At 45.1% G+C, this 70,663-nt stretch overlaps 4 protein-coding genes across 5 annotated transcripts; 2 read left to right on the top strand and 2 right to left on the bottom strand.

Annotated features, from left to right (window-relative positions):
* Positions 1–10,657: 10,657 nt before the first annotated feature.
* LOC143512648 (alpha-2-macroglobulin-like protein 1) lies at positions 10,658–24,412 on the top strand. Its single transcript, XM_077003221.1, has 36 exons — positions 10,658–10,780; positions 11,121–11,220; positions 12,513–12,662; positions 13,857–14,013; positions 14,132–14,184; positions 14,272–14,292; positions 14,443–14,611; positions 14,785–14,866; positions 14,980–15,106; positions 15,420–15,534; positions 15,633–15,742; positions 15,988–16,158; positions 16,267–16,500; positions 16,659–16,722; positions 16,980–17,125; positions 17,310–17,459; positions 17,834–17,983; positions 18,091–18,169; positions 18,257–18,383; positions 18,475–18,700; positions 19,022–19,148; positions 19,228–19,349; positions 19,743–19,794; positions 19,881–19,964; positions 20,389–20,565; positions 20,876–20,957; positions 21,112–21,268; positions 21,798–21,872; positions 22,052–22,214; positions 22,417–22,610; positions 22,852–23,067; positions 23,210–23,328; positions 23,414–23,522; positions 23,599–23,664; positions 23,800–23,905; positions 24,111–24,412. Exons 1-36 carry the CDS (start codon positions 10,704–10,706, stop codon positions 24,155–24,157), a joined length of 4,404 nt encoding a protein of 1,467 aa, XP_076859336.1. The 5' UTR covers positions 10,658–10,703; the 3' UTR covers positions 24,158–24,412.
* Positions 24,413–41,265: 16,853 nt separating this feature from the next.
* Positions 41,266–54,792, top strand: LOC143512650 (alpha-2-macroglobulin-like protein 1). The gene is made up of 36 exons (XM_077003222.1): positions 41,266–41,446; positions 41,775–41,874; positions 43,414–43,563; positions 43,950–44,106; positions 44,227–44,279; positions 44,360–44,380; positions 44,531–44,699; positions 44,910–44,991; positions 45,106–45,232; positions 45,544–45,658; positions 45,752–45,861; positions 46,107–46,277; positions 46,392–46,625; positions 46,784–46,847; positions 47,105–47,250; positions 47,435–47,584; positions 47,967–48,116; positions 48,230–48,308; positions 48,396–48,522; positions 48,614–48,839; positions 49,163–49,289; positions 49,369–49,490; positions 49,887–49,938; positions 50,036–50,119; positions 51,310–51,486; positions 51,798–51,879; positions 51,975–52,131; positions 52,265–52,339; positions 52,519–52,681; positions 52,880–53,073; positions 53,280–53,495; positions 53,636–53,754; positions 53,842–53,950; positions 54,027–54,092; positions 54,228–54,333; positions 54,539–54,792. Exons 1-36 carry the CDS (start codon positions 41,370–41,372, stop codon positions 54,583–54,585), a joined length of 4,404 nt encoding a protein of 1,467 aa, XP_076859337.1. The 5' UTR covers positions 41,266–41,369; the 3' UTR covers positions 54,586–54,792.
* A 1,087-nt stretch (positions 54,793–55,879) lies between these two features.
* Positions 55,880–66,992, bottom strand: slc7a4 (solute carrier family 7 member 4). 2 transcript variants are annotated; one of them, XM_077003219.1, is made up of 5 exons: positions 66,872–66,992; positions 63,408–64,499; positions 62,439–63,184; positions 60,867–60,975; positions 55,880–59,515 (listed from the first exon to the last, which is right to left on the bottom strand). In XM_077003219.1, the coding sequence occupies exons 2-5, from the start codon at positions 64,387–64,389 to the stop codon at positions 59,313–59,315; spliced, it is 2,040 nt and encodes a 679-aa protein (XP_076859334.1). In that variant the 5' UTR covers positions 64,390–64,499; positions 66,872–66,992; the 3' UTR covers positions 55,880–59,312. The 2 variants fall into 2 exon arrangements, with proteins under 2 accessions (XP_076859334.1, XP_076859335.1); XM_077003220.1 differs by lacking the exon at positions 66,872–66,992 and adding an exon at positions 66,665–66,851.
* A 20-nt stretch (positions 66,993–67,012) lies between these two features.
* LOC143512646 (general transcription factor II-I repeat domain-containing protein 2-like) lies at positions 67,013–69,530 on the bottom strand. Its single transcript, XM_077003218.1, has 2 exons — positions 67,714–69,530; positions 67,013–67,609 (listed from the first exon to the last, which is right to left on the bottom strand). Exon 1 carries the CDS (start codon positions 69,329–69,331, stop codon positions 67,727–67,729), a length of 1,605 nt encoding a protein of 534 aa, XP_076859333.1. The 5' UTR covers positions 69,332–69,530; the 3' UTR covers positions 67,013–67,609; positions 67,714–67,726.
* Positions 69,531–70,663: the final 1,133 nt, after the last annotated feature.

Raw genomic sequence — 70,663 nt, 5'->3', positions numbered from 1 at the left:
CATCTGAGGGTCAGTTTATATTGGACACCGACCACAGTATTGGGGCCGTCCTGTCTACAGTGGGGAGAAGAGAAGGTCATTGCCTTTGCAAGCTGTTGCCTCACACCCACTTTCCAAAGATACTGTGTAACACATCGTGAGCTGTTGGCTGTTGTCAAATTCACAAGACAATTCCGCCACTATCTTCTGGGGCGCACTTTTGTAGTCCGTACTGGTCACAGTAGTCTGGCCTGGCTCTTCAGATTTAACCAACCAGAGGGCCAGCTTGTTGGCTTGAGGAATTCAGCTAGTACAACTTCGTGATCCAGCATCGAGCAAGCATTCGCCATTGCAATGCAGATGCAATGTCACGGGTGGGACAAGACAAAAACTTCTGTGATTGCTATCGAGCAGGGAGAGTTAGATAGTTTGCCTTGCAGAGGGTGTGTTTTTTTGCCAGAAGGTAATGCAACAGTGGGCAAGATTTGAGGAGGATGTAGATGATGTAGTTCCCCTTGCAGTAAGACGCACAAATCTACAAGAGGACAGTAAGGAGTCACAGGATGCTGTACAGCCTAGCTCGGCAGATGGGCAATTGACATCTGGTCTTTTAAGCAACTGGCTACAGCAGCTAGACGGAGGCAGCCTCAGAAAGGAACAGCTGGCTGATCCGGATCTTTCATCTCTACACCTGTGGATGATGGATGGCCAGTTGCCTACTAGAGAAGAGGTGATGTTGATGAGTCCAGCTGTTAGGAAGTATTGGCTTTGCTGGCCACAGATCGAGCTGCATGATGGCATTCTCTACTATCGCTGGGATGCTACCACTAGAACAGCACCCACTCTTTGCTTCCTTGTACCCACTTCACTCAAACATGATGTGATTGAAGCCTGTTACAACCCAACCAAAGCTGGCCATCAGGGGGAGGAAAAGACCCTCTGGAGAGTGCGCCAACACTATCATTGGTAGAACATGCTGTAACGTACTGATCAGGCAGACAAGGATCCAAGTGCAGATAATAGCCGGCTTTATGGAAACAACGATCACAGAGCAATCAAACAGGTGAGTTACTCCATTCAGGGTGTGTTGTGCAGGAGTGTTGTAATCGTAGTCAGGACAGTCCAGGGTCACGCCGGTAAGACAGAAGCCAGAAGGTACAGAGTGACTAAGCAGGGAACAAGGTCTATGAGGAGAGCAGAGGTCGGTACACAGAAAGGCAGTAACACGGAGAGAAAGCTTGGTACGTGGCATGGCAACAATACTTCGCAACCCGGAAGAGAGAGGAGGAAGCTTAAATAGTTGCGAAGGGGGAGGGGCGATGAGTAGCAGGTGAATCACATCTGCACAGATTCCTGACACAAGGGAAATGACATACGCCTCTTTGTAAAAAAATGTCTACAATGCAAGTCATGCAAGATGGCCAGTCCGACGGGACGAGCTAAGCTACAAAATTACCAAGCTAGGGACACCCATGGACAGACTCCATCTTGATGTCCTTGGGCCTTTCCCAGAATTTAAAGCAGGAAACAGGTACATCCCTATCATCATTGATCAATTCACCCGCTGGGTTGAGGCTTACCCCATATCAGAGCAGGGGGCAGAGACAACGGCAAAGAGACTAGTGTTTGATCTCATCTCTCGTTTTGGGGCCCCACTGGAGATCCACACAGATCAGGGCAGAGATTTTGAGAGCATTCTGTTCTCTGAGGTTTGTTGCCTGCTGCAGATCACAAAAATTCAGACAACACCGTATCTACCAGCTCCAAATGGTCAGGTGGAGCCCTTCAATAAGACAGTTACAGATGATAAGGTGCTACATTGACAAGTATAAGCGAAATTTGGATGAACATCTTCCCCTGCTTACTGCTGCTTACCGTAGTACTATTAATTCATCCACTGGGTTCACCCCTAATCAACTCATGCTGGGTAGAGAAGTGTTTCAGCCCCACGATATCTGGCTAGGAACAGCAAACACCACCACGGAAGCCAAAGAGCTACCAGAGTATGCGAAAGAACTTCAGACTAACCTTCAACAAGTTCACCATCGGGCACGACAAAATCTGCGTACTGTGCAAATCCATCAGAAGAAGGTATATGACCTGCATGCAAAAGAACAACCTTATCATGTCTGGGATCTAGTATATGTCAAGGTCAGTAGCCGGAAAAGGGGCTATAGTCCCAACCTCAAAGCACCCTGGCAAGGCCCTTGCATCATAACAGCATGCCTAGGGCCAGTACAAAGTGTACAAAGTGAGAGATCGCCGAAGTGCGAGAGTGTTGCACCATGATCGTCTACAGCCATACCTGAGTGATGACATACCATCATGGGTCCAATGCCTAAGACATGAATACACCCACCCTGAACTTAAGTCATCAGGTGACATTCCAAAAGAATTGCCTGATGAAGTGGAACTGATCCCAGCCGAACCAATGGCAACCAAGAAGAAGAGACAGCCGGCTGCACGGTGCCGTCATCAGAATCAGGAAAACACTCTCATAACTGATGATTCAAGAAATGAGATAGATTCAACAGAAAATGGGGAAGTTCATACCCACAGTGGAAGAGCTGTTCGTGCCCCCAGTCGCTATATGGATTAGCATAGTTCAGTTGTTTATTTCTGAAGTGGCTTAGTCTAATGCAGAAGGGACTCTGCAGGGCTTAAAGGGTTACGATAGTGAAATTGCATGGCTATTTAGCTAGACAGTGCATGGGTTAATGTCTTATAGAGCATAGTTCATCACGTGTTCTATGTATGTATACCAGTAGCCAATCACATTTTTATATGGCTGATAGTTGGGAAATATAGTGGAAAGATCTGTTCTTTAGTTGAGTTGTGTGCTCGTTACCCCTTGGTGTGGATGGTTTAGCCTCTACCACTACACTGAGAGAGAGCACTGACCTTTCATGCTTGTATTCTGTTCTGTCTTCAGTAAATTCTGGCCATCCAGAGTATTACAAGTTGTTGTGTGTGTCATTTCATGCCTCCAACACTCGAACACTGATGAACACAACAATATGGATAATAAAGCCTTTCGCTCACAGCCTCTGCCTCCTGCTGCTTCTGTCCCGGCGTCACAAGGGTTAAATAAATAGTGAAAACAAAGCACTATTTGTATTTATATATTTATTTAAATAATACAAGGTCTAAAGTGCATAAAACACACACATTACCTGTCCAATATGTTTGGATTTGGAACAGAGGAAAATCCTGGAATGGCTGATGATGTATAAGGTTCCATTATACCTTTTAATTCCACTAGTCAGGGACACCATCAGGTGAAGGCGGGGTACACCATGGACTGGTCACCAGTTCACCACATGGACAACACACACCCACACACCTACGTGTAATTTAGAGTGACGTATCAACTTAACATGCACGTCTTTAGACTGTGGAAGGAAACCTGAGTAACAGCACTAACCACCACACCACCATATTACCCATGTATAATGTTCAATACCTTAAAATCAGACACAGCAGTTTCAGATTTTTCAATGGTTATATTTCACCACAAGGTGGCAGGATTGGGTAAACATTAACTGGAGAGGGTCGGAAGCGTTCAAGATTAAACCAAGTGACTTACACTAAAACAGAATATAGAAGGATTTACATTTCTATATGGCATTTGGCAGACACCCTTATGCAGAGCGACTTACGTCATTTTTTATACAAGTGAGCAATTGAGGGTTAAGGGCCTTGCTCAGGGGCACCTCAGTCATGGCCTCTCAAGTCTGGGAATCAAACCCACGACCCTCTGGTCACAAGACCAGTTCCCTAACCACCAGGCCATGACTACCCTACATTGTTCTAGCAGTCTACTTATGAAATAGCATTTGTGTTATAAGTAATAAATTAAATCCAAAGGGTAAATCTTATGAATAAATAAACTAACATTTAAACAAGTCACCCCCTCGTAAAAACAATCAAAATAAGTCATCTGATGCTGAAACACAGTTATGGATCACCAGGGCATTTTGTCACACTTTATATATCATGGGATCTGTAGATCAGTGTTACAGACTGCACACCAAATGACAGAATTACCTCTCTGCCTTTGATATTCTGAGGTGATGTGGATGTTTGTATTCCGGTGTGCTGTCTTTGTCTAATCTCAGACTTCACTAATTAGACTCTTAGTCAGACTCCAATCCTGGCACACACACACACACACATACACACACACACTTGCTGGACCGAAGTCTCATGTCGTTGACACAGCTCAAGGTAAACAAGACACAGTCACCACCTACAGCTGATGGAGGCTCCACTACAGTGTGTTTGTACCTCCATCTTTCTTTGGTAGTTAGTTACACAACTCTCCCATTCAGCTACAAGCTCTTCCTTCACTGGTGTGCCTGTCAAAATATTTGGACGGGGGGCGTGGCTACTTTTCATCAATCAGTGTTTGGGTTTAGATGAAGTCATGTGGAGTTGCTTGGTGGACAGAGTCAATGTAGTACTGTGTTGGAGCAAAGTCATGTGGAGGCTGGTGTTATTAGACAGGGCTGGTAGTATTACACAGGGCAGGGCTGGTGTTAATAGGCAGGGCCGGCTGGCAGAACAGGCTTGGTATCCAAACAAGTGGAGACAAGTTCAGACAATCCCAAACTGTCATGATTGTTATTAGTGCAGGAAATTAGCAAAATAATAAATGGCACTATATTCTCTCCTGTGCTAGAATTTTTTTAAAAGAATTAAGGTATTATAATCTCACCTGGGATCAGCTTAGCTCACTGTGGATCTTATTTTTCCCAGGCAGAATATAACATCAGAGTTAGAAAAACCAGGTCCCCACAGTTCCTCTCTCTAGTACTATTATTTGCATAATTCTTACTAAATAATGATTCCTGCAGTTCTGTTTCAGAATGGCTATTTATGTGATATCTTAACTCTTTATTCAATAAGTAACATTTCTAAATGGCTTTTTATTGAGTTTATTTGTTGCCAATTCACATTAATTCCATTAAGCCCCTTTAGCTGGGTTACTTACGTGTAAATTAGGGCTAATGGGCGAGGCTTCTTCACTCGTTCGATGATCATTCAGGTCGAGTGGTAATTGCTTTCACTGACAGCATCTGGTTATTCTGTCCAGTTTCGGTACAGCTGTGCTCCAATGTTCTTATGCTATCTTCACATTCTCACCCACAGAATTGCTGCTCACCACGTTTGTAGTTTCTCACACCATTTTGTGTACACTGTAGACACTGCTGTACCTTAAGATCCCAAGACATCAGCAGTTTCTGCTGGAGGCAAAGTCTCTGTGCACCTGTTCCCACTGATCTCCACACCCTCGCCCGCAGAACTGCTGCTCACCTCGCGTTTGTAGTCTGAGCGTTTTGTGTAAACTCTAGACCCTGTGTTGTAACATCCCCAGCCATCAGCAGCTTCTTCAGGTCTCAAAATAGCCCGTGAGGCCCCCGGCAAGCAGGTCGCGGGAACTCCACAGCACACCAAGCATGTGTGTGTTCTCTCAAAGTGTGTGTTCTGTCACACATTACATAGCATACCCTACAGGGGTCATAGGCAAAGGAGTCCCGTGTAAAGGCATTTTGTGAAACAGGGACCTAAACCAGTACTAGACAATTGGATTACCAAGTGAGTTTTTGGTCATTTTACAGAACTCTGAATAATACATCTGTTTCTGAAATAATATACACTGCTTGTGCAAATGGAACAGACAACAGGTAGAATGAGAGATTTTCAACTGATTTCAAAGATTTTTATTAATTGAGATCTAGGGTGTGTTATTTTAGTGTTCCCTTTATTTTTTTGAGCAGTATATATTGCTCTAACAATTTATGGCATGAATTTTTATTTTAGGAGAAAACATTTTTTTCATCCTAGTATTTGCTAGATTAGGGGTCCCTTATAACATATAAATCATAAAATTTGCCCACCCCCACCCCACCCCCACCCCCACCCCCACCCTCCTACTACCAGATTTTGGTTTGTTGTTTCAGGGCAACAAGATTCTATGAGGGTACTAAGCCAAGGTTTTCTGTCATTTTCATATAAGTGCAATGAGGTACAAACAAGCATTAATCACATTAGAAGTTTTATTTCACAATTTCCACAAATGGTTTATCAATCAGTGGGTTAGAAATTAGCTGCAATGTGTGTTTGTGTTTCTGAATGTTTGTTCCTGTGGTCTGGGGTACAGATTGAATCAATGTTTCTCTTTTTTTTGCAAAGCACAAAGCACTGCTGTACCCATGAACTGCTCCAGTTCTTTAGTAGTGAGGTTAAGGGTTTGTTGGTATCACAATGAATGGCATATACAGGGGTTGGACAATTCAACTGAAACACCTTTCATTTTAGTGTGGGAGGTTTCATGGCTAAATTGGACCAGCCTGGTGGCCAATCTTCATCAATTGCACATTGCACCAGTAAGAGCAGAGTGTGAAGGTTCAATTAGTAGGGTAAGATCACAAGTTTGCTCAAAATATTGCAATGCATGTGCAACAAGTGGTTCAAACATGGTATACTGAAGGTGGTGCCGTGTATCTGAAAGACTGGTGAAAGATTGGATTAATGAACATGAAAGTGAAGTTGAACATCTCCCATGGCCTGCACAGTCACCAGAGTTAAATATTGTTGAGCCACTTTGGGGCATTTTCCTCCACCAGCATCATGTAGTGACCTGGGGGCTCATGTACAAAGACTCATGTACAAAGGCAGAAAATGGCGTACGCATAAAAAAATCCGGATGTATCAAACTGTGCGTACGCCGGAATCCACGCACATTTCTTTTGTACATCCCAACCAACGTGGAATTGAGCGTACACGGTGACACGCCCCCCTATAAATATGCAAATTCATTTAAATTTGCCCTGCACCGGAGAAGTTTGCTCTCTGATCTATCACAAACCATGTCTAAACGGGGAAAAAAGAGGAACTTCACCGAATGTGAAAGTAGAGACGCTCCTGAATGAGGTAGAGGTGCCGAAAAAATGTTTGTTTGGCACGTTGTGGCATTACGGCAAAGCGCAAAAGGTCTGAGTGGGATAGCGTGTGTGAAGCTTTAAATGTTGTGGGGTCAGAATAATGCAAACTGGCAGAATAATATAATGCACCTAAAAATATCAGTGATGCGCTCACTAGCATCAGCGACTCAATAAAAGAGTTGGTTAAAATTTGCGCTGCGCATTAATTTGTCCTGACTCTGGGTCCACTGGTTGCTCCACCACCTCTAACAATGGCACGGCATACCTGTGCGCAACATTGTGCAGGACCCCACATGCCAGCGCCACCGGCTTTTCAGCTGCCCAATCGCCCTCTCCACGACTGACCGGGTGTGAGAATGGAGAGAATTGTATCTCCGCTCCCGGTCAGTCTGTGGATTACAAAGAGTCATCAGCCACGTCTTGAGCACGTAGCTGCTGTTTCCTAAGTAATTTAACAATTGTCCATGTTTAAAATTCATTATTCTAAGCTGGAAATGTCAAATGCTTTTATTTAAATGCTTACATTTTGTTGCTTACCAACTAGCCACCCGTCACACACTCTGCTAGCTTGTAATCTTATCCCAACCATGCAGTTTGTAAGGATGTACTAATCATTGGGTTGAGCCAGGCCAACGTGCCACTACATTAGTAAGTTTTTACATCACAGATTATTTGCACGTTTATGGAATTAAAGTGCTTTTTATTCACATAAGCAAATTCCTCCTCAAATGGTGCCTTCATAGAAATGTGTGTGCAGTCGATCGCTCCGATTATATTGGGGTTGCATTATCGCTGTAAATTGCGCTTTAATGTTTGCCTGGTCAACCGCTTCTGGAACTTTATATAACTAGCTGACATGCAGATGATCCCATCCAAAACAGCTGGCATGGCCCGGCTCAAAGATGACTGGGACATCCCCGACCGGTCTGCCAGTTCGCTTTGAAACGAGCCAGTTGCCAGGAAGCCGAGCGTTGTCGCTGGCAATGCGCAACTCCTCGCGTTTCTCTCTCCAAAACTGGACCCAACTCGACACAAGAGGACAGTTCTTGGAAATCTGAAACGGCTTATAAGCCAGTCATCATCATGGGCTAAAGAATCATAATGGTCACGGAAAATGCGCTCTCGGCGAATTCGGCCATTAGCGATATCTTCCAGTAATGCCAACGCTGCCGTCTCCCAAGAACTCCAGCGCAACATTTAATGCATGTTTATATAATCTAGGCTAAGTGGAAACACGTTGAATGATTATTTCAGTAAGGCAGTGAAATTGTCTGATTAATTTACTGTTTAATTTTCTGATTAATTTACTTTATTTTACCCAGTAAGGGCTTACTACAATGTGTGCGTGAAGGATATCTTAATAGTTGTAATTGCAATACATCACCTCTAAGTGTCGCTAATTGACGAAAACACATTAGAAACATGCGTACGCCAGAGGTGAAGGTGTCGTAGGTTTACGCACTTTCTCACGTTCAAATCACATTTCGTACATCTGACCGTTTGCGTGAAACATAGCGTACATGTTTTTGTGCGTACGCACCGTTCTTACATGAGGCCCTTGGCCACTATCCTGCAAGAAGAATGGCTTAACATCCCTCTGACCACTGTGCAGGACGTGTATGTAATTCCCAAGACAAATTGACGCTGTCTTGGCCGAAAAGGAGGCCCTTCACCATACTAATAATTTATTGTGGTCTAAAACCAGGTGTTTCATTGACCAACCCCTGTAAATTTGACTGCTCTACAATTACTTCCAGAATTCCTTCAGAAAATATATCTGGAAATATTCATATGGGGACACAATATTGTCCGGTTTTGAAAGGCTGGCTGGCCATTCTGGTTAATTAGTGGTATTGGGACTGTGGTGTGTTCTCTATGTGAGGAACACCTTCCTCTGATACATCATTATCGTCTTCATTTTCTTCATCTGTTTTCAAAAGAAACTAGGAAGCATAAAATTACAATAGGTCATATGCAACTCTCGTCACCTGCTGATGCGCTCACACACACACACGTTCATTACATACAGTATGTTCAGTATGACTGAACCATGACCATCTAACAAACAAGTCACTGTCCTCACTGTCAGAATGTATGACCCTAACTGATGGATCATGTTCCTCACACCCAGAAATGTTCTTGCATCCTTTTCCTGTGAGTAATAGTTGATAGGACAGCAAAAATAATGTTATGGAAAGAACTGTGTGTCCCTGCACATCTCCACCCATGAACAGGTCATTGTTCAAACTAAAGTGGTCTAACTGCGCAATGTTGCCCTGAGGCAACGAATGAAAAACTTATATTTTAGTATATAGATAAAGAGAAAGTGTCTTTACTCAATCAAATATGCTTTTTCACATATTCATGCACATCACAGATATTTATAAATACAAATTTAATTACATTTAAATGTGTTAAAATGTGAAACTTATCTTGCCTTCTGCTAGCAGTGTGTCCAAGCATGCTATGTTCCAAAAAAAGACTGCTTCACCCCCAGGTGAAAGACACACCCACACCCAGACCAATTTTCATTGGTTCCAGACTTATCAGCTGATTTAAAATGTGACGTTTTACCAAAAAATAGTGCAAATAGTGGTTTGTTGCCTGAGGGCTACACCATGCCATAGAGGGCTAATATAAAATTAACACTCACTTTAATTTTTAAAAACAACATTCTGAACATTTGACACAAAGATAACACTAGCTTTAATACCTGCTGCATCATTTATATATGATTTAGAGGAAACAGTCATATTTAAAATCTTCATAATGACGTTTACTGTATGTTCTTACAACACTGAGATATTTGGATATTTTAATATATTTGTATATAAACTTGGTTACATTTTAAAATACATATTTTTTATTATTAAATATAAATCTCTGGGACTGGCATATAATAAGAAAATGTTCAATTTGGCTTAAAACACCCAAACTAATTAGATAAACGCCCAGCTAATAACATAAAATAACGTGTGAAAGATAACAAAAACAAAAAGTAAATTCCCCTGACTCTAAGAGGTTTATAAATATGAACACATGACCATTAAATATGACTAGTTCTCCAAATAAGTGACAAACATCCACTTATTTTTCATTAGTACATATTAAAAAAAAAGAACCGGCAGTGCATTCATTACTGATATTTATTAATATTAAATATATATTAAAGAACTGGAAATTATGATAAAAAACAACAACACATATTTGTAAAATACATGTCTGCTATGTATAGGACTGGATTTAAGGAATATTTATGTTAAATTCTTAATACTGACATTACTCATAAATAAAAATATTGCCATGAAGTGCATTTATTTGTATAAAATGACAACAGATTGGAAAAAAAATGTTTTCATGCCTTGAATAATACAAAGAAAACACGATCATATTCATTTTTAAACAACACTAATATCTGAGAGCATTCATGCACCAGCACGCTCTCTGCATCCTTATTCAACACTGCTCGTTAAATCAGATTTGGTTTAGATCACCTAATGAGTCTCATTAAGGAGAGTGAGGTGTGTACACGGGATGACGACAGAGGCTGTGCACGTGGAGATGAACGTCTCAAATTTCGACCGAACTGATAGGTTGTTTGATAACAGGTGTAGCATATAGGGCAGGGCCGGAGAATAAACAAGCTTTTCTCACTCTGTCCACGAGTTCAATGACTTTTCCCACGTGAAGGGGAGGGGCTTGCAATAGGGGAGGGGCTTCGAATTTATAACCGGAGCTTCCAGGTAGCGCGTTTCAGGTGGTGGCCGAGTCCCGGTCATGATGCTGCTCGCCAGAGTGCTCGCTCCCGCGCTTCTGCTCGTCCACAGCGCTATTGCCTTTTCTTCCAATGACACGTACGAACGCTTTTTTTAAGTCTCAAGTTAACTTTGATTATTGAAGTTGTAGTGGGTTTTTGATTATTTAAAATTCTAATTACATTATATCTAGACGCGATACATTTGTTTACTTCAAGCTAACATGAAACGACGTAACACCTGATCAAGATTAACCCACTTTGTTTTGCTGTATTTCTTATTTGTACCACGGTTTCACTAGAGCGTATGGTTACGTCATTGTAAAAATAAAAAGCCGAGTGCCGTCAAAGATTTCCAAGCATCAGCTGTGTGGACTAGGTCTTTATATCAACTGTGCCTGTGAACTGGTTTACAATTATTTTTCTTCGTTTCCATTCAGGGATTACCTGTTGACTGTCAATTCCCAGCCAGTAGGGGGCAGTAGGGAGACACTGTGTGTCCATGTCCACACAGCCCAGAAAACATTAGGGGAACGTGGGGTGAGTTGTCAGTTTTTACTTAAAGTGACTTTAGTGAGACCATGACAGTAATGCTTCCAACTAAAATATGTACATATATTTCAGGCTGTGGTGCATCCCTGGAATTGGTCACTTTGGATGTGAAATATAGTATTTAAGATGCCACTTTTTGAAAAAAAAGTGGTCTCATGGCACAACTTGCCCCCAGTGCGGGGTAAGTTGTGCCTTTGGAGAGAATACATTGGGGTAAATTGTGCCATTGATCAGTTCAAAATGAAACAAAACCAGTAGCAAATATTAAGTTTATTAGCATAATTGGCATATCTCTTAATTTGTCCATTATTGAGCCATTGCAGTTTACATTTGCACAAGTTGAAACTATACACTTTAAATAAGTACCCAATTTTGCTTCTCTGTGAACTATCTGCATTGTGATAACTGATGAGGAGCGGTTTCTGGGGAAATGGTTATTAATGTTCCCTATTACTTTTTCTTAGTAAATGCACTCAACCTCTAACCTGCTTTTTCCTCTCTGATCCAGCTGGCAGGGATATCCATGTCAGTTTTTCGTGCGTACTCAAAAGCCAGTTCACGGCATTTCATGGGACTTGGACCATGAAACATTGTTGCTAGTGCCTTTGTGTTCTGCCTGCTCTTTCTCTATATGTTCATCAAAGACTTGATTGGCAAGTCCAGTTCTTCTATATCCTGGCCTTATTTATTTTCCATCTATCTTTTTAATGACATCCTGCATATGCTCATCTCCCTCGCCACCTGACCAATGGACTTCCCTTCTCCACCTCTTCACTGCTCTGTCCATGTCCTCTAGAGGAGTGGAAGCCCTGCATGCCTCTTGTAACTCCGTGGCATGATGGTGTATTTCTATTTTGGGTCTAAAATTAAAGATGTCACATAGTTTACGTGAATAAATATAAGAATACAATGTACAATTACAAAAGTTACCTGGGTTAAGTTGTGCCAGTGGCACAGATCACCCCAACCCCACCATTTGAGGGGGAAAAAATGCATCATCCAGTAGTTTTGGGCCAACATCATGCTAGCTGTATAGACTCATAGTGTATCTTACCAAAGCACTAAGACGTGTGTAAAATGTTTTCATACTTCTCTATAACTGTTCAGACACAATCAAATATCTTTGATCTTTGAAATTTTACTTTGAAAGGCAAAAAACAGTTTTTTGAACTTCGATGTGCTTACCTCTCATGCAATGAGGCTCTTTGCAGGAATGAGTAAAATGAATGACTTTTCAAAAATGTGTGGTCACATAACCAATTTCTTCTCTTGTTCCTTAGAAACATGGGGTGGCAAAACTTGCCCACTGGCACAAATTACCCATCCCTCCCCTACTGTTGCATGTGTATCTGCAACATGGGCAAAGCAACAAGAGTCTTCTGAGCCGGATGGTTAAAACACAAGAGTACCACCAGTGTGTCGTCTTCCAGGTCTGACCCCACAGTCTAAAAGCACACCACCACGATGTTTTAAATCCATCGGCAAACCGCTTTAAATCGGCAGTCCCATATGAACAAGGCTCAGATAGAAATGTCTAGTCGGTATACACTTCAGCTAATGCATATTTATATATTAGTCTTTGGGTGGTTATTTTAGTTTCATTTAAGCTTGGATTGTTTTTAGCAGACGTGTGGACTCAAGTCACATGACTTGGACTCGAGTCAATAAACTGACTTGTGACTTGACTCGACAACATCACTGAAGACTTACGACTTAGACTTACCTTTACTGACTTGGAATCGGACTTGAGCTTTAAGACTTGAAATTCTTATTTTAACATAATAAATAAGTAATATAGAATCACATAACTGGATCATTTTGTATTAAATGGTGCTGTAAAATGTGAACTGCTCAGTTTATCCGTAACCGATCGGGGGAGAGGGGAGGACAAGCAACATGCTCCCAAAAATGATCCTGTTCAATTATAAAGATTATGCTGTTGTGAATAAAAGATGAACTGCGACATGCAAGACATGTGGAGTCAGGATAAGATGAAGACGCAACCACTTCAAACTTTGTTCGACATTTGAGGCTGCACAAACAAAAGCAAGTCTCTTCTATGTATATTTCACATAATGCTATAACGGTTAGCTAGCTGGGATGTGATAACTCAGGGGTCGGAAATAAACTTTTACAAGGGTCCACATGAGCAGCTTGTGTGAGCGGTCTGCACCAACGATAATTCGAAAGCGGATACGGGGGGGGGGGGGGGACGGACGGATGAAAGTCACTGAGGCGGGGGGGGGGGGTGACAACATCTCACTCAAGCGAACCGAAACGCCTCAATCGCCTAGTCTGACTCAACTGCATCAATTGTGTTAAATATTGAAATTACATCTGGTGACTTGACTAGGACTTGAAGTTTAACACTTGGGACTTGACTCGAGACTTGTTACTTGCAACTTGGTGACTTGTTCACATGTCTGGATTTTAGTAAATAAAATATTCATTTTCTCAGTTTTCCTTTTGTAGTATTGGTGAATATGTCCAATACATGTTCACACGTTGCTTGTGTAAACACAGCTGCTGGTGATTCAGGAGTAGAGTGCCTCTCAGCTCTGTTTTATCATGTTTCATAAACACAATAGGGGTTCATTTCACACTTGTAATTTTTCATCAAACAGGTTCCTGTTGTACCCATGGACACAGAAGCTTCCATTTACTTCGAGCTCAAAGGGAAAACCACTTTCCTAAACAGGACAACCAGGATCATCCTGAAACGTCCCGCGCAGCTGACAATCATCCAAACAGACAAACCCATCTACAAACCAGGACAGACTGGTAATGTTGGCTGTGACTGGGACTACTGGTGCAGTGAGGGAATGTGTCTAGTATATGAAGGAGTGACTCATTGAGCGTCTGTAGGCTCAGCAGTGATGTCGTCTCTCTCTTCCAACAGTGAAATTCCGCATAGTCTCTCTGGATGGCAATTTCCTCACCTACAATCAGATGGTAAGACAGTAGAATGCAGTAACCCCGCAAAAGCACAACACATCGCTAATATATATTGGAGAGTGATATGGGATTTTTCTCTTTCAGTTCCCGACAGTGGAGTTGCAGGTACGGTGAATCTTGCAATACGCATCGCTGACGTTTGTGTTCTGCTCTTAAACACAGTTTTCTGATTCTAGAAATGTTTCCTGGTTGTTACAGAAATATCCTTGCTAATTGCATTTTCTGAGAATTGCTGCATGCTGCTGTTGTGTGTAGGACCCTAACTCCAACCGCATCGGTCAGTGGCTGAACAAGTCCACATCTGATGGCTTCCTGGATCTGACGTATCCCATGAGCCCTGAGGCTCCACAGGGATTCTACACCATCACCGCCTGGAATGAGAGGAACGAAGCAACCAGACAAGACTTTGAAATCAAGGAATACGGTCAGACCCAGCACTGTGTGCTTTCTTAGTTTATATAATTCTCAGTATTCAGTGTTTGGAGCAGTATGCTTAATTCCTCACAGGTGATTCATATTTAAGAATCTTTTTAAAAAATTGTAAGGTTTTGCTGTTGTCATTCATTTCATTTAGTCTTCATTTTTTTTCCCTTGTAGTCCTGCCAAAGTTTGAAGTGACAGTTGATCTTCCAGTCATAACTGTTCTGGACACGGTGGTCACACTGAAAGTGTGTGCAAAGTGAGTCATTTAAACATTTACATACCACACAATAATGATGTAATACGAGACTGAAACACCCATCACCATAATGTTATGTATTCATTACTCCACCACCTCCACTCTGTCCGTAGGTATACTTATGGGAAACCAGTGATGGGGTCTGTCACTGCTGTGGTCCGCCGTAACAGTTACAGATACTGGTGGTTTGCTCCAGGAGCTACACAACTCCCAGACATCCTCAGGACTTACACCATGACTGTTAGTCCACGTCTTCACCTGTTACAGCACTGGGAAATGAAATATTAATCACAATGCTTTGTAAATCCACATAAGATTCCTGCTTCTTCGAGCAGGTCCCCCATATGGAGACGACCATGTTTAAAATGTATTTAGTACAGTCTCTCTGAAACAGCCAGGCCACTAGGTGTCAGCACAATGGCTTTCGTGAAGTGAGAAAAATCACTGGAGAAGTTACTTATTGTACCTTTAAATTTAAGAGCAGTAATTATAGTCCAGTGTAGCAGACGCTACTGTTTCTGAACTCTGGTCCACTTGTTCAATCCTGGTTTAGACTGACAGGACGGGCTGTGGGTCCCACATCATTGACCTGAGTGACTTTGCACTGAATATTCCACAATATCAAAACACTATTAGTGTTGATGCTGAACTGGAGGAATATGGGACAGGTGAGGGATTCCAGTCTAATACATTCTAATGTTTTAGTGATGATCAAAATGGTTATCTATACTTGTAAACTGATCTATAAATGAATTGACTGTCACAGGAGTGGTCCTGTCTGGGTCTGGAAGCTCTGCTATTGTCAGTGAGATCGTCATCCTCACCTTTGTGGACACTCCTGGTGTGTTCAGGCTTGGGTTGGCCTACGAAGGAAAGGTGATTACTGTATAAAGACCTTTTGTTGTTTAATTCAATTAATTTCTGTATAATGACCTTTAATTAAACGTACTGCACATTAGAACACCAGATCTACTGCTTAGCAATCTTAATGTGTTTTATTGTTGGTGTTTAGTTCAACTGTAGCGCAGGTTACGTTTGTCAGATATTTAACTGTCATTTTGTTCAGTGTTAGCTTGATGTTTTTCTTGTGTGGTGTTGACTCTGCCTTGCATCATTGTTAGATTAAGGCCACTGGTCCAGACTCCGCCCCTGTGAAGAATGGATCGGTACATCTGATTGTAATGTACGCTGAAAACCAATCCAGAACCTATAAGTTGGTTACTGATGGCAACGGTGTTGCCAGTTTCTCCTTGGACACTTATTCATGGGGTTCGCAGCCGGTCTCTCTACAGGTGAATAATTTGTTTTCGGATAAACAATGTCTTGCATTGTGTGACACTTTTTTGAAGGTGTACGAGGCTGTATTTATGGAGATGTATGGTTTCTCCTCTTCCCAATAGGCCAATTATGTGGAAAAGAAGCCACTTGGAAATATGACCAACATAGGAACACCAGACTACATCTCTGCTTACCTCTACGTCCAGCCATTCTACTCCCAAAGCAGAAGTTTCCTGGAGGTGCAGCGCCCTCTAGAGGTGTTCAGGTGCAACAGAATCGCTACAGTGCTGGCCCAGTACATCGTACAGGGCAGTGCGCTAGGAGCGACCCAGGTCTCCCTAGAGTTCTTCTACATGGTACGACCTGCCGTCGGGTCATCACACTTGCGGAGATTATCTTAGTTTCAGGGTGTGATGCTGTTCTTGACTTGCCCAACAGCTATTAGTTGTCTGGATGGTCATGTTTAGAAGGTGCCTGTTTAACTGATCTCTCCTGTTTGTGTGCTGGAGTGCAGGTGATGTCTCGGGGCAGGACTGTGAAGCAGGGAAGTGTCTCCGTGGCTGTAGAGCCGCAGAAAGGTCTGCTGTACACGCCAGCACTGTACCCACAATGCACCAGTTGTGTTCTGTCGTGAAAAGTGCAGGGTGTATGTTTCTGCATTGTAAAAGTATGAACAAGCCTGGCTGAGGACCTTAATCCATGACTCCATGAACATGGTGGAATTAGGCATAGGAACCTCCTCAGGGCTCAGAAGCTCCAGGCCCAAGGCCCTTTCTGCTGTAGGTGCTATGGTGCTCTGTGTATGTTCTAACCTCCACCTGTCTCTGTATATCAGTGAACAGAGGAGAAGTGTCCGTCACACTCCAGGTGGTGCACGCGCTGGCTCCGGTCGCACGGGTGGTGGTGTATGCTGTGCTCCCTGGAGGGGAGGTGCTGGCTGATGGCATGGACTTCCCCGTTGAGCCGTGTCTGGCTAACGAGGTCAGTACGTCACAATAAAATTCCCATAAACACCCAGTGCTCAGTTTCAAATGCTTGCACTCAACTTCTAATATCAGACTTCCATCCTGTGAAGTAAAAGTGTAATGGGTCAATTAGTGTAATTAATCTCCACCTCCCAAACAAACTGCATCTCATCAGTGTAGTTTATGGGTTTGTTTCTCAGGTGTCTATGGATTTCTCTTCTCCCATGGAGCTCCCTGGGAGCTCTGTGGAGCTGACGCTGAAAGCTCACCCAGGCTCGCTGTGTTCCGTGAGGGCCATCGACGAGAGTCTGCTGCTCCTCAGACCAGAGGAGGAGTTCAGCGCTGAATCTGTACGTTCAGACTGCACCTCAACTACAGGGCACCCAGATGTGTGTTCAGACTGAACCCCTGAACTACAGGGGCCCCCACGTCTGTCCCTGCTGGTTTACCTGCAGAGCTTTTGCTCCAAACATGATCTGTAGATGTTCTGCAGAACCTTCATTAGCCTGATCAGGGTTTGGTTCACTCTGCAGCAGGAAGATCTCCTGGTGCAGGAAAGGCCACCAATACTGTACCCTGATTTTACATCAGAAATTACTAAAACAATCCTAGAGAGGTTTTTACAAGTTAAAGGTTATACTCCTTTTTTTAAGGTTTCAAGCGTCTATTGGTAATTGTGAGTCCAATGGATGAATGCATCTGAGTGGATGAATTCATCTGGTAGGTCTTCAAGCTGCTTCCAGTCTATGATCCATATGGATACCCAGATGACTCTGAGGACTTCTACCCCTGCTACCCACCTCTCCTATCAAAGCGGAGAATCATTTTCCCTCGCCCATATGATGGAAATGCTGACGTATACAGCGTCTTTAAAGTAAGGAATTTTTTTTTTTTTTTGGGGGGGAGCACGAGGCTCTTTGCAGAACCCCAATCAAATTTTATCATGTTTTTTGAGATTCTGCTGGTGTTCCCTCTTCTCAGGATGCTGGTATCAAGATTGTTACCAATGCTGAAATAAAAAAGCCCTACAATTGCCGTTATCCACTGATGGATTTTGGCCGTAAGTTGCATCAAATCACCGATTCATTGCTCATTTATAAGTGAGTAAATTATATTGTGTATCTGAGAATTTCTTCAACCTCGACAGCCGTAAACATGGCCATGGCTAAAGAATCTACAGGTTCTGCTCCAACTCCCTCCGAACAAAGTCCACCATCCACCACGGTCCGCAGATACTTTCCAGAGACTTGGCTCTGGGACCTTGTTCATGTGGGGTGTGTACACACTGGGCTGCGGCTCAAACGCGCTACAGCTCAAACACTGTTGGCAGGTCTTGTGACAACTTTTTTTTTCCCTCATCACCAGCACGTCTGGGGTTCTTTTAGTCAACAAGACCGTCCCAGACACCATCACCACGTGGGAGGGCGGGGCCTTCTGTACATCTCCAGTGGGGTTTGGTGTGGCCCCTAAAGTCAACTTCACCACCTTCCAGCCCTTCTTCGTGAGCCTCACCCTGCCCTACTCCATCGTCCGTGGGGAGGTGTTCACGCTCAAGGCCACAGTCTTCAACTACCTCCCCTCCTGCATCATGGTGAGTGGTCTGAACATTTCCCATCATGCTCTCCTGCCTGATCAGCAGGTACACCTACACAGTCTCCTGGACATGGGAACTACAAATCCCACTTTCCTAAACCCTCTGCTCTGTTCACTCTGCTTCAAGTCCCCATTATGACTCGTATCTGAGTTTTGTTAGAAATCACCCTTAAACTGCTGTCCATGCCTGGAAGCCAAATATGATTGTAACCGTTGTTAGTACTTCAGTTCTGGACTCCCTGTGCTGCTGGATTCCACCTAATGTCAGCTGGGCTCTGTTTCAAGCTGTTGCTCTCTGTGCTGCAACTGTGTGTTAAAGGTGCAGGCAGTGCTCGCGTCCTCAAATCAGTTCTCAGTGCAACCCTGCAAGGACTGCAACTACACGCGCTGCCTCTGTGCTGAAGACAGCTGGACCTTCACATGGGTCGTCACACCCTCTGTATTGGGTAAGGTTGTATTATACCAACATCACACCCTCCATACTGGGTAAGGCTGTCTTTACACCAGTGTGTGTTCGTTCTGTAGGTGAGGTGTTTTTCAGGGTGCGTGCGGAGGCCGTCCGGACGTCTGTGCGGTGTGGGAACCAGGTGCCCATTGTGCCAGAGAAGGGGAGCGTGGACACGGTGGAGCAGACCCTGCTGGTGGTGGTGAGCTCAGTCTTCCTCCACCTCACTACACCACCCTGATGAGCCCCACTGAGTGCAGCTCCCATCACCCTCCCTATACTGGAGCTGTAGTTCATTATCCTGCTGAATAAAGGAGTGTGTCAGGTGACGTCTGCAGTGTAGAGTTGCTGAGTGTGTGTGGACAATCACCAGAGCAGTGGAGCTATTCTCAGTCGGTCTCTGAGAAAAATAAACACTGAAACCTTTGTTTGTGGTTCCAGGTAGTGCCCTTACTGTAATGGTGGAATGTGACAGGTGTGATTTGTTCTCTGGTAACCTGACCGAAGGATACAGACCAGACACAAGGGTTTTGTTCGTGATCCCCAGTAGGTTTGAGCTGATTTTATACTGCAATTGTCATTCTTCTCGCGACAGGCAGAGGGAACCAAACAGACCAACACCTACAACGAGCTCCTCTGCTCAGCAGGTCAGCAGCTGTCATCTGCAGAATTAACGTTCATATTCTGAATTCTGTTTATGGGGGTTGCTGTAATGGATCTTTCCATCCTCTAGGTGGTGCTGTTGAGACGAACATTACACTAACGTTACCTGAAGTGTTTGTGGAGGGTTCCCCTACAGCCTCGGTGTCTGTGCTGGGTGAGCGCACACACACCTGTACAACCACACGGTCATTGTCTGGTGCTGCTACTGTTGCTCCAGAACCCCAGACGTCTGCTCTGAAATCTTGTCCTTTACATTTTTAAACTAAATGAGGTTAGTAATTTAACAAGCACATTCCTTGCTCAGTAAATGATAAACAGCCCAGTGCAGTAATTCACCTCAGACCATAATTTGGTATGCGGAAGTCCACACTGGTAGTTTCCAGAGTTCATCCCTGTGCTGTAGCCCGGCCCAGCTCTGCTGTACCGGGCCCACGGGTGTTGGAACAGGGATGGAGACAAACTATGAACCATCTCTGTTCAAGTCTGAATTGGGAAGAACTGTATGACTCGTAGATGATACATGGAGCTCTCTGCATCTGGAAACGCACAAACACTTCTGAACCTCCACCTCTCTGCAGGAGATCTGATGGGCCGTGCGCTGCAGAACCTGGACAACCTGCTGGCCATGCCGTACGGCTGTGGTGAACAGAACATGCTGCTCTTCGCTCCTGACATCTTCATCCTGGAGTACCTGGACAGCAGCGGCCAGCTGACGCCCACCATCAGGACCAAAGCCACCTCCTTCCTACTGAGTGGTGAGTGCACATATTGGCTCACACGCACACAGCTCACACCGTCTCCTCTAAACATATCAAGAGCTTAATTTTCAGTCAGAAGGATTTGATTTCCGCAGTTTGGTTGGGGTTTTTATTTTTTTATAAAGTTTCACCTTGACCTTTGCTCAAGAACATTGAGATGGGTGCAGCTTTGATTAGTGCGATACCTTTTTAACAATGGACAGTGAAGGTGTTGAAGGTCGTGTGTGTGGTGCTGGTAAGAAATCCCTTCCCCTTCTCCAGTAATGAGCTGAGATGTAATGAGCTGGTTTTCCTATGACCTTCACAGGCTACCAGAGAGAGCTGACCTACAAGCATGAGGATGGGTCCTACAGTGCCTTTGGGATGACGGACATGTCTGGCAACACCTGGTCAGTGTCACACCAGAGACGACCTGATGTGCAGCTCACACACTACACTTATCAACTGTCACACCTCTGGCCCTCAATGTTATGGACTGCTTTAAAATGGTCAGGAACTCCGTGTGTCGTCCACCCCCCCCCCCCCCCCCCCTCTCTCTTCCAGGCTCACTGCGTTTGTGATGAAGTCTTTCGAAGCTGCAAAGCGATACATCTTCATTGATCAGGAAGTCATCAATCAGGCCAGGACATGGCTGGGCGATCAGCAACAGGAGAACGGCTGTTTCGCCTCAGTGGGCAACCTCATCCATGTGGACATGCAGGTCAGGACACTGCAGAGCCGCTGCCACCTGCTGGTGTGGGGTGGCACTGCACTGTGGCATTTATTACACGTTGCAGTACTTCTGTGGGCCAGAGGGCTGACTTGTTCTCTCTCTCTCGTTCTCTTTCTCTCTCTTTCTCTCTCGTTCTCTCTCTCTCGTTCTCTCTCTCTCGTTCTCTTTCTCTCTCGTTCTCTCTCGTTCTCTCTCGTTCTCTTTCTCTCTCGTTCTCTCTCGTTCTCGTTCTCTCTCGTTCTCTCTCGTTCTCTCTCGTTCTCTCTCTCGTTCTCTCTCTCGTTCTCTCTCTCGTTCTCTCTCTCGTTCTCTCTCTCGTTCTCTCTCTCGTTCTCTCTCTCGTTCTCTCTCTCGTTCTCTCTCTCGTTCTCTCTCTCTTTCTCTCTCTCTTTCTCTCTCTCTTTCTCTCTCTCTTTCTCTCTCTCTTTCTCTCTCTCTTTCTCTCTCTCTTTCTCTCTCTCTTTCTCTCTCTCTTGCTCTCTCTCTCTTTCTCTCTCTCGCTCTCTCTCTCTCTCAGGGTGGAGTGAATAATGAGGTGACCCTCTCGGCATACGTCACAGCTGCTCTGCTGGAGGCAGACACTCCGGGGACGGTGGGTCCTCTTCCTTGGGCAGTTCCCCTTGAACAGAGAACTCTGTACAGACAAACATCAAGGACACGCAGGGTGCACGTCTGAGTGGTGGGGGTGAAGTCTTCTGTCTGTCCTTCAGACAGACCTCTAATAGTAAAATGGTCTGAATGAACATTGTGGATGATTGTGTGGTACGGTAGGATCCCGTGGTGACCAAGAGTCTGGAGTGTCTGAGGAACGCCTCTGGCCAGGTGAACTCCACCTACACCATCGCCCTCCTCTGCTACACCTTCACACTGGCTGGAGACCAGACTATGAGGAGCACCCTGCTCTCCCGATTAGACCAGCAAGCCATAGTGACAGGTCAGATCTCACTTATGCCATGTGATTGGTTTAATGGGTATCTCTCACACACACATGTTGATGTGGAGGTTGTATGTTTTAAATTAGCAGTTATGGAGACTGAAGGTTGTGTATTTGTTGGGGAATGTTGGTTACTAGAGAAAATCATCATGTTGGAGAATCTCTGCTGAGTGTGCTCTGTGCTTTTATCCAACATCATCAGTGGACGGGCGACACTGGAGCAGTAGTGGTGACGGGATGGTGACGGACTCTCTGGACGTGGAGACGACCTCCTACGTGCTGCTGGCTGTGCTCTGTGGACCCCTGCTGCCCCAGTTTGACCTGGGCTACAGTGCCAGTATCGTCCGTTGGATGGGCCAGCAGCAGAACGCCTACGGGGGGTTCGCCTCTACACAGGTAACACACCACATCACCTGTGGGGTTCGCCTCTACACGGGTAGCACGCACCACACCTCACCTGTGGGGTTCGCCTCTACACAGGTAGCACGCACCACACCTCACCTGTGGGGTTCGCCTCTACACGGGTAGCACGCACCACACCTCACCTGTGGGGTTCGCCTCTACACAGGTAGCACGCACGTAGTGACACTTAATCCTCATTATTGCTTTTGTTTTGTAATCCCTTTTCTCTGCTCAGGACACTGTAGTAGCTCTCCAGGCTCTGGCTAAATACAGCACTGCCACCTACAGTCAGACAGGCACCGTTACGGTCACTGTGACGTCACCCTCGGGCTTGACGAGCCAGTTCACGGTGAACCAGAGTAACAGGCTGCTGTACCAGCAGGCCCAGCTGCAGCAGGTGACCGGGGAGTACAGGCTCACAGCAGCAGGACACGGCTGTGTGTTTGTGCAGGTCAGTCAGACGCCATGTCATGAAGCACCCTGTGTCAAATGACATTTGTTGAATAATAGTTATTTGAATTATTTAAATGGAATTGGTGTACTTCATATGAACAGTGGGAGGATAATGTGTACCACTAATGGTTTTCTTCCAGTTCACCCAGCATTACAACATCCCTCCTCCCAGTGACTTCTCCTCCTTCAGCATCTCAGTCAACACAACCTCAAACTGCAGTGCCCCATCCCCGACTATCGGGGTCGCTGTGAATGTCACGTGAGCTACTACAGAATAAAAACTAACATTGGTCTCGCATATAGTCTGTCCATGTGACTGAGATTTACTCCGTTTCGCCATTCAGGTATAATGGTAAAAGGACAGAGACTGACATGGTGGTCATCGAGGTCACGATGCTATCTGGGTTCAAGCTGGTTCAGGGGTCGCTGGAACTAGCGCTTGGCTCTTTAGGGGTAACTTTGCCCTTTGACCTCATTGAAAACTCCCATCATGTCGGCTGGTGTGATCATGATTAACCTGTTCCTGCAGGTGAAGGATGGAGCTGTGAAACGTGTGGATCAAACGGAGAGAAACGCCATCGTCTATCTGAATGGGGTAAGAGCTGACGATGAATCAGTTCAGAACAACTTTCCTTTTTCATATGAATAAACAATATGGTGCTTACACAGTAAACACAATGTTAACAGTGGAGTCTACATGGTTATTTATGCTGACGTCTTCGTTCCCCAGCTGAAGAAGGGAGAGCCCCAGACCTACACACTGATCATCCAGCAGGACGTACCAGTTCAGAACCTGAAACCAGCTGTAGTGAAGGTCTACGACTACTACCAGCCCAGTAAGAACCAGTCCCTTCATCTTCAGAAACCATCAGCTGTGATGAGGGGGATGGCTGCAAGTTTTTGGGAGGGGAGATGACCAGTCTTATTCTGCTTAACTCTAATGCATCTTTATTAATTAGCTAAATATATAATTGACATGTATAATGCAATTACACGGTGTGCTAAAATATAACCCCTTATAATAATCCTTTATTTTTATAGGCGATGGGGCAGTCACTGAATACACATCCCCGTGTACCACAGTGTAGGCCACACCCCGTTTCCTGTGCTGACAACAGTCGTCATGGTATTCCATAGTGTACCATGAGAATCTGGGCTTTTACCTGATGTCTAAATAGGATCTAATTTGACTGTTTTGATAGGTGTGCAGTAATTATTCAGCTGGTTTCATTATTGCAAAGGCATGAGATGAAGATTTATTCATTGTCTTAATGTTCTTCTGACTGAGCTCTCATGTTGCAGTCATGTCATTTTCTTGTTATAAAATACCCTTCAAAGCAGAAGTGTGCTCATTGCGTCTTCTTTTTAAGTTGTATTCTTAGTTGAGTCACTTGGTTTCCCAGTGTCCGTTTGAAGTCATTCTGGCGAGTGTTAATGCCATAGAAACGGGGACATCATTCCAGTGAGCAGTTCCTGAATTTGTTACTCCCCACAACCTCAAACACATCTGGAGTCCTCCAGCCGTGGGCCAAACCCCATCCGGTTGATCCAGGACTTCAGTTCAATTTGAACATTAGTGAGGTGTGTTGCATCTGTGCGGAGGGGTGGGTCTCCAGGACCTGAGTGAAAGCAGGCAGAGTTGTGTGAACCTCTCCGAGTGAAAACCTGAAGGACTTGTGCCTCTAAGCTCCTCACACATGATTGAAACGTCCTTAGGTGTGAATTTTGCTGACTGGCATAATTGTGTAATCATGAGGGGTGTGACGATACACTCGGCTCATGAGACGAGACACGATATTGGGTTCACGAGAATGAGACGAGGTTTTAAGAAAACTAAAATGACATATGACTGGACAACAAACTTGGCTGTTACACATGCATTTTGAAATGTTTTATTATAACTCTTTAACATGCCTGATGTAAGCATGAACTTTTAATAAACTTCCTCTACAAATTATTTAAAATAAAATTTCATAAGTTAAAATAAATAAATATTTCTCCTTTTTTCAAGTGCAAACAATATTAGTCAGTCCCCGCTTAACGACGTGGTTGGAGACTGAAAAGTCTGTTAAGCAGTTTTCGTTGTTAAGCGTGACCCTACATTTAGATATGCTTTAATTGTAAATACAGTATAGAAAAAGCTAACAATGTTCTCGTGCACAACACTCCACTGTGCTTCCACTGCGCAAAATATAAGTCGGTCGTAACTCTGGTTCGTCGTTAAGCGGGGACTCACTGTATTATGTGCAAAACAAAAAGTTCTCCGTCAATACAGAGTGCAAACAGAGCCTGACCAAGTATGTCACTGAATTTACTGCAACTACACTGCCATGTTCATTTTTAAGAATATTAGCATCCCCACACTGCTCCCGATATCCTTTGCTGTCTCAACTTGCCAAAGCGTGCCTTTCTGTCCCTGCTACCTCTGTTCAAGTGAGATATGTTGATGTGAGTACTGAGCTGTGGTGGTGCTGTAAATGTCTCTGCATTGTGCTCGTGTTGTCGTGTTCGTCAGTGTTGAGTGTTAGAGGTGTGAAATGACTCACACAACAACTTGTAATACTCTGGATGGCCAGAATTTACTGAAGACTTGCACTAACAGAAAACAAGCATGAAAGGTCAGTGCTGTGCTCTCAGTGTAGTGGTAGAGGCTAAAACATCCACACCAAGGGTAACGAGCACACAACTCAACTAAAACAATCTTGCCATTATATTTCCCAACTATCAGCCATATAACAATGTGATTGGCTGCTGGTATACATACATAGAACACATGATGAACTATGCTCTATAAGACATTAACCCATGCACTGTCTAGCTAAATAGCCCTGCAGAGTCCCTTCTGCATTAGACTAAGCCACTTCAGAATTAAACAACTGAACTATGCTAATCCATATAGCGACTGGGGGCACGAACATCTTTTCCACTCTGGGTATGAACTTCTCTATTTTCTGTTGAATCTATCTCATTTCTTGAATCACCAGTTATGAGAGTGTTTTCCTGATTCTGACGACGGCACCGTGCAGCCGGCTGTCTCTTCTTGGTTGCTAATGGCTCAGCTGGGATCAGTTCCACTTCATCAGGCAATTCTTTTGGAATGTCACCTGATGACTTATGTTCAGTGTGGGTGTATTTATGTCTTAGGCATTGGACCCATGATGGTATGTCATCACTCAGGTATGGCTGTAGACGATCATGGTGCAATACTCTCTCACATTGTACAGGACTGGCCCTAGCCATGCTGTTATGATGCAGGGGCCTTGCCAGGGTGCTTGGAGCTTGGGACCATAGCCCCTTTTCCGGCTACTGACCTTGACGTATACTAGATCCCCCACTTGATAAGGTTTTTCTTTTGCATGCAAGTCATAGATCTTCTGATGGATTTGCACAGTATGCAGATTTTGTCGTGCCTGATGGTGAACTTGCTGAAGGTTAGTCTGAAGATCTTTCACAAAGTCTGGTAGCTCTTTGGCTTACACAGTGGTGTTTGCTGTTCCTAGTCAGATATCATGGGGCTGAAACACTTCTCTACCCAGCATGAGTTGATTAGGGGTGAACCCAGTGGATGAATGAATTGTACTACGGTAAGCAGCAGTAATCAGAGGAAGATGTTCATCCCAATTTTGCTGATCCTGGTCAACGTAGCACCTTATCGTCTGTAACTGTCCTATTGAAGCGCTCCACCTGACCGTTTGAAGCTGGTATATATGGTGTTGTCCGAGTTTTTGTGATCTGCAGCTGGCGACAAACCTCAGAGAACAGCATGCTCTCAAAATTTCTGCCCTGATCTGTGTGGATCTCCAGTGGGGCCCCAAAACGAGAGATGAAATCGCACACTTGTCTCTTCGCCGTTGTCTCTGCCCCCTGCTCTGATATGGGGTAAGCCTCAACCCAGCAGGTGAATTGATCAATGATGATAAGGATGTACCTGTTTTCTGCTTTAGATTCAGGGAAAGGCCAAAGAACATCAAGGTGGAGTCTGTCCATAGGTGCCCCAGCTTGGTAATTTTGTAGCTTAGCTCGTCCCGTCGGACTGGCCATCTTGCATGACTTGCATTGTGGACATTTTTTTTTTTACAGAGGCGTATGTCATTTCCAATGATGGTGTTGGCGCACTCTCCAAAGGGTCTTTTCCTCCCCTTGATGGCCAGCTTGGGTTGGGTTATGACAGGCTTCAATCACATCATGTTTGAGTGAAGTGGATACAAGGAAGCGAAGAGTGGGTGTTGTTCTAGTGGTAGCATCCCAGCGATAGTAGAGAATGCCATCATGCAGCTTGATCTGTGGCCAGCAAAGCCAATACTTCCTAACAGCTGGATTCATCAACATCACCTCTTTTCTAGTAGGCAACTGGCCATCCATCATCCACTGGTGTAGAGCTGAAAGACCCGGATCAGCCAGCTGTTCCTTTCTGAAGCTGCCTCCGTCTAGCTGCTGTAGCCAGTTGCATAAATGGCCAGATGTCAATTGCCCAGCTGCCGAGCTAGGCTGTACAGCATCCTGTGACTCCTTACTGTCCTCTTGTAGATTTGTGCGTCTTACTGCAAGGGGAACTACATCATCTACACCCTCCTCAAATCTTGCCCACTGTTGCATTACCTTCTGGCAAAAAACACACCCTCTGCAAGGCAAACTATCTAACTCTTTCCCTGCTTGTGAGCGTGGGTGTATGAGCGGGTGATTATAGAGGTGGGTTCACTACAGAGAGTGAGTCTAATACAGACATTGGAGTTCCAAATCCAGGTATATTTTAATTGTGGATCCCAGCAAGTATGAGTAAATCACCAACATTCAGAACAAAAGAAAAACTGTTTAAAAAGAAAACAAACATATAAAAAGTACTTAAGCCCGCAAAGGCTTATAAGCAGTACTTTCAGTCAGGAACTGGCAATCAGCAGCCAGTCTAGCCCCTAGGTTTCTTGGGCTCAACACGGTAACATTAATTTACACCAACATTAACCAACCAACCTCCCTTTGCCTCAGAAAGGAAGCCCTCTTATACCAGTAGCCCCTCCCCTTAATTAAGCTGGGAAGCGGCACTACTACTGGTCAGGGTTACCAAAAAACACAAACATGACATACACACATTACTGCAGTAACAAACAATACAACCATGACATATTTTATATTTAGTGCACTTGTATAACCAAAATATTACGTACATTCATTCATTACGTACAACTCCCATCCTCAGGTATTTCAGGAACTGTAACCCCCCTCCCCTCCTTTAGTAGGCCGAGGGCCCTTCGGCCAGTACAAGAGCAGGAGCTGGCTGGGCCACCAGTCCCCCTGAGAATCCCGCAGGAACAGGTAAGTACAACATCTTAAATCAATCACATGTCTCTAGAGTCTCTGGTGATGGGCCAGAGCTACTGGCATCATCACACTGCTCGATAGCAATCACAGAATTTTTGTCTTGTCCCACCCGTGACATCGCATCTGCATTGCAATGGTGAATGCCTGCTCGACGCTGGATCATGAAGTTGTAGCCTACTGGCTGAGTTCCTCAAGCCACTGAGCAAGCTGGCCCTCTGGTTGTTTAAATCTGAAGAGCCAGCCCAGACTACTGTCATCTGTACGGACTACAAAAGTACGCCCCAGAAGATAGTGGCGGAATTGTCTTGTGAATTTGACAACAGCCAACAGCTCACGGCCTGTTACACAGTATCTTTGGAAAGTGGGTGTGAGGCAACAGCTTGCAAAGGCAATGACCTTCTCTTCTCTCCACTGTAGCTGAGACAGGACGGCCCCGATACTGTGGTCGGAAGCATCTGTGTCCAATATAAACTGACCCTCAGATGTGGGAAATGCTAGGATAGGAGCTCTAATGAGGCTTTCCTTGAATCTCTCAAATGCCTCTTGCTGCTCCTTTCCCCACGTGAAACTCACTCCTTTTTTTCAAGAGAAGTGTGAGTGGTGATGCAGTGTCTGAAAATTTTGCAACAAACCTCCTGTAGTAATTACAGAGGCCAAGGAAGGCCTGAAGTTCCTGGAGGTTGGTAGGTGGGCTCCAGTTCTGAACATCTCTCACCAGGGCTGGGTTTGTCTGAATGCCTTCACCGCTCACAACATGGCCTAAAAACAAGACCTCATCTTTCGGTAGCTGGCACTTTGTCAGCTTTAATTTCAGACCAAAACTCTGCAGCCGACTAAAAACTTCTAACAGATGCTGGATGCTCTGTTCTACATCTTCGCCCAGTATGATTACATCATCAAAGTAATGAGTAGTTTGTCCCACTGTAGGCCCCTCAGCACTAGCTCCATGGCCCTTTGAAAAGAGCTAGGAGCATTGCACAGTCTTGGAACAGTCCTCACTGCTCATTTCAATCTGCCTGTCAGGGCTGGCTCGGATGCCACGCATTCTACCTCCACAAGAGGGACCCGAGTCTGTCCTAGACTGAATCGGTGCAAATCTCCTGTGCCTCTTACTAGCCCATCTCAAGTTTTCCTCCAGCTATCTCTATTCCTATCGGTTACTCTTTTATTTTGGGAAGGGTTTTGTTTTGTTGCAGCCTTCGCCTGCTGCCAGTCTTCCCCTGGCGTTCTTAGTTCCATTTTCACGCGTTGAAGTTATTCCGCGTTCTTTCCATTGTCTTTGTTATTTTTCTCTCCCATGTGTTCATGGTTTTGTTTATTTTGCGTGTCGTTTATTTTCCGCGTCCTTTTAGTTTTCTTGCGCGTTGAGTTTCCGCGTCCTTTGGTTTTTCTACAGAGTTTGATTTTTCTACAGTGTGTGTGTGTTTACGTGCCAGCTGTGGATTTATTTTCTGTTAACCTCCGTGTGGGTTCATTGCACGCACGCAGTTTTCAGTGATTATCTCCTTGCCTGCTTTATACGGCGCTTGGGTCTATCTCTCTCTACATTTTCTGGTGCGGTGTGTACAAATCGTACACCCGTAGTCACAGAATGAATCAGCCTAAAATGGACTCAGCCTTTTCACATGAAGCAGTAGCCTTAAAGCTTAAAGCTGCAGTAGCCAACCAAGGGCAACTACTACGCAGCCATGAAAATGTACTCCACCAGATCATGGCATGACAACAACGTTGCAGGCATTGAGTGCTACGCTCCCCACTCCTGATGTACCTTCTCCTGTTAACCCCATAGTTTCTCCCGCTGCGGCAGTCCAGTCTGAACTCGCGTTTCCACCCCCAGCGCGTTACACAGGAGATCCTGATGGGTGTAGGGTTTTTTTGTTACCATGCACATTGATATTTGAACAACAACCCTCACGCTTCCAGAGTGAACGCGCCAAAATAGTCTATGTGATGGCACTGTTAACCGATAAAGCGTTAGCATGGGCTACACCCGTTTGGGAGAGACAATCAGGAGTATGCACCACATACGAGAGCTTCTCTAAAGCTATGAAAAGTGTGTTTTATCACCCGGCGTCAGACGGAGTTGTTGGTCTTCGTCTGTTACGGTTGCGCCAGGGTAGATCTACGGTGGCCGAGTACTCACTGGACTTCAGAACGCTGGCTGCTGAGAGCGGATGGGGTCAGGATGCCCTTATGACAGTCTACCAAGAGGGACTGTGTGAGGAATTGAAGGATGAGTTAGCTCTTCGGGACCCTCCGGTCGATCTCGACGCACTCATAACACTTACCGTACGCCTTGACAACCAATGTCGTGAAGCAATAAGCGTCCTACACCCCGTGACATAGTGCTGGGCGGTATACAGGTTTGCACCGAAAACCGGTGTTTATTTTTGTTATCATAAGAATTTTTCATAAACCGGCCACACCGGTTTAAATAGCCTTCACGTCTCCGGAACGCAGCACGGTCGTTAATTGTTTCTCAAGGGACGCTTTTTATTGCTGCACCGCTAAGCACACATGCAACAGAGCGCAAATCTAGCTTGCTGAAAACGAGGAACATTCTGAACCACAAATTCTACCAAACACTGAAGTAAAAGCTGATTCCCCAAAGGAACTTTTGCCAAAGAAGGGAGCCGTGTTTGTTTTCAGGAAGTACCATATTTTCTCGACTGTACAGCGCACCTCAATATAAGTTGCACCTACAATGTTTAGAAAAAATGGAAAATGTTTTATAAACTGCAGCGGGCTAAAAGTCACATATATCTACTGAACTGAATACATTTAACTGAACTGATCAGTTTCTGAATGGTGCCTGTAGCATTTCCAGGGGTGGAAAGTAACTAATTACATTTACTCACATTACTGTAATTGAGTAATTTGTAATTTTCTGAGTAGTTTTTGAAATATGTAATTTTTACTTTTACTTGAGTACATTTTGATCCAAGTAGTTTTACTTCATTACATTTGAACGGCCTCACATTACCAGTGTTGCGAATAACAAACGGCGTCATTTTGTCAGTAACGGGATAATATAATTAATTACTTTTCCTGTCGTTACCACGCCATTGACGTTACTGGTCATTAAAAGCGGTGCGCTACTATATATTGATATACTAACAGTAATCCGAGCGGACCAATGCCCAGGCTAGTGAGGAGTAACAGATCTCGATAGGTCACAGTTCTCGGTGTAACACCTGTTTAACTTAACAAGTCAGTAAGCGATTGGCTAAGGCAGTGCTATGGTAGCCAATCATGTTACGTGCATGGAGTGCACGTTGTGTTTTCTTCTGTCTACACCCTTAGGTGCACTCGTTGCTGCTGTTGATCGCCCTCTGGCCGTGGACAATCAACATTGGCAAGCCCCTCCAATCCGGTTACAGTCCCACCAATCCGGTTACAGAAAGGCTCCCTCGGCTGACCAATGGGACACTGTGGAAGGCTGGAATAAATTATGGCTGCAAGGACGGATGAGAGGGAGAGAGAGACACCTGATTGCTTTTTGATGCTGATGTTGTGTGGCTGAGTGGTGTGTTGTGCAGTGTTGTGCAGAAAGCCAGCATTGTTCTAGTTGTATGTTTCATGTGGTGTGTGAAGGGGGTTACCAGGTTTCCTGTATACCCCAGAGTGTACACTGTGCTCACTGTTCATGTGGGAGGCTATGGTGGGGTAGGTCAGTGTTTTTTCTTTTGTTTGTAGCCTTGTTTTGTTGTATAGATGTTAGGAAGGAGGTGGGCATCACGTTTGTATGTTTGTTAGGTTAGGGGTTTTGTTAGGTAGGGAAGAGTTTTCTTATATTTCTTTCCTTGCTTTGATGCCGCCTGTGACCCACCGTAGCCAGACCTGTGTATGTGGTATGTGCATGGTAATTGGGCATTGCCATCTTTAGCCCGTTTTGAGATATTACGACTTATGTCTAGACTTCTGTCTATGTACATCTGGTTTGTGTGTTGGCTCTCTGGACTAGTAAAACATCCAGTTGCTCTCAGCTTGACTCTGTGCCGTGTATTTATCATATTCCACCCTACACCCAGTGACAACCCTGTGCACCCATAGAGAGGGGGACGTAACACTTGAGTAAATTTTGACCCAAGTAGTTTTACTTCATTACATTTGAACGGCCTCACATTACCAGTATTGCGAATAACGCCGTTAAAAATAACGGCGTTAGGTAACGGCGTCATTTTGTTAGTAACGGGATAATATAATTAATTACTTTTCCTGTCGTTACAACGCCATTGACGTTACAGGTCATTAAAAGCGGTGCGCTACTATATATTGATATACTAACAGTAATCCGAGTGGACCGATGCCCAGGCTAGTGAGGAGTAACAGATCTCGATAGGTCACAGTTCTCGGTGTAACACCTGTTTAACTTAACAAGTCAGTAAGCGATTGGCTAAGGCAGCGCTATGGTAGCCAATCAGAGCCAGTGTTTTTACACGAGCGCCGAAGCACGCCAGTGACACGACACAATCGGAGAAAAGACAGAAATGGCGAGTCAGGAGCAAGCCAAAGAAAAATTTGCATTTTCAAGGTGGCGATATTAACATTATTTAAGAAAATACTTGAAGTTCCTGAATGTCTACCAGACTGGGTATTTGATTTATTTAATTAAGAATAGAGGTTTCATTGTTAAGTTTACTTCTGTTGTGAACAAACCAGTTTCAGGTTGAGAGAATTTAATTTAATTTGATAGATGTAAATGCACTTTATATAGTGTAACTGTTTACTTTTGCTTTTATTTTTTACAAAGATTTGGGATTTTAAAGGATTTTATCCTGCACTAGTCTGTGGATGTGCAATAAATATTAAAAGTTAAACACCTTTCTGATCTACTCATTTCCACTGACTGTAAAAACTGCTTTTTCCAAAAAAAAAAATCCTTATTCATTGGCATATAACGTTTTTTTTTTACTGTAATGCAAATAATTACTTTCCCTGGTAACAAGTTACTTTTATTATAGAGTAATTCAGTTACTAACTCAGTTACTTTTTTGAACAAGTAGTGAGTAACAATAACTAATTACTTTTTTAAAGTAACGTTCCCAACACTGCACATTACTGAGTAAAAAAAAAATGATGGTGAAAAATTAAATGCGGGCAGAAATTTAAACTTCGAGTCCCAGAACTGAAGGCCAATTGCATGGCCTTGCCTTGCGCGCGCCCTTTCCATTGTCTCATAATCAGGTCGTAATCTGGTGCACTTTTTTTCCAAAAGGATGAGATTGTTCTATCTTTAAATCTTCTATCTATCAGGTTCTGTGGGATCCTGTGGACATTTTATTGTGAAAAGTGGAATCCTGTGGGCACTATATTTTGAATAGTTGGATCCTGTGAGCACTTACTTTTAAATTGTGGGATCCTATGAGCATTTTTTTATTTTTGATGTGGGATCCTGTGGGCATTTTATTGTGAGTAGTGGAATCCTGTTGCATTTTAGTTTGATTTTGTGTGCATTTTGTTTTTTGAATAATTTGTAATTTAAATTTCTTTATTCTTATCATAGTGTTGTCCGTTGGACAATAGTCCTATAGTCCTATAGAAAATAGTTTGCACTTTATGGTACAGGTTGTGACTGTCCTTGTGCTGTGAGGAAGTATGTTCCTGAGCCCAACTGATCTTTTTGCATGTGTGGATGTGCACTTAAATACACTTTAAAGCATTAAAACAACTTGTGCTGAATTTGGTTCATGATTCATCCATGCATTAAATAACTGAAAGTGACTAAGTAACTTTTTTTTTTAATGTAATTACATTTTAAATGAAGTAATTTTGTACTTTTACTCGAGTAAATTTTGAGATGGGTAATTTTACTTTTACTCTGAGTAGATTTTAGACAAAGTAATGATACTTTTACTCAATTACAATTTTTCAGTACTCTTTCCACCTCTGAGCATTTCATGTGCGACCGTTTTGGTTTTCAGCCGGTGTTGTGGCGAATTCTGACTCCCCTCGTTTATCCACATAAAGACGCTACAGATGATATTGTCGATTTACGTTTCTATGCATAAATATGAGCTAGACTTTAATTATCCATCACAGCAAACGGCATTATCTATGTCCAAAGCCACACTGGTTCAAGGGTGTTAATTATTTATACACTGTCTATACCGAAGTTCACCTCTGACCACGACTTTGCAGTACTACAGCAGTATTATGTCTAATTAAATATCTAGTTAAGACAAAACTAGAGTGCTCAATGAACTAAGTTATAATCACTGTAACTCCTGAATATCATCTGTAGCGTCTTTATGTGTGTGTAAACGAGGGGAGTCGGAATTCGGCACAACACGTTCATTTGAAAAAAATTCTCCGTCGTGCCTGCTGCTTGCATGTGCCAAGTGAAAATTCTTTGATTTACAACTTTGTCCTACCACCTGATTAACTTTCTGCTCCACCCCTGATGGGTGAAGAAACATCTACAGAAAAGCCGTACCTCATTATAAGTAGGCATGGTTAAAACCGTGAGGGAATAGGTAGCAGCTTATAGTCATACGGGTAGCAATCGCGGGGGCTCGCTGTGTCGAGGTCACGTTCCGCTCTTCAGAGCTGTGTTTGCAGGGTTCATCCACCTTTACAAGGTGGAATTCAAGGACTTGTACGTCACTTTCTAGGTCCATTTTCAATATTTTCCAGCACCTTCAGCTTAATTAAGTTACATATTTATACAAATACACATATGGTCGAAATGAATCGAAATAATTCACTTTTTATCACATTATAAGAGATAAAAAAAATAAAAGGTTTTGTGTTTTTACTGCAACTGTCATGCTATATGATTCATTCACTACTTTAGTGCTATCATTTGAAAACTGATCATGTGAGGCCATGCAAATCTGTATTACATGTAATATTGTAGCGTCGGTCCAAAGGGGGACGGCGCTACTTCCCATGAGCCTCTACGGCTCCGGTATTGGTTCATTTTATGTGTAATGTTGGTGCATGTATTTATTAGTTATGTATTTGGTTATGTGTGTTATGTAGCTTGAGTCCTCCCTTATCAGTTTATGTAGGTGTACTGTACGAGTTGTTGCCTGCCGTGTGTGTGTGTTGTCCTGTTGTTAATGCCATTCCCTCATGTGCTGTATGAGTTTGAGTCTATTCTGCGTGATCACGGCTTTGTGCATGATTACGTCGCTAAGGCAATTTAAATAAAAGAAACCATCAAATACTACAGTGACACAATCCCCATGGTAGAAACCTTGTGTATCCCAAACGCCCGAGATACTGACCCTGACCCGCAGTCCATGCAGCTAGGCCATACACGCCTCTCCCAGTCCGAGAGACAATTACGCCTCAGAGAAGGCAGATGTTTGTACTGTGGAGGAGAGGGTCACCAACGTTCGAAATGCCCCGAATTACATTGATGCCTCTCTCGTCAAAGACTTGGGCATTCCCCTGATCACTCTTGACAGGCCTCTCAAGGTGGCCGCCGTTGACGGTCAATCCTTGTGTTCTGGTGAGGTGGCCAAGCAGACTGTGCCTATTGACATGAGCATCGGAGAGCATTACCGAGCGGATCACTCTTTATGTCATCAGTGCTCCTCAGATGCGGTTCATCCTAGGGTTTTCTTGGTTACAGCGACATAACCACGAAGTCGATTGGTTATCCCGCACTATCAGGAATTGGGGACAGCTCTGTAAGGAGACGTGCTTAAAGGACAGCCACTATTCTCCTACTACTCGTTTACACAAACCCGCAGATCTTACTCAGGTTCCCACTGAATACCACAACCTAGCTGAAGTATTCAGTAAACAAAAGGCAGGCTTCCTTCCCCCTCACAGAACCTACTATATGGCCATTGACCTGCTGCCCGGTGCTAGTCCTCCTAGGGGCCGGCTCTTCTCCCTGGCCGCTCCAGAACGCAAGGCCATGGAAGAATATATAAGGGAGGCCCTGGCCGCAAGTTTCATCCGTCCCTCTAACTCATCCGCCGGTGCGGGTTTTTTCTTCGTTGGGAAGAAAGACGGGGGGCTATGGCCCTGTATTGTCTACCATGGGCTCAATAAGGTTACAGTCAAAGACCGTCATCCTTTTCCCCTCATGGCCACGGCCTTCGAAGCTTTACAACAGGCTACCATATTCACAAAATTAGACCTACGTAGCGCTTATAATCTGGTCAGAATCAGAGAAGGGGACGATTGGAAAACTGTGTTTATCACCCCCTCAGGTCACTACGCGTACTTAGTTATGCCTTTTGGTTTAATGAACGCCCCAGCTGTTTTTCAATGCTTCATAAATGAAGTACTCAGAGAGGCTCTCGATCGATATGCCTTCGTCTACCTGGACTACATACTCATTTATAGTAACTCTGAGTCCGAACACGTCAGGCATGTGAGGCAGGTTCTTCAGCTCCTACAGGAAATCCACCTGTACATTAAATTGGAAAAGTCGCTCTTCCATGTCCGTGAGGTACCTTTTCTGGGGTACAGGATAGCCCTGAACATCCTGGCCATGGATCCATCTAAAATTCGGGCAGTCGCCCAGTGGCCGACTCCCGCTTCACTACGTCAGGTCCAGAGGTTCTTGGGGTTCGCTAATTTTTACCGCAGATTTATAAGGGGTTTTAGCACTCTAGCTGCCCCTCTTATCAATCTGACGAAGAAGACACCAGGTGTGGTCATCAGAGGCTCAACAGTCTTTTGATAGACTTAAGGAACAATTCATGTCAGAACCCATCCTGCGTATGCCTGATCCTGACCTTCCATTTATTGTGGAGGTTGATGCTTCCGATTATGGAGTTGGTGCTGTTTTATCTCAGCATTCGGGTACCTTTCAGAAGCTTCATACTTCTTGCACCGTATGTCGTCTGCTGAACGCAACTACGATGTCGGCAACAAAGAGTTGCTCGCTGTCAAACTGGCATTGGACGAGTGGAGGCACTGGCTGGAGGGGGCAAGTCATCCATTTCTGGTATGGACTGACCATAAAAATCTGGCCTACCTCCAGCAGGCCAAACTACTCAATCCTAGACAGGCTAGGTGGTCACTATTCTTTAGTCAGTTTGATTTCACCCTCTCCTATCGACCAGGTTCCAAAAATGTCAAACCTGACGCGTCAGTGGAACTTGTCACCTGAGCACACCGACCCAGCACCCTTCTGCTGCCCGCTAAAATTGTGGCACCCATTCAGTGGGACACAGAGGCTGCCGTCAAGCGGTCACTTACCCGCAGCCCGGGTCCTAGCGGGGGACCTCCTGGCCGCCTGTATGTTAACCCTACTTTAAGACATAAGGTGATGGATTGGGGACACAACTCCTCTTTTGCTGCTCACCCGGGGTCCCATCGCACCCTTGAGCTCCTGCAGCATCGTTTCTGGTGGCCTGGGATGGAGAAAGAGATGGGAACTTATGTGTCGGCCTGTGGAACATGTGCCCCCACACCGGGGGGGGAGGGTGTAATGGACAAGAAATAAGTATTATATCGCTTGGCGCTTAGTTGGCGAATTAGTAACTCGTGTGAGCATGTGAAGACAGTCGTGAGCGTGTTTTCCACTACGCCGGTTTTAAAAGTATTAGCGGCTCGCTAGGCTTGTAAACAAACCACGCACCATGAAGATGTAGCAGTGTCGCCCTCAGAGCTGATGAGGTAACCGGGCCACGGCACAGACCATTAGTGCAGGTGAGCGCGCGGACCAGCTGGGGAGCCGCATGAAACCAGGCAAAGAACCACAGGTTGGCCACTCCTGACCTACAGTGTTTCTTGCACAGCTCACGCACACGCATGTACGTCCACACGGAATTAACACAAATGTATCGCTTTCAAAATAAAAGCGTCACAGTTGTATTGCACGCACGACATAGATATTTGTTTCATTTATGATTGGCCTCTCGCGGGCCAGACAAGGACGCACAACGGGCTGTGTGTGGCCCGCGGGCCGTAGTTTGCCCAGGTCTGCTCTGGAAGGTCAAGTGCACTTACAGTGACTAGTCTTCTAATGCTGCACGCATCACTGACCTCAGGTCTTGTGAACTGAGTCTCGCCATCTTTTCCATGTGTCAGACTAGGGTGGCTGTGCGGTGAGTCGTCAACTTCTCCATAGTGTGGATCCTCAGTCATTGTTAAGTCCTTCAGTTAACTTCTGTTTACCCTCCACTGTCTGCAGGCCTTGTTGCATATATTTTGCAATTAGTAAAGCAATATAGGCCTACAATTAAGACAGTAAAAAGACCAAAAGGTACGAGATGGAGTTATAGGCTACTGAATGTTGTCATTACATGAATGCAGGTGGGCATTTTTCACAGGTGATGGGGAACTTCACCTTTCTTCTTTCACAAATGAATGTGTTAATTTATGTTGCCTAACAACCTATACAACAGGAAACATTCAGCTTAACACATAGATTTGCAAACTCTACCTTAATTATGTGTATGTGGTCGTCCTCACGTTATCTATCATTGATTTGGGCTAGAGCGACTAGTATATCAGGTGAACAGTCGGCTAAAAATGTGTAGTAGTTTGGTGTTGTATGAGACATTTTACTGCACAACAAAATGATTTCACGTTGGGCTTAGAGGGCAAACGGTACGATTTTACTTGATGTGTATGATACCTGGCTGGTGGGGCACGGGAGAAGAAATCTATCTGTGACCGTGCGTGCTGTGCTGAAGACGCTTCCTTCCACTCGCTGAACTGAAGCGCATCTGGTGTTAAAGGAAGAGAGAGGTCGGGTGTGTGCGAGGTGGTGGCTCATTTCAGGGCATTGTTTTTAATCGCTCAGGTTTTCAAAAGATCATTTCAAACTGACCTCAGTAAAATGTTTATAATATTAATAATTTTTTTTAACCAAAGTTTCAAAAGGGCACTTTCGTTGATAAAGGGCAGAGTTGGTGGTGCTTTAGCACCATGTACGCCTATGTACAGTATGTTCAGTATGACTGAACCATGATCATCTAAATCTCCCTCAAACATGATTTTCCCTGTCACTGTCCTCACTGTCAGAATGTATGACCTTAACTGATGGATCATGTTCCTCACACCCAGAAATGTTCTTGCGTCCTTTTCCTGTGAGTAATAGTTGATAGGACAGCAAAAATAATATTATGCAAAGAATTGTGTGTCCCTGCACATCTCCACCCATGAACAGGTCATAGTTCAAACTAAAGTGGTCTAACTGCGCAATGTTGCCCTGAGGCAACGAATGAAAAACTTATATTTTAGTATATAGATAAAGAGAAAGTGTCTTTACTCAATCAAATATGCTTTTTCACATATTCATGCACATCACAGATATTTATAAATACAAATTTAATTACATTTAAATGTGTTAAAATGTAAAACTTATCTTGCCTTCTGCTAGCAGTGTGTCCAAGCATGCTATGTTCCAAAAAAAACACTGCTTCACCCCAAGGTGAAAGACACACCCACACCCAGATCAATTTTCATTGGTTCCAGACATATCAGCTGATTTAAATTGTGACGTTTTACCAAAAAAATTGAGGGGAAATAGTGGTTTGTTGCCTGAGGGCTACACCATGCCATTAACACTCACTTTAATTTTTAAAACAACATTCTGAACATTTGACACCAAGATAACACTAGCTCAGGGACGCAGATGGCACTGGGGACGAGGGGGACATGTCCCCCCCAGATTTATATTGACCCCATCCGAAATCTAGCATCTAGATTTCGTGTCCCCCCCAGATTAATATTGAGGTCATCAACAGGCGGACCGCGGTCCGGATCCGAACCCAAATCAGTCCTGTCCGGACCCAATCTCATTCCTGATTAACTGCATTAACACACCCCCCCCCCCCCACATTAAATTACGTTCGCCAGGTCGGAGCTATCTGCCAAATTTGGCGCGCGGAAAAATATAGTTGATTACCCCTGATCTACAAGCATAAACGTATATTGTACAGCTTGGTCCCCCTCACTTCAGAATTTCCATCTGCGCCCCTGCACTAGCTTTAATAGGCTACCTGCTGCATCATTTATACATGATTCATATTCAAAATCTTTGTAATGACGTTTACTGTATGTTCTTACAACACTGAGATATTTGGATATTTAGATATATTTGTATATAAACTTTGTTACATTTTAAAATACATACTTTTTATTATTAAATATAAACCTCTGGAACTGGCATATAATGAGAAAATGTTCAATTTGGCTTAAAACACCCAAACTAATTAGATAAATACCAAACTAATAACATAAAATAACATGTCTGAAAGATAACGAAAACAAAAAGTAAATTCCCCTGACTTTAAGAGGTTTATAAATATGAACACATGACCTTTAAATATGAATAGTTCTCCAAATAAATTGTAACAGTGACAACCATCCACTTATTTTTCATTAGTACATATTTCAAAAAAAGAACTGACAGTGCATTCATTACTGATTAATTAATATGGGTAAAGAACTGGAAATGATGATAAAAACAACAACAACAACAACACATATTTGTAAAATAAATGTCTGCTACGTATAGGTCTGGGTTTAAGGAATATTTATGTTTAATTCTATATACTGACATTACTCATAAAGAAAATATTGCCATGAAGTGCATTTATTTGTATAAAATGACAACAGATGCAAAAAATATGTTTTCATGCCTTGAATAATACAAAGAAAACACGTTCATATTCATTTTTAAACAACACAACACTAATATCCGAGAGCATTCATGCACCAGCACGCTCTCTGCATCCGTATTCAACACTGCTCGTTAAATTAGATTTGGTTTAGATCAGCTAATGAGTCTCATTAAGGAGAGTGAGGTGTGTACACGGGATGACGACGGAGGCTGAGCACGTGGAGATGAACGTCTCAAATTTCGACCGAACTGATAGGTTGTTTGATAACAGGTGTAGCATATAGGGCAGGGCCGGAGAATAAACAAGCTTTTCTCACTCTGTCCACGAGTTCAATTACTTTTCCCACATGAAGGGGAGGGGCTTGTAATAGGGGAGGCGCTTCGTATTTATAGCCGGATATTCCAGGTAGCCCGTTTCAGGTGGTGGCCGAGTCCCGGTCATGATGCAGCTCGCCAGAGTGCTCGCTCCCGCGCTTCTGCTCGTCCACAGCGCTATTGCCTTTTCTTCCAATGACACGTACGAACGCTTTTTTAAATCTCAAGTTAACTTTGATTATTGAAGTTGTAGTGGGTTTTTGATTATTTAAAATTCTAATTACATTATATCTAGACGCGATACATTTGTTTACTTCAAGCTAACATGAAAAGACATAACACCTGATCAAGACTAACCCACTTTGCTCTATTTTGCTGTATTTTTTAATTGCACCACGTTTTCACGAGAGCGTATAGTTACGTCATTGTACCGTCAAAGATTTCCAATCATCAGCAGTGTGGACTGGGTCTTTATATCGACTGTGCCTGTGAAAACTGGTTTACAACTATTTTTCTTCGTTTCCATTCAGGGTTTACCTGTTGACTGTCAATTCCCAGCCAGTAGGGGGCAGTAGGGAGACACTGTGTGTCCATGTCCACACATCCCAGAAAACATTAGGGGAACGTGGGGTGAGTTGTCAGTTTTTACTTAAAGTGACTTTAGTGAGACCATGACAGTAATGCTTCCAACTAAAATATGTACATATATTTCAGGATGTGGTGCATCCCAGGAATCGGTCACTTTGGATGTGAAATATAGTATTTAGGACACAGCTTTTTGAAAAAAAAGTGGTCTCATGGCACAACTTGCTCCCAGTGCGGGGTAGGTTGTGCCTTTGGAGAGAATACATTGGGGTAAATTGTGCCATTGATCAGTTCAAAATGAAACAAAACCAGTAGCAAACATTAAAAGTTTATTAGCATAATTAGCATATCTCTTAATTTGTCCCTTATTGAGCCATTGCAGTTTACATTTACATTTGCACAAGTTGAATCTATACGCTTTAAATAAGCAGTGGCGCAAAAAGGGGGTATGCAGCGTATGCGACGCATAGGGGCGCTGCACTAGAGGGGGCGCCAAATCGATGAGATATAATGCTTAATTTGTGTCGCCACCCCCCTGGTCAACAACTTTCGTTTGGGGGGCGCCGATAGTATGTTTGCATACACCTCAGAAAGTAAGTAATTGCAACCCTGTAAATAAGTACCCAATTTTGCTTCTCTGTGAACTATCTGCATTGTGATAACTGATGAGGAGCGGTTTCTGGGGAAATAGTTATTAATGTTCCCTATTACTTTTTCTTAATAAATGCACTCAACCTCTAACCAGCTTTTTCCTCTCTGATCCAGCTGGCAGGGATATCCATGTCAGTTTTTCGTGCGTACTCAAAAGCCAGTTCACGGCATTTCATGGGACTTGGACCATGAAACATTGTTGCTAGTGCCTTTGTGTTCTGCCAGCTCTTTCTCCATATGTTCATCAAAGACTTGATTGGCAAGTCCAGTTATTTTATATCTTGGCCTTATTTATTTTCCATCTATCTTTTTAATGACATCCTGCATATGCTTATCTCCCTCGCCACCTGACCAATGGACTTCGCCTTCTCCACCTCTTTCACAGCTCTGTCCATGTCCTCTAGAGGAGTGGAAGCCCTGCATGTCTTCCCCTTATAACGCCGTGGCATGATGGTGTATTTCTATTTTGGGTCTAAAATTAAAGATGTCATAGTTTACATGATTAAATATAAGAATACAATGTACAATTACAAAAAAAATCTGTTTAAAATATTCATAAGTGGGGGTCAGTTGTGCCAAAGGGCCTGGGTTAAGTTATGCCAGTGGCACAGATCACCCCAACCCCACCATTTGAGGGGGAAAAATGCATCATCCAGTAGTTTTGGGCCAACATCATGCTAGCTGTATAGACTCATAGTGTATCTCACCAAAGCACTAAGATGTGTGTAAAATGTTTTCATACTTCTCTATAACTGTTCAGACACAAGCAAAAATCCTTGATCATTGAAATTTTACTTTGAAAGGCAAAAAACAGTTTTTTGAACTTCGATGTGCTTACCTCTCATGCAATGAGGCTCTTTGCAGGAATGAGTAAAATGAATGACTTTTCAAAAATGTGTGGTCACATAACCAATTTCTTCTCTTGTTCCCTAGAAACATGGGGTGGCAAAACTTGCCCACTGGCACAAATTACCCATCCCTCCCCTTCTGTTGCATGTGTATCTGCAACATGGGCAAAGCAACAAGAGTCTTCTGAGCCGGATGGTTAAAACACAAGAGTACCACCAGTGTGTCGTCTTCCAGGTCTGACCCCACAGTCTAACGGAACGCCACCACGATGTTTTAAATAAATTGGCAAACTGCTTTAAATCAGCAGTCCCCATATGAACAAGGCTCGGATTGAAATCGCTATACACTTCACCTAATGTATATTTATATATTAGTCTTTTGGTGGTTATTTTAGTGTTTCATTTAAGCTTGGTTTGTTTTTAGCAAATAAAATATTAATTTTCTCAGTTTTCTATTTGTAGTATTGGTGAATATGTCCAGTGTCTCGTACATGTTCACACGTTGCTTGTGTAAACACAGCTGCTGGTGATTCAGGAGTAGAGTGCCTCTCGGCTCTGTTTTATCATGTTTCACAAACACAATAGGGGTTCATTTCACACTTGTAATTTTTCATCAAACAGGTTCCTGTTGTACCCATGGACACAGAAGCTTCCGTTTACTTCGAGCTCAAAGGGAAAACCACTTTCCTAAACAGGACAACCAGGATCATCCTGAAACGTCCTGCGCAGCTGACAATCATCCAAACAGACAAACCCATCTACAAACCAGGACAGACTGGTAATGTTGGCTGTGACTGGGACTACTGGTGCAGTGAGGGAATGTGTGTCTAGTATATGAAGGAGTGACTCATTGAGCGTCTGTAGGCTCAGCAGTGATGTCGTCTCTCTCTTCCAACAGTGAAATTCCGCATAGTCTCTCTGGATGGCAATTTCCTCACCCACAATCAGATGGTAAGACTGTAGAATGCAGTAGCATAACACATCACTAATATATATTGGAGAGTGATATTATGGGCTTCTTTCTCTTTCAGTTCCCAACAGTGGAGCTGCAGGTACGGTGAATCTTGCAATACGCACCGCTGACGTTTGTGTTCTGCTCTTAAACACAGTTTTCTGATTCTAGAAATGTTTCCTGGTTGTTTCAGAAATGTCCTTGCTAATTGCATTTTCTGAGAATTGCTGCATGGTGCTGTTGTGTGTAGGACCCCAACTCCAACCGCATCGGTCAGTGGCTGAACAAGTCCACATCCGACGGCTTCCTGGATCTGACGTATCCCATGAGCCCTGAGGCTCCACAGGGATTCTACACCATCACCGCCTGGAATGAGAGGAACGAAGCAACCAGACAAGACTTTGAAATCAAGGAATACGGTCAGACCCAGCACTGTTTTCCGTTAATGTCAGATGGGTTTAGTTGTTGGTCAGACCCAGCACTGTGTGCTTTCTTAGTTTATATAATTATGAGCAGTATGCTTAATTCCTCACAGGTGATTCATATTTAAGAATCTTTTAAAAGAATTTAAGAAGGTTTTGCTGTTGTCATTAATTTCATTTAGTCTTCATTATTTTTTTCTCTTGTAGTTCTGCCAAAGTTTGAAGTGACAGTTGATCTTCCAGTCATAACTGTTCTGGACATGGTGGTCACACTGAAAGTGTGTGCAAAGTGAGTCATTTAAACATTTTACATACCACACAATAATGATGTAATACGAGACTGAAACACCCATCACCATAATGTTATGTATTCATTACTCCACCACCTCCACTCTGTCCATAGGTATACTTATGGGAAACCAGTGATTGGGTCTGTCACTGCTGTGGTCCGCCGTAACAGTTACAGATACTGGTGGTTTGCTCCAGGAGCTACACAACTCCCAGACATCCTCAGGACTTACACCATGACGGTTAGTCCACGTCTTCACCTGTTACAGCACTGGCAAATGAAATATTAATCACAATGCTTTGTAAATCCACATAAGATTCCTGCTTCTTCAAGCAGGTCCCCCATATGGAGACGGCCATGTTAAAAATTTATTTAGTACAGTCTCTCAAACAGCCAGGCCACTAGGTGTCAGCACAATGGCTTTCGTGAAGTGAGAAAAATCACTGGAGAAGTTACTTATTGTACCTTTAAATTTAAGAGCAGTAATTATAGTCCAGTGTAGCAGACACTACTGTTTCTGAACTCTGGTCCACTTGTTCAAACCTGGTTTAGACTGACAGGACGGGCTGTGGGTCCCACATCATTGACCTGAGTGACTTTGCACTGAATATTCCACAATATCAAAACACTATTAGTGTTGATGCTGAACTGGAGGAATATGGGACAGGTGAGGGATTCCAGTCTAAAACATTTTTTTAGTAATGATCAAAATGGTTATCTATACTTGTAAACTGATCTATAAATGAATTGACTGTCACAGGAGTGGTCCTGTCTGGGTCTGGAAGCTCTGCTATTGTCAGTGAGATCGTCATCCTCACCTTTGTGGACACTCCTGGTGTGTTCAGGCTTGGGTTGGCCTACGAAGGAAAGGTGATTACTGTATAAAGACCTTTTGTTGTTTAATTCAATTAATTTCTGTATAATGACCTTTAATTAAACGTACTGTACATTAGAACACCAGATCTACTGCTTAGCAATCTTAATGTGTTTTATTGTTGGTGTTTAGTTCAACTGTAGCGCAGGATACGTTTGTCAAATATTTAACTGTCATTTTGTTCAGTGTTAGCTTGATGTTTTTCTTGTGTGGTGTTGACTCTGCCTTGCATCATAGTTAGATTAAGGCCACTGGTCCAGACTCCGCCCCTGTGATGAATGGATCGGTACATCTGATTGTAATGTACGCTGAAAACCAATCCAGAACCTACAAGTTGGTTACTGATGGCAACGGTGTTGCCAGTTTCTCCTTGGACACTTATTCATGGGGTTCGCAGCCGGTCTCTCTACAGGTGAATGTCTTCATTTTGTTTTCGGATAAACAATGTCTTACATTGTCTGACACTTTTTTGAAGGTGTACGAGGCTGTATTTATGGAGTTGTATTGTTTCTCCTCTTCCCAATAGGCCAATTATGTGGAAAATAAGCCACTTGGAAATATGACCAACATGGGAACACCAGACTACATCTCTGCTTACCTCTACGTCCAGCCATTCTACTCCCAAAGCAGAAGTTTCCTGGAGGTGCAGCGCCCTCTAGAGGTGTTCAGGTGCAACAGAATGGCTAAAGTGCTGGCCCAGTACATCGTACAGGGCAGTGCGCTAGGAGCGACCCAGGTCTCCCTAGAGTTCTTCTACATGGTACGACCTGCCGTCGGGTCATCACACTTGCGGAGATTATCTTAGTTTCAGGGTGTGATGCTGTTCTTGACTTGCCCAACAGCTATTAGTTGTCTGGATGGTCATGTTTAGAAGGTGCCTGTTTAACTGATCTCTCCTGTTTGTGTGCTGGAGTGCAGGTGATGTCCTGGGGCAGGACTGTGAAGCAGGGAAGTGTCTCCGTGGCTGTAGAGCCGCAGAAAGGTCTGCTGTACACACCAGCACTGTACCCACAATGCACCAGTTGTGTTCCGTCGTGAAAAGTGCAGGGTGTATGTTTCTGCATTGTAAAAGTATGAACAAGCCTGGCTGAGGACCTTAATCCATGACTCCATGAACATGGTGGAATTAGGCATAGGAACCTCCTCAGGGCTCAGAAGCTCCAGGCCCAAGGCCCTTTCTGCTGTAGGTGCTATGGTGCTCTGTGTATGTTCTAACCTCCACCTGTCTCTGTATATCAGTGAACAGAGGAGAAGTGTCCGTCACACTCCAGGTGGTGCACGCGCTGGCTCCGGTCGCCCGGGTGGTGGTGTATGCTGTGCTCCCTGGAGGGGAGGTGCTGGCTGATGGCATGGACTTCCCCATTGAGCCGTGTCTGGCTAACGAGGTCAGTACGTCACAATAAAATTCCCATAAACACCCAGTGCTCAGTTTCAAATGCTTGCACTCAACTTCTAATATCAGACTTCCATCCTGTGAAGTAAAAGTGTAATGGGTCAATTAGTGTAATTAATCTCCACCTCCCAAACAAACTGCATCTCATCAGTGTAGTTTATGGGTTTGTTTCTCAGGTGTCTATGGATTTCTCTTCTCCCATGGAGCTCCCTGGGAGCTCTGTGGAGCTGACGCTGAAAGCTCACCCAGGCTCGCTGTGTTCCGTGAGGGCCATCGACGAGAGTCTGCTGCTCCTCAGACCAGAGGAGGAGTTCAGCGCTGAATCTGTACGTTCAGACTGCACCCCAACTACAGGGCACCCAGATGTGTGTTCAGACTGAACCCCTGAACTACAGGGGCCCCCACGTCTGTCCCTGCTGGTTTACCTGCAGAGCTTTTGCTCCAAACATGATCTGTAGATGTTCTGCAGAACCTTCATTAGCCTGATCAGGGTTTGGTTCACTCTGCAGCAGGAAGATCTCCTGGTGCAGGAAAGGCCACCAATACTGTACCCTGATTTTACATCAGAAATTACTAAAACAATCCTAGAGAGGTTTTTACAAGTTAAAGGTTATACTCCTTTTTTGAAGGTTTCAAGCGGCTATTGGTAATTGTGAGTCCAATGGATAAATGCATCTGAGTGGATGAATTCATCTGGTATGATCTTAGGTCTTCAAGCTGCTTCCAGTCTATGATCCATATGGATACCCAGATGACTCTGAGGACTTCTACCCCTGCTACCCACCTCTCCTATCAAAGCGGAGAATCATTTTCCCTCGCCCATATGATGGAAATGCTGACGTATACAGCATCTTTAAAGTAAGGAATTTTTTTTTTTTTTTTTTTTTTGGGGGGGGCACGAGGCTCTTTGCAGAACCCCAATCAAATTTTATCATGTTTTTTGAGATTCTGCTGGTGTTCCCTCTTCTCAGGATGCTGGTATCAAGATTGTTACCAATGCTGAAATAAAAAAGCCCTACAATTGCCGTTATCCACTGATGGATTTTGGCCGTAAGTTGCATCAAATCACCGATTCATTGTTCATTTATAAGTGAGTAAATTATATTGTGTATCTGAGAATTTCTTCAACCTCGACAGCCGTAAACATGGCCATGGCTAAAGAATCTACAGGTTCTGCTCCAACTCCCTCCGAACAAAGTCCACCTTCCACCACGGTCCGCAGATACTTTCCAGAGACTTGGCTCTGGGACCTTGTTCATGTGGGGTGTGTACACACTGGGCTGCGGCTCAAACGCGCTACAGCTCAAACACTGTTGGCAGGTCTTGTGACAACTTTTTTTTTCCCTCATCACCAGCACGTCTGGGGTTCTTTTAGTCAACAAGACCGTCCCAGACACCATCACCACGTGGGAGGGCGGGGCCTTCTGTACATCTCCAGTGGGGTTTGGTGTGGCCCCTAAAGTCAACTTCACCACCTTCCAGCCCTTCTTCGTGAGCCTCACCCTGCCCTACTCCATCGTCCGTGGGGAGGTGTTCACGCTCAAGGCCACAGTCTTCAACTACCTCCCCTCCTGCATCATGGTGAGTGGTCTGAACATTTCCCATCATGCTCTCCTGCCTGATCAGCAGGTACACCTACACAGTCTCCTGGACATGGGAACTACAAATCCCACTTTCCTAAACCCTCTGCTCTGTTCACTCTGCTTCAAGTCCCCATTATGACTCGTATCTGAGTTTTGTTAGAAATCACCCTTAAACTGCTGTCCATGCCTGTAAGCCAAATATGACCGTAACCGTTGTTGGTGCTTCAGTTCTGGACTCTCCCTGTGCTGCTGGATTCCACCCAATGTCAGCTGGGCTCTGTTTCAAGCTGTTGCTCTCTGTGCTGCAACTGTGTGTTAAAGGTGCAGGCAGTGCTCGCGTCCTCAAATCAGTTCTCAGTGCAACCCTGCAAGGACTGCAACTACACGCGCTGCCTCTGTGCTGAAGACAGCTGGACCTTCACATGGGTCGTCACACCCTCTGTATTGGGTAAGGTTGTATTATACCAACATCACACCCTCCATACTGGGTAAGGCTGTTTTTACACCAGTGTGTGTTCGTTCTGTAGGTGAGGTGTTTTTCAGAGTGCGTGCGGAGGCTGTCCGGACACCTGTGCGGTGTGGGAACCAGGTGCCCATCGTGCCAGAGAAGGGGAGCGTGGACACGGTGGAGCAGACCCTGCTGGTGGTGGTGAGCTCAGTCTTCCTCCACCTCACTACACCACCCTGATGAGCCCCACTGAGTGCAGCTCCCTTCACCCTCCCTGTACTGGAGCTGTAGTTCATTATCCTGCTGAATAAAGGAGTCTGTCAGGTGACGTCTGCAGTGTAGAGTTGCTGAGTGTGTGTGGACAATCACCAGAGCAGTGGAGCTATTCTCAGTCGGTCTCTGAGAAAAATAAACACTGAAACCTTTGTTTGTGGTTCCAGGTAGTGCCCTTACTGTAATGGTGGAGTGTGACGGGTGTGATTTGTTCTCTGGTAACCTGACCGAAGGATACAGACCAGACACAAGGGTTTTGTTTGTGATCCCCAGTAGGTTTGAGCTGATTTTATAACATTTTGTAATATTTCATTCTCCCGACAGGCAGAGGGAACCAAACAGACCAACACCTACAATGAGCTCCTCTGCTCAGCAGGTCAGCAGCTGTCATCTGCAGAATTAACGTTCATATTCTCACTTCTGTTTATGATCAAGCTGTGGGTTGCTGTATGATGGATCTTTCCATCCTCTAGGTGGTGCTGTTGAGACGAACATTACACTAACATTACCTGAAGTGTTTGTGGAGGGTTCCCCCACAGCCTTAATGTCTGTGCTGGGTGAGTGCACACACCTCTACAACCACACGGTCATTGTCTGGTGCTGCTACTGTTGCTTGGCTCCAGAACCCCAGATGTTACGACCCAGATGACCCCGGCTCACTAGTCGGGCCGCAACATAAAAATAGAAACATAAATCAAGCAAAAAAAAGAATATCTGGCGACACTGAACTGCGTTCATTAGCTGTGTGTGTGTGTGTGTGTGTGTGTGTGTGTGTGTGTGTGTGTGTGTGTGTGTGTGTGTGTGTGTGTGTGTGTGTGTGTGTGAGAATGATCTCTCATAATATAACATATATAAACCTAACACACAGACTTCAGGCTGGGCCAAGGCCAACATAACAAACAAAAGACTACAAACCCCAATTCAACATAACGAACCGCAAACCAAAATAACATAACCTAACTCCCTATAACAGGAGAAAACAACCCCCAAAAGAATCAGCAGCCCAGCCCTACTAAAACACAACATCCCCTTCAAATATAATCCTCACAACTCTTCTATATCGTACACCATATACAAACACTACAAATAGACCGAAGCTAGAAGCAGTACATCTCAAATCGCATAGCGATATATCTCTTAATAGACCCGAATGATATAAACCATCGGTCCAAACGATCTCAGAACGGTCACCACAAATGTCAAACACTGCTCAGTATCACCCCAAGGTCCAGCTTCTTGCTCAAGGCGAGCTTTTAAAGTCCCGCCATCCAATCTCGTCTCCTGTCTTGTGACACTGGCACCTGATGTCAATTACGTCGTTGCGCCCTCTGCTGGATAACCTGAAAACGCACCAGACAACACAAAAAGAAAACACAGAAACCCCTAACCGTAACGTCTGCTCTGAAGTCTTTTCCTTTACATATTTAAACTAAATGAGGTTAGTAATTTAACAAGCACATTCCTTGCTCAGGAAATGATCACCAGCTCAGTGCAGTAATTCACCTCAGACCATAATTTAGTATGCGGACGTCCACACTGGTAGTTTCCAGAGTTCATCCCTGTGCTGTAGCCCGGCCCAGCTCTGCTGTACCGGGCCCACGGGTGTTGGAACAGGAATGGAGACAAACTATGAATCATCGCTGTTCAAGTCTGAATTGGGAAGAACTGTATGACTTGTAGATGATAAATGGAGCTCTCTCTGCATCTGGAAACGCACAAACACTACTGAACCTCCACCTCTCTGCAGGAGATCTGATGGGCCGTGCGCTGCAGAACCTGGACAACCTGCTGGCCATGCCGTACGGCTGTGGTGAACAGAACATGCTGCTCTTCGCTCCTGACATCTTCATCCTGGAGTACCTGGACAGCAGCGGCCAGCTGACGCCAACCATCAGGACCAAAGCCGCCTCTTTCCTGCTGAGTGGTAAGTGCACATATTGGCTCACATGTACACAGCTAACACCGTCTCCAACATATCTAGAGCTTAATTTTCAGTCAGAAGGATTTGATTTCAGCAGTGTGGTTGGGGTTTTTAATTTTTTTATAAAGTTTCACCTTGACCTTTGACCTTTGCTCAAGCACATTGCGATGGGTGCAGCTTTGATGGTGCGATACCTTTTAACAATGGACGTGAAGGTGTTGAAGGTCGTGTGTGTGGTGCTGGTAAGAAATCACTTCCTCTTCTACAGTAATGAGCTGAGATGTAATGAGCTGGTTTTCCTATGACCTTCACAGGCTACCAGAGAGAGCTGACCTACAAGCATGACGATGGGTCCTACAGTGCCTTTGGGATGACTGACAAGTCGGGCAACACCTGGTCAGTGTCACACCAGAGACGACCTGATATGGGCAGCTCACACACTACACTTATCAACTGTCACACCTCTGGCCCACCCCCCCCCCCCCCCTCAGGCTCACTGCGTTTGTGATGAAGTCTTTCGAAGCTGCAAAGCGATACATCTTCATTGATCAGGAAGTCATCAATCAGGCCAGGACATGGCTGGGCGATCAGCAACAGGAGAACGGCTGTTTCGCCTCAGTGGGCAACCTCATCCATGTGGACATGCAGGTCAGGACACTGCAGAGCCGCTGCTACCTGCTGGTGTGGGGTGGCACTGCACTGTGGCATTTATTACATGTTGCAGCACTCCTGTGGGCCAGAGGGCTGACTTGTTCTCTCGCTCTCTCTCGTTCTCTCTCAGGGTGGAGTGGACAATGAGGTGACCCTCTCGGCATACGTCACAGCTGCTCTGCTGGAGGCAGACACTCCCGGGACGGTGGGTCCTCTTCCTTGGGCAGCTCTCCTTGAGCAGAGAACTCTGTATAGACAAACATCAAGGACACGCAGGGTGCACGTCTGAGTGGTGGGGGTGGAGTCTTCTGTCTGTCCTTCAGACAGACCTCGAATAGTAAAATGGTCTGAATGAACATTGTGGATGATTGTGTGGTACGGTAGGATCCCGTGGTGACCAAGAGTTTGGAGTGTCTGAGGAACGCCTCTGGCCAGGTGAACTCCACCTACACCATCGCCCTCCTCTGCTACACCTTCACACTGGCTGGAGACCAGACTATGAGGAGCACCCTGCTCTCCCGATTAGACCAGCAAGCCATAGTGACAGGTCAGATCTCACTTATGCCATGTGATTGGTTTAATGGGTATCTCATCCACACACGTTGATGTGGAGGTTGTATGTTTTAAATGAGCAGTTATGGAGACTGAAGGTTGTGTATTTGTTGGAACGTTTGTTACTAGAGAAAATCAGCATGTTGGAGAATCTCTGCTGAGTGTGCTCTGTGCTTTTATCCAACATCATCAGTGGACGGGCGACACTGGAGCAGTAGTGGTGACGGGATGGTGACGGACTCTCTGGACGTGGAGACGACCTCCTACGTGCTGCTGGCTGTGCTCTCTGGACCCCTGCTGCCCCAGTTTGACCTGGGCTACAGTGCCAGTATCGTCCGTTGGATGGGCCAGCAGCAGAACGCCTACGGGGGGTTCGCCTCTACACAGGTAACACACACCACACCTCACCTGTGGGGTTCACCTCTACACAGGTAACACACACCACACCTCACCTGTGGGGTTCGCCTCTACACAGGTAACACACACCACACCTCACCTGTGGGTTCTGTTATTTCTGTTTCTGATGAACATGCACGTAGTGACACTTGATCCTCATTATTGCTTTTGTTTTGTAATCCCTTTTCTCTGCTCAGGACACTGTAGTAGCTCTTCAGGCTCTGGCTAAATACAGCACTGCCACCTACAGTCAGACAGGCACCGTTACGGTCACTGTGACGTCACCCTCGGGCACGACGATCCAGTTCACGGTGAACCAGAGTAACAGGCTGCTGTACCAGCAGGCCCAGCTGCAGCAGGTGACCGGGGAGTACAGGCTCACGGCAGCAGGACACGGCTGTGTGTTTGTGCAGGTCAGTCAGACGCCATGTCATGAAGCACCCTGTGTCAAATGACATTTGTTGAATAAGTTATTTGAATTATTTAAATGGCATTGGTGTACTTCATATGAATAGTGGGAGGATAATTTGTACCACTAATGGTTTTCTTCCAGTTCACCCAGCATTACAACATCCCTCCTCCCAGTGACTTCTCCTCCTTCAGCATCTCTGTTAACACAACCTCAAACTGCAGTGCCCCATTCCCGACTATCGGGGTCTCTGTGAATGTCACGTGAGCTCTACTACAGAATAAAAACTAACATTGGTCTCGCATATAGTCTGTCCATGTGACTGAGATTTACTCCGTTTCGCCATTCAGGTATAATGGTAAAAGGACAGAGACTGACATGGTGGTCATCGAGGTCACGATGCTATCTGGGTTCAAGCTGGTTCAGGGGTCGCTGGAACTAGCGCTTGGCTCTTTAGGGGTAACTTTGCCCTTTGACCTCATTGAAAACTCCCATCATGTCGGCTGGTGTGATCATGATTAACCTGTTCCTACAGGTGAAGGATGGAGCTGTGAAACGTGTGGATCAAACGGAGAGAAACGCCATCGTCTACCTGAACGGGGTGAGAGCTGACGATGAATCAGTTCAGAACAACTTTCCTTTTTCATATGAATAAACAATATGGTGCTTACACAGTAAACACAATGTTAACAGTGGAGTCTACATGGTCATTTATGCTGACGTCTTCGTTCCCCAGCTGAAGAAGGGAGAGCCCCAGACCTACACACTGATCATCCAGCAGGACGTACCAGTTCAGAACCTGAGACCAGCTGTAGTGAAGGTCTACGACTACTACCAGCCCAGTAAGGACCAGTCCCTTCATCTTCAGAAACAGTCAGCTGTGATTAGGGTGATGGCTGCAAGTTTTTGGGAGGGGAGATGACAAGTCTTATTCTGCTTAACTCTAATGCATCTTATCTATTAATTAGCTAAATATATAATTATCTATTATGCATTTACACGGTGTGCAAAAATATAACCCATTATAATAATTATTTATTTTTATAGGCGACGGGGCAGTCACTGAATACACATCTCCGTGTACCACAGCGTAGGCCACACCCCCTGCTTCCTGTGCTGACAACGGTCGTCATGGTATTCTGTAGTGTACCATGAGAATCTGGGCTTTTACCTGATGTGTAAATCTGATCTAATTTGACTGATGTGTGTGCAGGAATTATTCAGCTGGTTTCATTACTGCAAATGCATGAGATGTGTATGAAGATTTATTCATTGTCCTAATGTTCTCATCTGAGTTCTCATGTTGCTGTCATGTCATTTTTCTTGTTATAAAATACCCTTCAAAGCAGAAGTGTGCTCATTGCAGTTTTGTTTTCAAGTTCTTATTTGAGTCACTTGGTTTCTCAGTGTCCATTTGAAGTCTTTCTGTCGAGTGTTAATGCCATAGAAACGGGGACATCATTCCAGTGAAGTTGCTGAATTTGTATTTTACTCCCCACAACCTCAAACGCATCTGGAGTCCTCCAGTCGTGGGCCAAACCCCATCTGGTTAATCCAGTTCAATTTGAACATTAGTGAGGTGTGTTGCATCTGTGCGGAGGGGTGGGTCTCAGGACCTGATTGGAAGCAGGCAGTTATGTGAACCTCTCCACGGAGTGAAGACCTGAAGGCCTCTTTAAGCTCCTCACATGATTGAAACTTCATTGAATGTGAATTTTGCTGGCTGGCATTGTGTAATTATGGATTCAAAACACTCATCCTCTGTGAGGCTGTGCTGGCAGGTTGCCACGGTAACTTCCAGGGCCAGGTGGATGAGCTGTTGACCCCGCCCTTTCTACACAGAATGGCATCATCTGTTCGATCTTTACCCTTTACAAGCTGCTATAGTGTTAAAATGACTGGTGTGTCTAGGAGCAGGTGCCCACTACACAACCCACACACTTAACATGAACAAACGTTTAAGACCAGTGACACTTTACTGGTCACACGACCGAGTTCAGAACGTTTAGTTCCTCCCACTGAAGATGTTTACAGTACAGGAATCTGATCCGTGTCCTGAGGACCTGGCTGGGTTCCTTTGTGTTGTGGTGTATCAGGTGGCGCGTTCAACAGCCAGAACACACGTGATGTTTCTTGACTCCGTACACGGGACTATAATGAAGAGACTAGACTAGACACAGAACCCTCACCGCTGAAGCAGGAGAGAACAGTCACATTGTTGCTTTACCACAGAACATGCGTCTGACGTCCTGCATTATTGATTCAGGACCTGACAGTGGTGCAGAGCAGTGGCTACTCACTATAATACACATTAAATCAGAATAAATATCAGTGAATCAGTACAGGAGCAGTCACACTAGGTGGTGCTTCAAAACATTTATTAATCACTGGACAATGCAGTTCCTTACAAACTGACCAAATGACAGACGGGCAGTGGCTGTTACAACAGGGAATGTGTACAGGGTAAAGACCCGGGAGTGGAGACGAGGCAGAGACACTGCAGGGACAGATGAAACCAGGCATGTGAGACCGAGAGAACAGGAGTCAGAGTGAGAACAAGAGTAACTGTAGTAACTCCCGGCTCCCAGTCAGGTGTGTAAGAACACCTGTGTCTCCACTCACAGCTCACAGCTCACCTGCTGCCCGTCACCCAGAGAAACAGCAGAAGAAACAACAAGAACTGAAGTGTTCTAGAACCAAACAGCTCTAGAACTGAAGTGCTGTAGAACGGAGCTGCTGTCATCAGCGTGGAGGGGGAGCTGTACACCCTCCACAGATCTGGTGCTTACAGAATGTGTTACACCACCATCACTCCTTGTGTGTAAAGCAGATTATACATGAATCATATATTCTGGCTGTGCAATATAACAGAACCATTATAGATTTCACAATACAATCTAAATGCATACATCATAAATTTGACTCCAGAACATATTTTACATTACTATATTTTATATATCTTAAGCTTTTGGAATGGTTCAGTATAAATATCAACTTTAAGGCCATTGGTTACTTGTGTCGTATTTACAAACAGACACCATATTTACATTGCTGCTGGACATCATGTCTCCTGCTGGTAATCCGTCTGCAAACACCACAAATCCACTCCATGTTTTTCTAGCTGCCCTGCAATGACAACCCAGCAGGATTTAAAACATGGAATGGAATCGGTGTGGACTGGATTACATAACAGACAGACAGAATATCCTTACAGTAGCAGAGTGAAGAAAACATACAGAAAGAGGGAAAATACAAACCATTCTGATTGGTTAAAGGATTGTGCTGCTGTTGTACAGTAGATGAATTTACATACAATCTAGAGACCGTTTCTCTGGCACATAAACAACATTCCCATAAGCAATGTGATGTGATGTGTATAAATGCCTGGAGCAGCTGTGTGTTGTAGTGTACAGGACTGGATCAGTACCGTCATCTAGCCCAGTGTTTTTCAAACTTTTTTTCTGTTATATTATATTGCGATCGATCGCCAAGTATTAACGCCTCCGCCGTTCGCGCTGTCACGCGCTACGGACACTCGCGAAAGTATAATCCATTAATATAATAATTTATTAAATATATTAACATTTATTTTTTAGCGACCCTTTTTTTTTACCCATAGTTGGAAAAACCCTGATCTAGCCAACTGTACTATAGTTCTGAGTGAAACGGTGATGTCAGAGTGTAGTGATGCGAGAGTGCAGTGACTCATCGATGCAAACAGCACCACGAGAGAATTAAAATAATCCAGCATCATCTGCCCTCTGAGAAACATAATCTGTGTCAGTCTGTGCAACTGTGGTAGACTGTAAATCCGGCTGAGATTACAGATGCCATCCCTGCATCATCCAATCCTTGCCCCTCTCTGTTTCCAAGGCAACCAGTGCCAAAAGCATCAACACCCCTACAGGCTAGTGTGAGTACTGCAGCTCTGATCTTCCAAATGAGGAGGAAACAAAGGAATGTAGTTAGAGTGATGAGATCAGAGCAGACGAGAGGGAGCTGCAGGTGTGTGTGTGTGTGTGTGTGTGTGTGTGTGTGTGTGTTCTGCAGGTGCAGTGCTTCACGTAGTTTGTGCTTTACTGTCTGCACTGACTCAGCTCACAATGTGCTTCCAATTCTGTGGGTGTCCATGATGTCCAAAGTATTTTATTCTGCATGAGAACCTCCGTCTGAAGGAACACTGCACTGCTCTCCACACGATCCACAACACACGGTTCACTTCTCAGTTTTTATATGGATTGTCACATTGATCACAGCAGAAGAAACACCCATCTCTGAGTGACCATGTCCAAGACCAGGCTGGTGCACACCCAGGGCCACTAGGAGGCCAACTGTCCCAGTTCTCCTGCTGGGAAGGACCTGATGGAGTGAATCACGTTCAAATGAACACTCCTTCCCCCTGTTACCATTCAGGAAACATGACCTGAACAAAACAGATGCCAATCCAGAGCCCAGCTTAGCCACGAGGGGAGGGGAGAGAGAGGAGGCCAGGGGACCCAGTGACCCCTCTCATCACATGAAATGCCTACAGAATCAAGAGTGTTTAACATCTTTGTGGGAACAAAGGGGGATTAGCAGAGAGAGAGAGAGAGAGAGAGAGAGAGAGAGAGAGATTTGATTTAATCTTAGATCTAAATGCACATTCACTCTATTATGCACTATTGCATATTAACCTTTGGTTACAACCTACTTCAAAAGATACAGTACAAAACTTGGTTGCTATGCAAGAACTCAAACAAAACAGATATTTCATTTTAAATTAACATATGAAATACAACAAGGTTTGAATAAATAGATAAATAATTATATTACTATGTGGAAAATATATTAATGAGGTCTGAAATGAGATTCAGTCATAATTTGGGGGAATGGGTGTGTGTGTGTGTATTTATCTTAGTGATTGTCCTTTCTCACACCCGTTCTAGATAATGAGAAAACAACCCTTCAAACATTCAAAAATAAAGACTAATGCAGTCTGTTAGCCAGTCAGGTTAGCCAATGAAAGTGCAATTCAAGAACCACTCAGCCAATGGCATCCTCTCCACCATGCTCCAAGACCCACTCTCAACACTCAGTCCAGAAGGGCCTGATACCTCATTACAATAATTACACCCCTTCACCCAAACACACCTACAATTAGAGCTGAATGCTCACACCAGTTTCTCCTGAAGGCCAAACACACTCAGCCAAGTGACAGGTGCTCATTGTGTGTGAGTGAATGAGCAGCAAGCCGCCGTTAGCATGCTGCTAGCTGCTCGTGCTAATAAGGGTTCTCGGCTTTCACTTACTTCAGCAGCGGTGTGTTTGAGTGAGCAGCTCCTGTCCAGGCATCAGGTTTCACACGGCAACAGGTTGGAAGAGTGACAATGGAAACCCCACGGACAGAAGCTGCACCACCGGCTACACCCACAAGATACACCCACACCCATCAGCCTGTTAACTCACATCTACACCCACCCACCACTCCCAATTTCCACTCCTCTACTAATCCACCACCTACCTGTCTACACCCTAATCAAATGGTCCCTGTGTAACGTGTGAGCATTCTCTCACTCCACACACACACACACACACCCACACACCCCTCAGGCTTGTAGTGTATGTTAATCCAAAAATATCAAATCTAGAAACTAGTCACATATGCAGCAGATCAGACCACAGCAGCAAAGGGAAAAACGGAAAATACATGCACACGTGCGGGCGCGCACACACACACACACACACACACACACACACACACACACACACACACACACAGTTAGCTTGCAAAGCAATGGCTAACACACTTCACACACCCAACGGCCTCACACACACACACAGATCATCTGCTGTCCTGTGGCTCGCTGGAGCCTGGTGTGTGTGTGGCGAGTGTGTGTGCGTGTCCGTCGGGCTGCACGTTCTGGACGGTCTGGACCAGGCTGCCGCTGGGCAGAACCACGTAGCGGGCGGCCACGTCCTGACCCAGCTGCTCACGCTGGCCCTCCTTACTGTGCCAAACGCCATAACCGAAATACACCAGCAACCCTGAGAGGGGGGGGGGGGGGGGGGGAGGAGTGAGAAGAGATAGAGACAGAGTGGGAGGGAGAGGAGAGTAAGAAGGAGTGAAAGAGGGGGAGGGAGAGAGAAATCGGAAGACAAAAGAGGCAGGGTGCAAACAGATGAGAGAAATAAAGTGACGTCTACAAAGGAGTTTACAGTGTGCTTATATCTACAGCTAACAGCACCGCACAGCTTGGTGCTCCGTCATTCTGCAGTGATCGTGGTGCTGATTGGCTAACAAGATGCGAGGAGCAGGCAGAACTCTGGGATGTGCACGGAGCAATAGGTGTACATAAGTCTACATAATACATAATTACCATAATGCACATGATAGAACAGAGCTCACTTTATGCAGCGTAACAGCTCTGACTTCAGTCAACAGAGAGAGAGAGAGATAAAGAGAGAACCCTCACAACCACTGCTGTGTATTATAGCACTGCTAACAGTCTTACAGCTAACAGAGAGAGAGAGATAAAGAGAGAACCCTCACAACCACTGCTGTGTATTATAGCACTGCTAACAGTCTTACAGCTAACAGAGAGAGAGAGAAAGAGAGAGAGAGATAAAGAGAGAACCCTCACAACCACTGCTGTGTATTATAGCACTGCTAACAGTCTTACAGCTAACAGAGAGAGAGAGAGAGAGAGAGAGAGAGAGAGAGAGAGAAAGAGATAAAGAGAGAACCCTCACAACCACCGTTGTGTATTATAGCACTGCTAACAGTCTAACATCATTCTTCTAACCCTCCCAGTATGGCCAGTATTGCAGCTTCACGCCCCTCCCAGTGTGTTCTCATTAGCACATCAAACAGTACCAGTCAAGCCTCTATTTGCCCACACTAAGGACCTCACACACAAAGCTTGTGTGTGTGTGTGTGTAGCATGTAGATGGTACCTGCTGTGTGTTTGTGTGTGGGTCATGTCTAGTTGGTACCTGCTGTATATGTGTGTGTATATGGGTGGGTGTGTGTGTGTGTGTGTATGTATGTAACATGTAGATGGTGTGTGTGTGTCATGTGTAGTTGGTACCTACTGTATGTGTGTGTGTGTGTGTGTGTGTGTGTGTGTGTGTGTGTGTGTGTGTATATGTGTGTGTAACATGTAGATGGTGGGTGGGTGTGTGTGTGGCATGTAGAAGGTACCTGCTGTGTGTGTGTGTATATGTGTGTGTGTGTGTGTCATGTCTAGTTGGTACCTGCTGTATATGTGTGGGTCGTGTAGTTGGTACCTGCTGTAAGTATGTATGTGTATGTGTGTATATGTGTGTGTAACATGTAGATGGTGTGTGTGTGTGTAGCATGTAGAAGGTACCTGCTGTGTGTGTGTGTGTGTAGTACCTGCTGCCACCCAGATGGTGAAGCGGATCCAGGTGAGAGGACTGAGCTTCATCATCAGAAACACATTGAGCAGAATACTGAGACCAGGAATGAAGGGCACTAGAGGAACCTGGAGAACACACACACACACACACATACACACACACACACACACACACACACACACACACACCACACAGACACACTTTCAGTCTTTGAAAAGTACAGTCAAATACAGTCTTTGAAAAGTTTCACTTCAACAGCAGTCTCACCAGTATGGCTCCCCACATACTACAGAAGACACTAAACCCACCCAGACCTCACCAGTATGGCTCCCCACATACTACAGAAGACACTAAACCCACCCAGACCTCACCAGTATGGCTCCCCACATAACCGAGCAGACATTAAACCCACCCAGACCTCACCAGTATGGCTCCCCACATACTACAGCAGACACTAAACCCACCCCCCACTGGACCCCCCACATAGCCCAGCCTTACACAGCAGCCTTTAGCCCCAGCCCTCCACATACTACTCTATACCTACACTACAGCACCACCAGCCAAACACCCCAGTAGCTCCAGTGTAGCTGCTGTCACAGTTACTATCACACAGTCTTCTGGAGATGGCTCATACAGCCTATCTGCTCCCACCCTGACAAAGTGTTTAAGGATTCAACATCACACACACTATAGTTCAGGAGTAATGTTGAGTATTAATCTGCTGCTGTTGTCTGAGGCGTTTTGCTGGTCTTGTCTAAACAGCTGGTTTTGTCTAAACTGTTCACTGAAGCAGAGATCACACCATCAGACGTGACACGACTCTTCCTCAAGGACACACACATATCAGCAGGGGATTAACACACTGAGGCTGTTTGGATCGTGGGCTGTTTGCTCTGACAGTTGGACAGTTCCACACAATGATACACACATACTGTTGAGAAGATTTTTTCAATAATTATGGGACTATGGAAAATGTGTTTTGTGTAGTGTGTGTGGTATGTGTGTAGTGTGTGTGGTATGTGTGTAGTGTGTGTGTAGTGTGTGTGGTGTGTAGTGTGTGTGGTGTGTAGTGTGTGTGGTGTGTAGTGTAGTGTGTGTGGTATGTGTGTAGTGTGTGTGGTATGTGTGTAGTGTGTGTGGTATGTGTGTAGTGTGTTGTGTAATGCTGCTCTAGACTGCTATAAGTGATGGGACTACTTCCTGATAAAGGTGATAAGACAGAGTGCTTTGTCAGTATGACGCTCACACACACACACACACACACACACACACACACACACACACACACACACACACCTCTGCTCTGAGAGGAGACTGTAGTGAGGATGATATCACAGCCCTGACGCATCCACACAGCCCTTGACTCCTGACAGACCCTGGTGCTAACATACCTACTTATTACTCCTGTAGGTTTGTGTCAGAGGTTTAGTACTGGTACTAGTACTAGTACTAGTACATGTGTGAAAGGACAAGAATCAGACATGGAGACAGTAACGTGACTCCACTGCACTGCGTTCTTCTGACCGTCATTTCCCGTTCGCCCCACCTCCCGCTGTACTACGTGTGACCGGGTGGGACGTCTCCTCACCTGGAAGGTCTTCGTGTTGGTCTGCTGTTCATGGACCCAGATGAGGAACAGACTGATGATGAAGGCCAGACTGAAGACCACCAGCAGCAGGACGAAGCTCCAGATGGGCAGGTGGAGGTGGGTGGTGCCGAACACGGCCACGCAGCTCAGCGACACGGCGCTCACCATCAGGGCGAGCACGGAGAAGGCCACCACCTCGCCCGGCTCCCAGTCCCCCAGGGCTCGGCCCAGGTAGGGCTCCCAGCGGGCCTGCAGCGTGCCCGGGGCCCGCCGCTCCCGCACCGCCTTCTCCCGCTCCACCAGCTGGAGCTTGTCGGAGAAGGACTCGTACTCCTTCAGCTCCCCGCCGTCCTGCGCCAGCGTCTGGGTCTCGGAGCCCGCCGGCTGGACGAGCCCCTGGGGCGCTGGCTGGCCGGGCGAGGTGGCGGACGACGCGTCCGTCTTCGCCCCTCCTCCGCCCGCGGCTCCGCCCGTCCTGTCGGGCTGGAAGCGGAGCACGATGACGCTGGCGGCCACGAAGGTGTAGGCCAGCAGGGTGCCGATGGACAGGAACTGCACCAACGCTTCCAGGTCAAAGATCAGCGCCAGGAGGGCCATGAGACTCCCGAACACCAGGATGGCGACGACGGGGACTTTGGTGACGGGGTTGACGCGGGAGAAGACGGAGAAGAAGAGGCCGTCCTCCGCCATGGCGTACACGATCCGTGGCAGAGAGAACAGGTTGCTTAGCAACACCGTGTTCATGGCTGGAAGAGAGCAACAGACACTCAGGTAAACAATATAAAACAACCTGAGAAACAAACCACAACAAATCACATCAGAGGATTTAAAAAACACTGAAAACATGTAAAAGCTCCAGTGACATGCTTCCTGGGAATCTCTCTCTCTCACACACACACACACACACACACACACACACACACACACACACACACACACACACACACACACACACACACACACACTCACCACAGATAGACCCCACAGCCACGATGAAGCCAGCCCAACTATATCCGCGTCTGAAGAAGGCGTCCGACAGCGCCGAGTTCGGGTCGAGCGTGTGCCACGGAACCATCAGAGTCAGCACCGTGGAAACCAGGATGTACGCCGTAGCAGCCAGGCCCAGCGAGATGGCCGTCGCTATGGGAATGGCCTTCTGAGGGTCCTCGGCCTCCTCGCTGGAAGCCGCGATCACGTCGAACCCTACAAACGCGTAGAAGCAGGTGGCCGTCCCCGCCATTACACCAGACAGCCCGTAGGGGGCGAACCCGCCTTCCTGAGCGCTCCAATTGGCCGGGTTGGCCAGCATGAAGCCGAAGACCAGGATGAAGGTGATGACCAACATGCTGATGGTGGAGAAGATGTGGTTGAGCCATGAGGACACACGCACGCCGAACGAGATGAAGACGGAGGCCAGCAGCAGGATTCCCGCCGCAAGGAGGTCTGGGTAATGAGCCAGGAAGGGCACGTCCCAGCGCATCACGTAGCTCTCCGTGAAGTTCTGGATGTGGTGGTTGAAGATGGAGTCCAGGTAGCCGCTCCACGCCCGGGCCACCGCCGCACCGCCAATCATATACTCCAGAATGACGTTCCAGCCAATCAGAAAGGCCCAGATCTCACCCACAGACACGTAGGTGAACATGTAGGCGGAGCCTGTCTTGGGGACCCGGGCCCCAAACTCGGCGTAGCAGAGGGCGGCCAAGAGGGAGGCCACGCCCGCCACAACGAACGACAGCACCACCGCCGGCCCGGCCGTGTCCTTGGCGACGGTTCCTGTGAGAACGTAGAGGCCCGAGCCGACCATCCCGCCGACCCCAAGCAGCGCCAGGTCCAGCGTGGAGAGACAGCGCTTCAGCGACGTCGCCATGACGTCGTCCTCCAACGTCTTCAGCCTGTTCAGCTTCTGACAGAACCTCACGGCTGGGGAGCAGGCGGGGACACACAGCGCCATGGTGATGGAAGGGGGCGGGGCAGGCAGATGTCAGTTTATATGAGGCAACGAGGGATTGGTCAGAATCTCAACTAGTCCATCATTCTGTCAGCCACACAGGTCCCATGAACCTGACAGGACAGGACAAGATAAATAGCAAGAGCAATAGATGAGACAGAGAGAAAAGAGAGGGTGAGAAAGAAAAGAAGTAGACAAATGATTAAACGGAGGAGTGGAAGAACTGTGAACACATTATGATCGCCCCCTCTCAGTATCAATAAGATAGGTACTGAAGTGTTTGGGCTCTAACTGCCAGACTCTTGCTAGTCTCTTCACTCATTCCATCAAACTCTTCCGGCTACAAATATTCACCAACACTGTATTCCATTTAACAGTACTGCGTTTTTAAATCTGTCCTGCTGTCCCGTGTCTGTGTTGTCCTGTATATTATCTCTATTTACTACACTTGTGTTTTTCTGTTGTGCTGCATCATGGTCCAGAACGAACGTTATTTCTGTTTAAAGTTGAATTCCAGTAAATCCCTCTCTACTCTCTCTGTATCTGAATCCAGTAGGTTTTTAGGGGTTAAAGACAGTACTGATAGTTAACGTGTCACACGGGATTGAATCTTTCTCTCTGACTAAAAAGTTGTAAGGCCACTGTTGTGGTTTTCTCACTACTGCAATTCACCGTCACTTTCGTCTATTAATAACAAAATATTCAGTAATGATAATATCCTAGTATCACAGCGTAACACCGTCAGACTGGATTAGGGTTGAACGATCTGTAAACCTGTAAACCCTAAATGATCCACAACCAGCTAGTGATGTGTCGTTCGCGAACGATCCGGTTCTAAGAGCCGGCTCTTTGAAGTGAACGATTGGAACCGGCTCCGCAATGGGAGCCGTTTTAGGATCCTATTTGGGAGCCGCCTTTTCCTTCAGTATTGCGCTTGTGCTCTGCAAGTGCCACAGTTTTTTTCCAACATCGTTTTTATTTGTCCTTCGGTGCCTCGCTGTCTCTCCCTCTCCCCCCTCTGCTTCTGCCAGTGGTAGAGAGCGGAGAGTTTATTTCCTCAGCGTGAGGGTCCGTGCGCCGAAAATGATGCAATCGCGGTGGCTCCGCCCCTGCGTGAGGACCCCCGTGCGAAGCGAGGTCGTGCACCTCTTCAGCGCAATGAACAAAGTTATGTATGCCGTGTTCATACACCTTTACAAGGTGGAATTCAAGCACTTGTACGTCACTTTTCAATATTGAAAAAGGCCATTTTCAATATTTCCCAGCACCTTAAACTTAAATATTTATACATATACTCGAAATAATTCGCTTTTTTATCACATCGATTCAGTCAGACATCTATTTGTTGTGAAACAAAATACAGTTACATTTTCAAGTACTTTAGCCTACTTTAGCACTTTCCAAACCTGGAACACAATGCAACATTAATTTTCGTCAGGTAAATGTTCCTTCCCCTGTTTTGAGGGGTGTTTCTTTATACTACTACATATCGTTTCGGACAACACTGCAAAGAATGTCTCCACTGCCCGCATGTCAAACGTGTGCTCCACACATCTGACCAATCACACATCTTTCAGTTAATAATGTGGTGGGGAAACACTGAAAAAAAAGTCTCCACTTTTTTTGTGGAAACGGCAGGCAATTGGCCAAGCTGTATTGCGTTCTATTTTGTGATAATTTAATAATTGGTTATAATAAAAGTTTTATTTATAAAGCATTGTTATGCAGCATTTTTACTCATCACAAGTGAAGTGCTTAGCAATGTCAATAATTAAACAAAATGTTAAAAAATTAAGGTTTAAGCTATTAATTAATAATGTAAAAAATATATATGGGGAGCCGTTTGGGAGCCGAAAGAGCCGGCTCTCCACAGTAAGAAGAGCCATTAGAGCCGCATCTCAAAATAGAGCCGAAAATCCCATCACTACAATCAGCTGTTGTAGTGGTGAAGCACCTACGCGGCCCTCTCGCTACGGCACGCGTGCACGCGTGCTAGGCTGTGCGCGCTCCCGGGTCTGATAGATGCTCTCATTCGTTATTTCCTGGCGGATGACTGGGACACCGGCGGCTTAACGCAGTTGCATTACGTAACATTTCTACATCTGAGGATCCATCAAAACCACATTGGTTAATTCACGACGTGATGTTACACAATTAAAGATTGTGTTGCTTCTCTTTACAATGTCGTCTCTTGAAAGGCAGAATGAATAATTTAACACAAGATAGGAGTGAAGCAATAGGTTCCCATATCAACAAATGAACAGATTAAATAACGCACGTAATTCTAAACAGCGGTATCGGTCCGTTAAGTGCTCAGTGTAGCAGCCGCTCGGTTTGTTTCTCGTTCTCCCACGAAGCCGCGATGCAGGTCCACACACAAACCGCAGGAGAGAAACTCATCTACTCCCACACGTTAATCCTTACACAACGAAATACAATACTGCATTACCGACAACAGCATCAGAATAACAGTCCTGCTAGTTACCTTCACAGAAACCGTGTTTTTATCCGTGACTGGGCGTTTGAAGGGAGCGATATTCCCATCATACCCGCAGCGCGTGTGAGTGAGGGCGGAGGGAGGCGGAAGAGCCTTCATACCCTTAAAGCAGGGGTCCCCAAACTTTTTCCTGCGAGGGCCAAATAACTTTTCTCTTCTCTGATGGGGGGCCGGGGTCAGTTTGAAACAGAAAAGTTTGACAATCACAGGGGTGCTGCAACATTTATTGTTTTCAGAAAGCGACACATAACCAAACATTAATAACACTTTCCGGGATCTTCACACAAAAAAGTCAAGAAATAAACAATAACACTATTAACAAACTAAATATTAACCATTAACAAAATAAATAACAATATTTATGAAATAATAACTAAATAATCCTCTCTGGGTTCTTCACAGAAAAAAGTCTGGTAATAAATAATAACACTATTAACCAACTAAATAACACTATTTAAGAAAAAAATAACACCATTATTAAAATAAATAACACCAAAAAATGCTCTTTGGGTTCTTCACAGAAAAAAAAAAGTCTGTGGAACATTAACTTTCTGTTGTGCCGTGCACATCTTAACAGGTAAAGTTGTCAGAACAGAATTTCTTCCTTAAATGACTCATATGAGTAGTCCCTCAAAGTTCTCGTGTTCCTTCCTTATAATCCTTTTGTAGATTGTAGGTTCTAGAAGGCTTGTAGATACCTTTCTCTCTCATCAACTTCCTTGTGACCTACACAGCACAATACATTTTTTATGCATTTTATCCCAGTAGATTTTATGATCATATTTGTTTATACTCAGAATGACTCATTCAAGTCAGAAAAGTGAGCTTACCTATGTATGTTCATCAGTGTGAACTGTGGGCCTGCATTTGGCTGGTGAGAAGTTGAATGTCAGGTTCCATTCTAGTCACAGCCAGTCTCAAACACTGATGCAGATGTTCATCTGTCAATCTTGATCTCAGCGAAGTTTTCAGGAGTTTCATGTGCGAAAATGTTTGTTCGCAGATATACGTGCTTCCAAAAAGTGTGGACATCTTCATTGCGTGTTTTTTTATGTTAGGGTACGTGTCGTTTGGGAGTGCGGCATAGAAGTCAATAAGACTGTTGGGCTTGAACATGTCTTTCAGAACATCACAGTTCTGTAACTCGGCCAACTCAAACTGATAAGAAGGCTGGGCTTCATCGATGTCGGCAACAAAGGGGTTCTGGAAAAGACGGATTTCTTTTGCATGAACATGTAGTTCACGGAATCGCACACCGAACTCCGCCTTGAGCATTTCCAGTGCTTCCACGCACTTTTCAGTTGGGAACGGGACCGCTGGGTTCTCTGCAGAGAGGTTTTGGGTAGCAGGGAGATGGACGAAGTTGTGCTTTTTCACTTGCTCCAAAAGCAGCGCTAGTTTCACCTCAAATGCTTTTATGTGGGAATACATGTCGCAAATGAGTTTCCCCTGGCCTTGTAGCTGCAAGTTAAGGCTGTTCAGAATTTCTGTCACGTCTGTTAAAAATGCCAGGTGCCATTTCCACTCTGGGTCCATCAGCTCTGGGACCGTTTTGTCTTTTGAATGAAGAAATGCGTTAATTTCAGGTAGCAGCTCGTAAAAACGCCTCAAAACTCTGCCCCGGCTCAGCCATCGGACCTCTGTGTAATACAGCACGTCGCCGTGCGCAGACTCCAGCTCAGACAGGAATTGTTGGAACTCCCTGTGTTTAAGTCCCTTTGCTCTGATTAAGTTTATGCATGACACCACAACCTTCATGACAGAATCCCACTTCAACACTTTGCAGCACAGTGCCTGCTGGTGAATTAAACAGTGGACTTGTAGCGGGGCGGTGAGACCCCGCTCTTCCATCTCCCGCTTCACGCGTCCTGTTAGACCCCGAGACGCGCCCACCATACTAGGAGCCCCGTCAGTCGTAATGCTGGCAAGCTTTGACCAGTCCAGGTCCAAGTCTTCCATGGTTTGGCATACTTTGCCGAAAATATCCTCCCCCGTTGTAGTCCCTTTGAGACTTTGGAGGGCTGCCAACTCCTCGCTCATCTCAAAGTTTGCGTTAACTCCACGAATGAAAATTACCAGCTGCGCTGTGTCCTGCACATCCGTGCTCTCATCCAATGCTAATGAAAAAAAGTCAAATTCTTTTGTCTTCTGCTGCAGCTGTACATACACATTACCCCCGATTTCTTCGATGCGTCTGGTGATTGTACTCGCTGACAGACTCACTGCATTGAAGACATCTTTCTTCTCGGGACACACTTCCTCCGCGACAGCATTCAAACATTTCTTAACAAACTCTCCATCCGTGAAAGGTTTACCGCTGCTTGCTATAATTTGAGCAACCCGAAAGCTGGCCCGAACGGATGACTGGTTCAGCTGAGCTTGGCGTACAAATGTATTCTGCTGAGCTAACAGTCCACTTTTTAACTTTAACAGTTTGTCTGCCCGCATTTGGCCTTGCAAACTATCATACTGGTCTTTGTGACGGGATTCATAGTGCCGTCGTAGATTGTATTCTTTGAATACCGCAAGCGCCTCTTTACAGATGAGACAAACAGCCTTTTCTTTGCATTGAACAAAAAAATAATCGTTTGTCCACTGCAGGTTAAATACCCTACATTCAGAATCAATTTTTCTCTTACCTAACCTTTTCGCCATTACGTTCTCTTTCACAAGGAGCAGTATTTTTTTCCCTGGGGGTAGGGGGGAGGGGGTGTTCCGGGGGCCAGGTCAAATGTTCCGGGGGCCGGGTCAAACGTGGAGGCGGGCCGTGTCCGGCCCGCGGGCCGTAGTTTGGGGACCACTGCCTTAAAGCAACAGCGGGCGATAATGGCGTTCAGGTTCACACAGGCGAATTACAGCAGTTAGGCAGTTTGTACATCTAAACATTAAAGTACTTGTTTGATAATGGTAAATGCTGTGCACATACGTTACAGAGGTCATTGAATATATATATCTGCACTGTCTCCACTCACTGCACTGGTTACCTGTCAGTTTTAGAATAGATATTAAGGTTCTAGTGATGGTTTTTAAATGTCTTCATGGTCTTGCTCCTCTTTACGGAAGCGTATTGCTGCCAATAATGTTTTAAAAAATATTCTTCATCATCTCGTTATTACGAGATCATATGTCGTTAAAACGAGAAACTATCTCGTTATTACGAGATCATATGTCGTTAAAACGAGAAAACGATCTCGTTATTACGAGATCTTATGTCGTTAAAACGAGAAAACTATCTAGTTATTACGAGATCTTATGTCGTTAAAACGACATATGTGGGCATACGTGTATGTAACGTTAACAACATTAGGAGCACTCCGTACAGTTAACATATTTTATTATTCAGGACAGAAACAGCCATGGCAGGCAGTGAAGTGGCTAACCTTTGGACGTTTCTGAGAAAGCGTGGACTTCCAGAGCATAACATTTTTAAAATGAAGCAAGATAAGGTTAGTTTGGCCATTTTAGAATGAAACGATGATGGCTAGCAGGAATGGAACCTAACGTAGCTACCTAACTTTACTCAAGTATATGTGATAGAATGCAACTATTAACCACAGCTAGGTGTGTGTGTGTGTGTGTGTGTGTGTGTGTGTGTGTGTGTGTGTGTGTGTGTGCGTGCGTGTGTGTGTGTGTGTGTGTGTGTGTGTGTGTGCGCGCGCGCGCGTGTGTCCGTTAGAGTGAGTGAGCGTGCATGCGTGCGTGTGTGTCACTATATGTGCGAATCATAATATAACCAGCGTGCTCCTATTTGAATTATGTAAACGAATTTTGTGGCTTCAG

The sequence above is a fragment of the Brachyhypopomus gauderio genome, chromosome 4 (assembly GCF_052324685.1).
Source record: "Brachyhypopomus gauderio isolate BG-103 chromosome 4, BGAUD_0.2, whole genome shotgun sequence".
Classification (NCBI taxonomy): Eukaryota; Metazoa; Chordata; class Actinopteri; order Gymnotiformes; family Hypopomidae; genus Brachyhypopomus; species Brachyhypopomus gauderio.
Note: the sequence above shows the minus strand (reverse complement) of the source record. Positions and strands in the feature narration are given on the sequence as shown.

What these genes read in the sequence shown, in the direction of transcription:
- LOC143512650 (XM_077003222.1), top strand. Translation starts at nt 41,370, where the DNA reads ATGATGCAGCTCGCCAGAGTGCTCGCTCCCGCGCTTCTGCTCGTCCAC. An exon ending in GCCTTTTCTTCCAATGACAC is followed by an intron (nt 41,447 to 41,774) that starts GTACGAACGCTT and finishes GTTTCCATTCAG; the next exon opens with GGTTTACCTGTTGACTGTCA. An exon ending in TGAGCTCCTCTGCTCAGCAG is followed by an intron (nt 49,939 to 50,035) that starts GTCAGCAGCTGT and finishes TCCATCCTCTAG; the next exon opens with GTGGTGCTGTTGAGACGAAC.
- LOC143512648 (XM_077003221.1), top strand. Translation starts at nt 10,704, where the DNA reads ATGATGCTGCTCGCCAGAGTGCTCGCTCCCGCGCTTCTGCTCGTCCAC. An exon ending in ACACTGAAAGTGTGTGCAAA is followed by an intron (nt 14,867 to 14,979) that starts GTGAGTCATTTA and finishes CTCTGTCCGTAG; the next exon opens with GTATACTTATGGGAAACCAG. An exon ending in CGCAGCCGGTCTCTCTACAG is followed by an intron (nt 16,159 to 16,266) that starts GTGAATAATTTG and finishes TCTTCCCAATAG; the next exon opens with GCCAATTATGTGGAAAAGAA.
- slc7a4 (XM_077003219.1), bottom strand. Translation starts at nt 64,389, where the DNA reads ATGGCGCTGTGTGTCCCCGCCTGCTCCCCAGCCGTGAGGTTCTGTCAG. An exon ending in CCAACACGAAGACCTTCCAG is followed by an intron (nt 60,976 to 62,438) that starts GTGAGGAGACGT and finishes TGTGTTCTCCAG; the next exon opens with GTTCCTCTAGTGCCCTTCAT. An exon ending in CACCATCTGGGTGGCAGCAG is followed by an intron (nt 59,516 to 60,866) that starts GTACTACACACA and finishes CCCCCCTCTCAG; the next exon opens with GGTTGCTGGTGTATTTCGGT.
- LOC143512646 (XM_077003218.1), bottom strand. Translation starts at nt 69,331, where the DNA reads ATGCGGGCAGACAAACTGTTAAAGTTAAAAAGTGGACTGTTAGCTCAG.